The sequence below is a fragment of the Pseudophryne corroboree genome, unplaced genomic scaffold (genome assembly GCF_028390025.1).
Source record: "Pseudophryne corroboree isolate aPseCor3 unplaced genomic scaffold, aPseCor3.hap2 scaffold_2235, whole genome shotgun sequence".
Taxonomy (NCBI): Eukaryota; Metazoa; Chordata; class Amphibia; order Anura; family Myobatrachidae; genus Pseudophryne; species Pseudophryne corroboree.
In genome coordinates, this window is record NW_026968885.1 from 1 (window position 1) to 64,458 (window position 64,458).

At 44.5% G+C, this 64,458-nt stretch overlaps 3 non-coding genes across 3 annotated transcripts; all 3 read left to right on the forward strand.

Moving 5' to 3' along the window:
• Positions 1 to 39,746: 39,746 nt before the first annotated feature.
• TRNAN-AUU (transfer RNA asparagine (anticodon AUU)) lies at positions 39,747 to 39,820 on the forward strand. Its single transcript has one exon. It is a non-coding gene; the product is annotated as a tRNA-Asn (tRNA).
• A 4,597-nt stretch (positions 39,821 to 44,417) lies between these two features.
• On the forward strand, positions 44,418 to 44,491 carry TRNAN-GUU (transfer RNA asparagine (anticodon GUU)). Its single transcript has one exon. It is a non-coding gene; the product is annotated as a tRNA-Asn (tRNA).
• A 4,598-nt stretch (positions 44,492 to 49,089) lies between these two features.
• TRNAN-AUU (transfer RNA asparagine (anticodon AUU)) lies at positions 49,090 to 49,163 on the forward strand. Its single transcript has one exon. It is a non-coding gene; the product is annotated as a tRNA-Asn (tRNA).
• The last annotated feature ends 15,295 nt before the right edge of the window (positions 49,164 to 64,458 follow it).

A 64,458-nucleotide genomic window follows, 5' to 3' on the forward strand; every position in this document is an offset into this window, starting at 1 on the left:
AGCTATTCCTCCCGCTGCGGCTCCCACTTCGGGTAAGGGGACCATATTGCTCAGTAGTGAGCACTTTCGGTAAGCCTGCGGCTGCTATGCCGCTACCCCTCTCCTCCACAGTCCTAATGGGTCGCTGCAGTCTGTAAGGGACCGCAGGTGCACACACCCAGGAACCGCTGGCTCTCCTCCCGCCGCCAGCAGCTACTTTTATAAGGGGGAGAGGTCGACCTACCGGCATCCCTAAGCACCGGCACTCTAATCTAAAATAACTTAGACACGTAGGCAAAGCTTTGGGTAAAATCACTGGCCACAGTTTATTAATATACCACCTTACAAGGTTGCAGGGCATGGACTGAAAGTGGTGGGCAAGGTGGAATGTGTTACCCACTCATTCCATTTTTCCTGGGGCGTGCCCTGCCTTCCTGCGTGAAGAGTCGTCCTGCCCGTGCCGAAACTGCCGCGCTGGGACCTCGCAGGACTTTGCGAGGTCGTGGTGTACTGCCAGCCGTGGTCTGATAAAGCTTGTATGCTGTCGATGGGGCTATGCCGGTCAGAGCGCAGCCCGTGCTGTAATGTGCTTGGGCTTCCCGGCCGCTGGATTCCGCGGGGAGCCAGATCCCGGCCCACCCGCCAGTCTTCTCCTCGCAATGCTGTCCGCTGTGGTGTCCCTGTATCGCTGTGCGGTTCCATGGTCGCCTCTTCCTTGCGATGATGTATAGGTATCACTGTGCGGTTCTGCGTTCCTTCTTCTCTTGGCGGTGGCGTCCCTGCTGCGCTGTAATGCTCGTCACCTGTGCCCACATGTGCCCCCCAGGCCTGCCTCTGCCTCTGGTGCTGGCCTGCTGCAGAGATGGAAGTGGATAGGTGGATGCTGACGTCCCGGCTCTGGGGTGCCTAGGGAATCTTGGCCTAGCTGCTGAGTGGGATATCCGTCGCTGTCCCCGTTCCCGTTCGATCAGCCTGCTGCAGTCTTGACCGATGCCGTCTGTACTGAGAGAAGGGCCTGCATGGTTACGCTGCTCCCGACACACCTGGCTCCTCTATCCCGGCTTCTGGACCATCTGATTCTGTGGCCGCGGGCATACCTTCATATATGGCCGCTAAATCGACCACACCGTGCTGACTTCCTCCCCCACCTCCTCCTGGACACTCTGTGGGATAATTTGCTTGCTGCTGGATCTCCCTGGCTCTTTGCTCCCATGAGACTGGGCTACTGTCGCTGGGAGGGAATGCTGCATCTTTCTGCTGGCTCTCCATGCTTGCATGCTCCTGCTGCGGTTATTTTCAGCACTGCACTCTCCAGGACAAAGGCTGCCTACCCCCCTGCTCTTTCCTTTTATGCTCCCCCCCCAGCTGCTCCGCCCCCGCTGCCTTTACTGGCTGGTCTGCTGGTTGTTGTGTGTAGGGAGGGATGGGAATACCTCCCCCCCCCCCCTTTCGCCATGCTGCCGGCCCGCGGGCCGCCTGGCGACCCTCCCCCTTAAGGCGCTCCGGCGCCATCTTTGCGGCACCTATGCTCTTCTAAGGGGGAGAGGTCGACCTACCGGCATCCCTAAGCACCGGCACTCTAATCTAAAATAACTTAGACACGTAGGCAAAGCTTTGGGTAAAATCACTGGCCACAGTTTATTAATATACCACCTTACTAGGTTGCAGGGCATGGACAGAAAGTGGTGGGCAAGGTGGAATGTGTTACCCACTCATTCCATTTTTCCTGGGGCGTGCCCTGCCTACCCAGTAGGCACCGCGGCAACGCCCCCCTTGGGAACCAGCCCCTGTGGTGCATATCACGCTCGCCTGGCGTGCAGCCCACGGGCCCAACCGTCCACGGCTGGAGCCGGGCGTGCGTCCATTCACCGAGGGTGAATCTGCATACCTCAGCTGGCTCCCCCCTTCACCATGCCTTGCGCACCGCTTTTTCCCGCCACACAAGGTTCTCAGACATGCCTGAGCACCGAAGCCCCCACCCTGCAACCCGCCCTACCCCTCTGCCTTCTTGCACTTCCTGCCTCGGGTTATTTTACTTGTCAGTGCCAGTATCTGACAAATGCCTCCTGACCCCCCTGTACCTGCCCTATGTTTTATTTCTGATGTCTTTGTGCGGTACGCCCCTTTGCATTCCTGGCAGCGCTGCACCTCATTTTACGGCTGCACCCCCTATTTTTTTCGGGGCTCCCTCTCAGCCCGCTCCTCTCCAGGCTCCCTGCCAAGGCAACCTGGAGTCATGGTGCACCGTAAACCATTTTGCAGCATGCCCTTACTCTTTTCCCACGATCCTGGTCCCCCCTTATAACCGATTAGGTCCAGGGACTCTCCTAAGGTCGCCTCCCGTAGGTATAGCAATAACCTCCTTTTTCTGCCTGTACCGCTACCGCTAAAGCCCCTTGCAATCATGCCACAGGACCTTTGGTGCGGACCTGTCGCCTGCTATGTAAATATTGCACTCCGCCCGAATGCTGTAATCCTCTACCTAGCATCCCTTTCTAGCTGCTGATATTGCAGCCTCAGTCCCAAGCGATCGAGCACCATATTATGACCTGACAATTGTCCCTGGGCAGCTGGATGTGTCCAGCTACCAACATGGCTGCTGCAGTCACGTGTTGCTCGACTGTACTCTGCTGTTTTTTGGGAGGGGAGGGGTCAGGGCTTACCCTCCCCGTAGATTGGAACTGGTGCCTTTTCCAGAGTCGCATACTTTTTCCGTATCCTACTGTCCTCTTGAATGGACTTTGTCCTGATCGTGATACTGTGGCACCAACGCTAGCCTTCTAAGCAGTTTGCCTACCGGCGGGGTGATGCACGCTGCTTGTTTACCACCTGCACTCCCCTCACACTCCTGTAGCATAATTGGATATTCCTGTTGGCCATCCTGTGGGCCCATATTCCCATGGCCTCTGCTACTGAGAACACATCTACTATCGCCACATCCTTGGTTAGCTCATTGATTGGCATAATGTAGAAATTATACATTCAAAAAAGGGGTGGGTGGGATTCCCATTACTTGGCACCGCCGCGCTCTCTCCTGCGGGAGTCCAGTTTCCTTACCCGGGATGGGGGGGGGGGGGGGAAGGGGACACACTCCGACTGCCCTGGTTCCCAACCTGCCAGTTCAAGTATTTGATTCACACTGAACTTGATGCTGCTGCGCAGGCGCCCTGCCGCCAGCCCCCTCCTCGCTTGCTGGCACTTGGCTCCCTTGTTCCTCTGTCTGGCTTCGCCATACAAGCTGGCCAGCCTGTGGCCCCTTATGCCGCCAGCCCGCCTGTTGACGGCCACCATCATGCCGCCTTCTCCCGGCCAGCTTCTTGGCCAGATAAACTGCTTTGGCCCCTGCTGGACACTCCCTGATTCCTGCATCTCTGCCAGCTGCCTGTGCTTCAAATGTCACCAAACTGCCAAACCTGACCAGGTGCCCTGGCTGTTTCTGAATGTGCCTTGCACTGTTCCTGACTAAGAAACCGCAGTGATAAATTTCATGCTGTCGCAGCTTATCTCCCTGCCCCCGCCCGGGCCTAACTCACGAGAAATAGCTAGAAGAGGCAAATGGTTCTATCCTCCTAACATCTGATGCTAACATCAATGGTTGCCCCCCATTGGATCCTGCTGCATTTCCATTGACTTCTGCTAACAAAACCAGTAGCACGCTAAATGCGAACCTCAATGGTTACGAACCCTCGGGAACCAGCTGCCTCTATGCATCTCCGCTGCCGGCAGACCGTGGCCCAACGCTTCAAAGCAGTTAGTTAGGAAAAACCTTCCTAGCCTCCTATTGTATGCCAACATCGATGCTTTGAACCCTTGGATGCTAAAACTGTCTTGGGCCCTCAGTTTTTCTGGTGCGATAGGCACGCTGAATACCTCCAGCATGACCTGTAGTTCGCGCAGCAATTGGCTGAGCTGCAGCTTGTGGCCCTGCCCCCAGGAAATCCTCTAGGTGGTGTGCTATGGCTCTTGACCCTGTGCGCACCTGCCGGCACCACTGCAGGGATGAGTTAAATGCTCCGCAGACAGCACCCGAAATGGCACAGCCCATTGGCAATACATTTTCCCCTGAAAAATTTCACCACCGCAGCTTTGTCCCATGAGACTGAAGCTCTCCTGATGCAGGGGAAGCAGCATAAAGGCTGACTCTGCCCTTAGGGCTCCCAATGCCAGGATCCATAACGTGATCGGATCCTGAAATATGATATTGTGTATATACTGTCTGACATGTAGTATCATGTTATTCCCTATATTGTAAATTACATTTCTTAAACTGCCTGCCAGGCTGTAATTAACATAGAGGACAGTTGTAATTCCCCTTTGCTGGATTGTAAAAGAACAGGATGTTTATTTTTCACCACAGGGGGGGAGCTGTAATGTGGGACAGCTCAAAAAGCCTGATACATGGCTTCCAGACTCTGCCTCTTCCCAGGGGTTATCATCACACCTCACAATAGGAGTATCTGATAAGGCTGCTTCCTGAATGACAGCCATAAAATTGCTGTAGGACAGACAAGATACCCAATCTCTGAGCTTCAAACACAAATACTTTTGAGTGTGTATAACCGGACAAGCAGGCTCCACACACAGTGTCTTCAATTTCATCCTCCAGTAAGGGGGGGGGGGGTTCCTTTTGAGTGGCTAACAGGGCATAAGACTGACCTGCTCACCCTGCCTTGTGCTCGGACCATCCTAATAGCCACCTCAACTTGCTGGTACTGCCCTGGGCATAGTTCCTTGCCTAACGCGTCGGTCACCAAAGCCCCTTTGCGGTAGGACAGGTGCTGGTGGTGCGATTTTCTCACGTACAAACCCCAGCTGTCTCCTTACGGGCCTTATGTCCCTGGAGCTACCGTTGGGCGTGCCTCTCTGGTTATAGGTCCCTAAAACCATCCTTGAAGCCCCCCCGCAGAGAATTGACCTCATCATATTTTCACCACACCTTTCCCCTGTGTTCCTTGTACACAGGATACATGAAATTGTTGTATTTTTACATGCTCATGGCTGCCTCTGGGTAAAAACAGTGTCCCTCAGAGGAAAACCAGCCAAACACTGGTAGAACATACAAACTCCACACAGATATAGCTCTGGTCAGGGATTGAACTCACAACTCCCGTGCTGAAAGGAAGCAATGGTACTCTTTATGCCGCTCAGCCAATGCTCATTTGTTTATAGTTGTACTGACTGTGTTCCACCCTTTTGTTTGGCCTTCTCCTTTCCCTCAAACCAGCCTCTATTAATGAACCTATATCTTTGAAAACCCTTTTCCTATCCCTTTTCTGGTTAGTATAGGCAAATGGCCTGCTACTGACCCGGAAGCGCCTCCCACAGGGTGCACGCTTGCACAAAGCCTGCGCCTCGTCCTCATTTGACTCCGCAGGGCCCTGCTCTAGTTCTAAGCCCAGCTGCACCTTCTAGCTATTACAATGCCCCCCCGCAAATTTAACCACAATATTGCTAACATTCTGTACATTCTGCACATTTCCTGGCTTAACAATTACATTATGCAAATTTACTATCATTGTTGATGTTCTCACCATTCCTGCGCGTCATCTCCTCCTCGATTTAGCCGCCCTTATCCTAAATGGATAGGTTCCCTGCGCCATTTATTAGCCACACATGATTTCGCCATCATGACCCCAACCACAAACTTCTCCAGACAAACATTGATAAACATTGACATAATTTACATTGCTGTTATTAATAGCTTTCTCACCACTCCTGCGTGAAGAGTCGTCCTGCCCGTGCCGAAACTGCCGCGCTGGGACCTCGCAGGACTTTGCGAGGTCGTGGTGTACTGCCAGCCGTGGTCTGATAAAGCTTGTATGCTGTCGATGGGGCTATGCCGGTCAGAGCGCAGCCCGTGCTGTAATGTGCTTGGGCTTCCCGGCCGCTGGATTCCGCGGGGAGCCAGATCCCGGCCCACCCGCCAGTCTTCTCCTCGCAATGCTGTCCGCTGTGGTGTCCCTGTATCGCTGTGCGGTTCCATGGTCGCCTCTTCCTTGCGATGATGTATAGGTATCACTGTGCGGTTCTGCGTTCCTTCTTCTCTTGGCGGTGGCGTCCCTGCTGCGCTGTAATGCTCGTCACCTGTGCCCACATGTGCCCCCCAGGCCTGCCTCTGCCTCTGGTGCTGGCCTGCTGCAGAGATGGAAGTGGATAGGTGGATGCTGACGTCCCGGCTCTGGGGTGCCTAGGGAATCTTGGCCTAGCTGCTGAGTGGGATATCCGTCGCTGTCCCCGTTCCTGTTCGATCAGCCTGCTGCAGTCTTGACCGATGCCGTCTGTACTGAGAGAAGGGCCTGCATGGTTACGCTGCTCCCGACACACCTGGCTCCTCTATCCCGGCTTCTGGACCATCTGATTCTGTGGCCGCGGGCATACCTTCATATATGGCCGCTAAATCGACCACACCGTGCTGACTTCCTCCCCCACCTCCTCCTGGACACTCTGTGGGATAATTTGCTTGCTGCTGGATCTCCCTGGCTCTTTGCTCCCATGAGACTGGGCTACTGTCGCTGGGAGGGAATGCTGCATCTTTCTGCTGGCTCTCCATGCTTGCATGCTCCTGCTGCGGTTATTTTCAGCACTGCACTCTCCAGGACAAAGGCTGCCTACCCCCCTGCTCTTTCCTTTTATGCTCCCCCCCCAGCTGCTCCGCCCCCGCTGCCTTTACTGGCTGGTCTGCTGGTTGTTGTGTGTAGGGAGGGATGGGAATACCTCCCCCCCCCCCCCCCTTTCGCCATGCTGCCGGCCCACGGGCCGCCTGGCGACCCTCCCCCTTAAGGCGCTCCGGCGCCATCTTTGCGGCACCTATGCTCTTCTAACCTCAGCCTGCACGAGACCCCTTCCCTCACTCACTCTCGCTCTCCTGGCGGCCACTGCGCAGCCGCAACAAATTGAAAAGCCCTATCTCTATAATGGGGCATATTTCTCTTAATTAAAAAAACCCTATAACTTTCTGAAAAATCACAACCCCAAAAGGCACTACACTGGGGCATACTCTATCTAGTAAAACAAACCCCAAGTCTTAATTCGTCCTCTATCCGGAGTTATGCCTTCCCAAAAAATATCTAATTCACTCTATAGGAAAACGGTGTCAAAAAGCCACAAAGGAAGTCACAGAAAAAAACTGACAGTTGGAAATTTAGGTTACTCCCAATTCCTCATTTTTTATTATTTTGCCCTGAAATTTGGCATGCAGCACCGGGTGACGATTCTACACGCCCATGCCAAATTTCAGCTCAGTACGTCCAATCAGTTTTGAGGTGTAGCCCCTCAAACACCATGCCCCCATCTCAGAAGTTCCCTATGGGAGAATTCCGTTTGTTCGATTCAGCCTTAATATAAGGGCACGACCGTGCCCTTATAATATGTATCTATCTATCTATCTATCTATCTATCTATCTATCGTATGTGTGTGTATATATACATCTATACATACATGCGCTAACACCTGGACATACACTGATGTACCCACACCTAATATCCATACATACACGCCCTGACACCTGGACATACACCAACATTCCCACACCTGCATCTATACATACACATGCTGACACCTGGACATACACCAACGTACAAGCACCTGCATCTATATATACACGCGCTGACAAATGGACATACACCGACGTACCCACACTTGCATCTATACATACATGCACTGACATCTGGACATACAAGCACCTGCATCTATACATACACGCGCTGACACCTGAACCTACACTGACCTTCCCACACCTGCATCTATACATACACATTCTGACACCTGGACATACACAGACGTACCCACACCTGCATCTATACATACACGCGTTGACACCTGGACGTACACTGACGTACACACACCTACATCTATATATGCATGGATGCAAATGTGGGTACGTCTGTATACGTCCAGGTGTTAGCATGTGTATGTATAGATGTTAGGTGTGGGTACATCAGTGTATGTCCAGGTGTCAGCAAATGTATGTATAGATTCACATGTGGGTAAGCCGGTGTACGTCCACGTGTCAGCATGTGTAGGTATAGATGCAGGTGTGGGTACGTTGGTGTACGTTTAGGGGTCAGCGTGTTAATGTACAGATGTTGGTGTGTGTATGTCAGTGTACGTACAGATATAGGTGTGTGTGTGTATGTATGTATGTATGTATGTATATGTATAGAGGAAGGTGTGATACATACATATAACACATACATGATAGATACATACATATATCACACACACGATAGATAGATAGATAGATAGATAGATAGATAGATAGATAGAACCCATACATACAAGATAGATACATACATACATACATACATGATAGATACATATATATACACACACATACGATAGATAGATAGATAGATAGATAGATAGATAGATAGATAGATAGATAGATAGATAGATAGATAGATATCACAAACATATATGATTCATACATATATCACACACACATACATGATACATACATGAGAAAGATGAGGCCAGGGCCCCCTGCTGATGTTGCGTTGAGGAAGGCAGTGTTCCAGGGCGGATGCCAGTCGGGGAGAGCGCCGCGCAGCCCGGGAAAAATACTGCTGAGGAGCTACATCTGGAAGAGCCCCTGGGAGGGAGAGTGCCACATGCCCCATCCTGCGCGGCAGACTCTGCAGGCCTGCACATGGGAAGGGAGGTCTCTGGCCACACGTACTCACCCTTCTGCTGAAGCCCTCTCCAGCGGGGAGCGGGGCCAGGATGAACCTCAACCTGTGAGAACTATCTTCATGATCAAGAGATCTCATATGCAAGATAAGTATGTGTTGGGATAGGGCTGGGGAGGGTGGCTTCTCGGGCACACCCCCGTCAAGTTAAGGAGATTTAACTGAGGAAGCACAAGGGAACTCTCGTCTGGGGACAACAACTGCAGGGAGACCACATCTTTTCAGATGAACATGGGAGGGCGGAAGGCTGCCTAATACTGAAGCACCCTCAGACATTAAACCATATGCAACAACTATTGCAAGCATTCCTGGGGGAAGGTCTGCAGCAGACGGATTTGCATACGGTGATGTCATCCAAGCAGTGGGCCAAAGTTGGCTGGAACCCTCATCTGTATATGAAAAGAGAAAAGGGGCATGCAGGGCATGGCGGCCTTTTGCGGCGCTTGGATAACCCCAAGTTTGCATTAAACACCCCCACCCTCCTTCGGTGTGGGGCTCATGTTGGCCATGCCCAAGCCCCTGAAGCATTCAAGCTGATTTCTTGCAGCAGCTGGGCACTGTAACAGCTTCAGAGCTGCTCTACAAGACAAGTAAAAGGGTGTGGGCCCTGCAGCACCACCTGTAGTTTGCATACACACATATATAGGACAGCATCTCTTATATGCCCCAGGGTCAATAAAATAGTATCCTTGTCTAGGCTATCCATCCCCTCAGATAAGGTATTTGTCCATGCCGCTACAGCACTACACACCCAGGCCGACGCAATTGCCGGTCTGAGTAAGGTACCTGAATGTGTATAAATGGACTTCAGGGTAATCTCCTGTTTGCGGTCAGCACACTCTTTGAGGGTAGCCGTATCCTGGGACGGGAGGGCTACCTTCTTGGATAAGCGTGTTAATGCTTTGTCCACCCTAGGGGAGGATTCCCATCGTAACCTATCCGTTGATGGGAAAGGATACGCCATAAGAATCCTTTTGGAAATCTGCAGTCTTTTATCTGGAGATTCCCAAGCTTTTTCACATAACTCGTTCAGCTCGTGTGAGGGGGGAAAGGTTACCTCAGGCTTCTTTCCCTTGTACATATGTACCCTCTTGTCAGCGACAGGGGGTTCCTCTGTGATGTGCAAAACATCTTTTATTGCCATAATCATAAATCGAATGGATTTTGCCAATTTTTGCTGTAACTTTGCATCATCTTAATCGACACTGGAGTCAGAATCCGTGTCGGTATCTGTGTCAACAATCTGGGATAGTGGGCGCTTATGAGACCCTGACAGTCCCTGCAACATAGGATCAGGCATGGGTTGAAACCCTGACTGTCCCAAAGCTTCTGCCTTGTCTAATCTTTTGTGCAATGAGTTTACACTAGCATTTAAAACATTCCACATATCCATCCAATCAGCTGTCGGCGGAGACACCACATTCATTTGCTCCCGCTCCTCTCTAATATAGCCTTCTTCCTCAGACATGTCGACACACGTGTACCGACACACTTCACACACAGGGAATGCTTTTTCTGAAGACAGTTTCCCCACAAGGCCCTTTGGAGAGACAGAGAGAGAGTATGCCAGCACACCCCCCAGCGCTATATAACCCAGGAATAAAACAGTAACTTAATGTTTGCCCAGTAGTGCTGCTGTATGTAATTTGCGAATTATGTGCCCCCCCCCCTCTTTTATACCCTCTTGTCTAACGTGGTATAAGCAGGGTAGAGTCCGGGGAGCTTCCTCTCAGCGGTGCTGTGGAGAAAAAATGGCGCTGGTGAGTGCTGAGGGAGAAGCCCCGCCTCCTCGGAGGCGGGCTTCTGTCCCGCTTAAACTGTAAAATTGGTGGGGGCTTATACATATATAAAGTGCCCAGCTGTATATATGTTATATTTTTGCGAAAGAGGTTTATATTGCTGCCCAGGGCGCCCCCCCTGCGCCCTGCACCCTTACAGTGACCGGAGTATGTGAGGTGTATGGGAGCAAAGGCGCACAGCTGCAGTGCTGTGCGTTACCTCAGTGAAGATCATGAAGTCTTCTGCCGCCTCTGAAGTCTTCTTTTCTTCTCATACTCACCCGGCTTCTATCTTCCGGCTCTGCGAGGGGGACGGCGGCGCGGCTCTGGGACGGACGGCGAGGGTGAGATCCTGCGTACCAATCCCACTGGAGCTAATGGTGTCCAGTAGCCTAAGAAGCAGGACCTTGCAACTCAGAGAGTAGGGCTGCTTCTCTCCCCTCAGTCCCTCGATGAGGGAGTCTGTTGCCAGCAGTGCTCCCTGAAAATTAAAAACCTAACAAAATACTTTCTGTCAGAAAGCTCAGGAGAGCTCCTGAAAAGCACCCAGTCTCCACTTAGTACAGTATCAAACTGAGGTCTGGAGGAGGGGCATAGAGGGAGGAGCCAGTGCACACCCAGAACTAAAGTCTTTCTTAAAGTGCCCATGTCTCCTGCGGAGCCCGTCTATCCCCATGGTCCTTACGGAGTCTCCAGCATCCTCTAGGACGTTAGAGAAAATAGGATTTTAATACCTACCGGTAAATCCTTTTCTCTTAGTCCGTAGAGGATGCTGGGCACCCGTCCCAGTGCGTACTGTGTCTGCAGTTATTAAATGGCCCTTAACTCCAGAACATTTATGTGGAGATGAAAACATCCAAGGAAGACTTGACCATCTTCCTTGGATGTTTTCCCCCTGTGTGACTGCTCTCCAGCCTCAGAGGGTTGCATCCGTGGTCCCTAGGATCCCGTCCTGGATCCCGAACCATCGCCCCTCTAGGTGGTGAGAACTGTGCAGCCACCAATGGAGTGAGATTCTGGTCTTGGAAGACAGGATTATCCTCCGGTGCATGTGTAGGTGGGATCCGGACCACTTGTCCAACAGGTCCCACTGGAACACTCTGGCATGGAACCTGCCAAACTGAATGGCCTCGTAGGCCGCAACCATCTTCCCCAGCAACAGAATGCATTGATGGATTAACACTCTTGCTGGTTTCAGAATTTGTTTGACCAGACTCTGGATCTCCAGAGCCTTTCCACTAGAAGAAAACCTCTTCTGTGTCCAGTATCACTCCCAAAAACAACAACCGCGTCATTGGGACCAACTGCGATTTTGGCAAGTTTAGGAGCCAACCATGTTGTTGAAGAACTGTCAGGGAGAGTAGATGTTTTGCACCAACTGGTCCCTGGATCTCGCCTTTATCAGGAGATCATCCAAGTACGGGATAATTGTGACTCCTTGCTTGCGAAGGAGAACCATCATTTCCGCCATCACCCTGGTGAAAATCCTCGGAGCCGTGGACAGACCAAACGGCAACGTCTGAAATTGGTAATGACAATCCTGAATTGCAAACCTCAGGTAGCTTGATGCAGTGGCTAAATGGGAACATATAAGTAGGCATCCTTTATGTCTACCAAAACCATGAAATCTCCTTTATCCCCCGGACTGGAGATCACTACCCTGAGAGATTCCATCTTGAAATTGAATTTCTTTAGGTAGAAATTAAGGGATTTCAGATTTAAGATTGGTCTGACTGAGCCGTCCGGCTTCGGGACCACGAAGAGGCTTGAATAAAAACCTTCTCCCTGCTGACTAAGGCTGATTTGAACAATCGGTGAGGGGGAACGTCTTGAAACCCCAGTTTGTACCCTTGGGACACTATTTGTAAAGCCCACGAGTCCAGGTCCCAATGAATCCAGAACTGACTGAAGAGTTTTAGACGTGCCCCCCACTGGTGCGGGCTCCTGCAAGAGAGCCCCAGCGTCATGCAGTGGATTTGGCAAAAGCAGAGGACGATCTCTGCTCCTGCGATCTTGAAGAGGCTACAGACCTCTTCCCTCTTTTCCTTCCTCTACCTGCAAAGAAAGGGGAATCTTAACTTCTTGCATATCTATTGGGCCGAAATGACTGCGTCAGATAATGATGCGTCTTCATCCGTTGAGAGGGAACATAGGGCAAGAAGGATGACTTACCTGCGGGAGCTGCCGAGATCAAATTAACTAGGCCGTCGCCAAACAAGGCTTCACCTTCATAGGGAAGAGACTCCCTTTCTTCTTGGAGTCAGCATCAGCATTCCCTTGGTGAATCCACAATGCCCTCCTATCCGAGACTGCCATGAAATTGGCCCGTGAGCACTTGTGCCCGGTGTAGGATTTTTAAATATGTGTAGTTTACTGTATGCAAAGGTTTAAAACCTTTTAGGAACTGAGATCTAAGGTGTATTACATGTAGTTTAAAAAAAACAAAAAAGGTTTATTTTATGGCAGTAGTATGATGCTCACACCTGTTAAACTGGATACACACAGAATGCCCTACACAGGGGGTGAAATGAGCGCCCCCCCACCCCCCGTACGCTCAGCACACATCACGCTGTGCTGAGCGGGGGCAGAGATGTGTGCTGAGCAGTTCGCTCAGCACACATCTCTCCCCAAAATCGGGCCGTGAATACGGACCTTTAAACTGGATCCACACTTAGATTATCTGTCCAATTTTTTTTTTCTAGTTGAAACAAAATTATGCTAATATGTGGCAGCAAATGACAATTGACCATTTGCTCACAAACACTGGAAAACATCCAAAAATGGTCATTTAGATAAATTGGTTAAATCCATTTCATTTAGCTAATTTATCCAAACTACCTTTATTGTATCTTTGTGGGTGAATGATGTGTGGGTCAGTGTTGAGGGTGGTGGAGGAGATGGGTAATAGGCACAGCAGGGTGTGGACAGTCAAATAGTGTGCTTAGAGGTTCAGAGTCATTGTATGAGACTCTGGCAACAGTGACTTGATGAGTCTGGTGTCCATAGGGTGGGACGCATTAACCTTTTTATGCTATTGAAATAGTTCTCCTCCTGACCGACGCAGTTCCTTGCTCCGAGGTTGGTGTATTGTCCTGTTGCAGCGCCTCTCCACTGTGGTCACAGTGAGCTGTGTGGTGTTGCTGGCGCATGCCAATCTCCCCCCAACCTCCCTCTTGCATTTCAGACCTACGTACGCATGATGGGATCTTGTATGATATGCGCGTGTGCTGTAGAGATGAAAGTGGGGGTGAGGAGGCAGATCGTGAGATGGGGAAACTTTGTGGACTGTTAGCGAAGGGGAGCACTGGGCAATCTGAGTTGCAAAGAGGGCAGCAGAAGAGGTTATTGCATGTGCACTGGTGACAGGTCCATCCTTGGTGGCCAGCCTCAGTGGTAAAGGGGTACATGAGCTAGTGTCCCTTGGCCAGCCATGTACCATGGCCACCTCCCTACCTCCTATATATTCTCCCTGATCTGTCACTTTGTTACGGTCTGCTGCTGGCACTGGTGTATCGTCCTGCAGATGCCGTCTCCGCCCATTGCTGTGACTTCCCCCAGAGTTAGCCACACAGAGTGACAGATCTGGGAAAATATATAGGAGATCATTACTTTCACTTGCAGCCTACCTTATTTTTTGCAGCCTAGCATGCTCCTGACCCCTTCTCTCACTAATACTTATACAACATTCATGAACTCATCTTAAGGTTTCTTTATTATTCAGTCACACTGTCTTGGATCCAAACCATTTCCTGTGGCATTGCAGTCAAACAATTGAGCTATTTACCCTTGCATAGAAAGGTATAATCTAAGCTAGAGAATTCTATTTGGAGCTCACCTTGTACTTTGTGAAGAAATAATCAGCTTTGTGGCTGAGCAGATATATGGAGTGTGTGGCTGCACACTGCATTGATCTGCTGAGTTGCAATGCTAATAATTTTTTTTTTGCAAAGTACCAATAGCTTCATTGTGAAGGTGGAAAGAAGGGTGTTACGGCATGGAATGTACAAACTGCGAGACCCTGCTGGTAGCGCCTTTGTCTATTTAGTAGGAAGGGCACGTAACAGCCGGGGGGCAATGGAGGAAGCCCCTTTAGGGCTGGAGCCCGGCGGCAACTGACTCCGTTGTCTCTGGCAGTTCCGCCCCTGGACTAGAGGAATGGTCAAGAACATGGCAACATTTAATGCCAAAAAATGCAAAATCATACACGTCTCAAAAATGCAAAGGCTAACTATAATATTAAGGGCATTATAATGGCAAGAGGAAAGCTATCTAAGTATTACTATTTCAGGTGAGCAATGTAACAAAGCAATAGGAAAGGCAAGTCAGATGCTTGTTTGCATAGGTTAAAGAACCAGTAGCAGAAAAAAGTAATACAGGTTGAGTATCCCATATCCAAATATTCCGAAATACGGAATATTCCGAAATACGGACTTTTTTGAGTGAGACTGAGATAGTGAAACCTTTGTGTTTTGATGGCTCAGTGTACACAAACTTTGTTTAATACTCAAAGTTATTAAAAATATTGTATTAAATGAACTTCAGACTGTGTGTATAAGGTGTATATGAAACATAAATGAATTCTGTGAATGTACACACACTTTGTTTAATGCACAAAGTTATAAAAAATATTGGCTAAAATGACCTTCAGGCTGTGTGTATAAGGTGTATATGAAACATAAATGCCTTCTGTGCTTAGATTTAGGTCCCATCACCATAATATCTCGTTATGGTATGCAATTATTCCAAAATACAGAAAAATCCGATATCCAAAATTCCTCTGGTCCCAAGCATTTTGGATAAGGGATACTCAAACTGTAATGCCACTGTATAGGTCCTTGGTACAGCCACATTTAGAATCCTGTGTTCAGTTCCAGAAGCCATATCTCCAGAAGGCTGTAAATACATTAGGGCAACTAAAATTGTGCATGGCCTACATCACAAAACTTACCTGGAAATACTAAAATAATTTGATGTGTATAGTTTGGAGAAGGGAAGAGGGAACATACAGTAATAGAAACATTTAAATATATAGGGAGGAATGTAATAGGGTGTGAGAATCAGAAAGTGAGAGATTTTGTGTTTTTTCCTGTTGTTTTTTTTTTTTTTTTGTTTGATTGTTTGTTTTTAAAGTGGCAATCCTTTACATGGCAAAACCAGGTTGATATTTGCCATGTAAAGGATTGCCACCGTGGGCATGTGTAGAAGGGGCACTGCTACTGTTGGCATTATGTGTGTAAGCTGCACTGATATGGTGGTTATGTGTATAAAGGGCACTGCGACTGTGGGTATTATTATTATTATTATTACATGCGGTGTAATGACAATAAGATAGTGCTACTGTGTGGCGTATTTTGATTTGGGGTGCTATTGTGTGGCCATGCCCCTTCCTTGTGATACCACACCTTCTTTTTTTAAGGAGCGCACTGTCCCTTTATTAAATATTGGAGAGAGGGCCCAAATTAATAGTTTGCAGGGAGGCGCCAAATAGAGATGAGCGGGTTCGGTTTCTCTGAATCCGAACCCGCCAGAACTTCATGTTTTTTTTCACGGGTCCGAGCGACTCGGATCTTCCCGCCTTGCTCGGTTAACCCGAGCGCGCCCGAACGTCATCATGACGCTGTCGGATTCTCGCGAGGCTCGGATTCTATCGCGAGACTCGGATTCTATATAAGGAGCCGCGCGTCGCCGCCATTTTCACACGTGCATTGAGATTGATAGGGAGAGGACGTGGCTGGCGTCCTCTCCGTTTAGAATTAGAATAGATTAGAGAGACACTTGATTTACTAATTTTGGGGAGCATTAGGAGTACTCAGTAGTGTACAGTGCAGAGTTTTGCTGATAGTGACCAGTGACCACCACTTTTATTTATAATCCGTTCTCTGCCTGAAAAAAGCGATACACAGCACACAGTGACTCAGTCACATACCATATCTGTGTGCACTGCTCAGGCTCAGGCCAGTGTGCTGCATCATCTATATATATTATATATCTGTCTGACTGCTCAGCTCACACAGCTTATAATTGTGGGGGAGACTGGGGAGCACTACTGCAGTGCCAGTTATAGGTTATAGCAGGAGCCAGGAGTACATAATATTATATTAAAATTAAACAGTGCACACTTTTGCTGCAGGAGTGCCACTGCCAGTGTGACTAGTGACCAGTGACCTGACCACCAGTATATAATATTAGTAGTATACTATCTCTTTATCAACCAGTCTATATTAGCAGCAGACACAGTACAGTGCGGTAGTTCACGGCTGTGGCTACCTCTGTGTCGGCACTCGGCAGCCCGTCCATAATTGTATATACCAGTGACCTAACCATGGTTTTTTTTTCTTTCTTTATACATACATACTAGTTACGAGTATACTATCTCTTTATCAACCAGTCTATATATTAGCAGCAGACACAGTACAGTGCGGTAGTTCACGGCTGTGGCTACCTCTGTGTCGGCACTCGGCAGCCCGTCCATAATTGTATATACCACCTAACCGTGGTTTTTTTTTCTTTCTTTATACATACATACTAGTTACGAGTATACTATCTCTTTATCAACCAGTCTATATATTAGCAGCAGACACAGTACAGTGCGGTAGATCACGGCTGTGGCTACCTCTGTGTCGGCACTCGGCAGCCCGTCCATAATTGTATATACCACCTAACCGTGGTTTTTTTTTCTTTCTTTATACATACATACTAGTTACGAGTATACTATCTCTTTATCAACCAGTCTATATATTAGCAGCAGACACAGTACAGTGCGGTAGTTCACGGCTGTGGCTACCTCTGTGTCGGCACTCGGCAGCCCGTCCATAATTGTATATACCACCTAACCGTGGTTTTTTTTTCTTTCTTTATACATGCATACTAGTTACGAGTATACTATCTCTTTATCAACCAGTCTATATATTAGCAGCAGACACAGTACAGTGCGGTAGTTCACGGCTGTGGCTACCTCTGTGTCGGCACTCGGCAGCCCGTCCATAATTGTATATACCACCTAACCGTGGTTTTTTTTTCTTTCTTTATACATACATACTAGTTACGAGTATACTATCTCTTTATCAACCAGTCTATATATTAGCAGCAGACACAGTACAGTGCGGTAGTTCACGGCTGTGGCTACCTCTGTGTCGGCACTCGGCAGCCCGTCCATAATTGTATATACCACCTAACCGTGGTTTTTTTTTCTTTCTTTATACATACATACTAGTTACGAGTATACTATCTCTTTATCAACCAGTCTATATATTAGCAGCAGACACAGTACAGTGCGGTAGTTCACGGCTGTGGCTACCTCTGTGTCGGCACTCGGCAGCCCGTCCATAATTGTATATACTACCTAACCGTGGTTTTTTTTTCTTTCTTTATACATACATACTAGTTACGAGTATACTATCTCTTTATCAACCAGTCTATATATTAGCAGCAGACACAGTACAGTGCGGTAGTTCACGGCTGTGGCTACCTCTGTGTCGGCACTCGGCAGCCCGTCCATAATTGTATACTAGTATCCAATCCATCCATCTCCATTGTTTACCTGAGGTGCCTTTTAGTTGTGCCTATTAAAATATGGAGAACAAAAATGTTGAGGTTCCAAAATTAGGGAAAGATCAAGATCCACTTCCACCTCGTGCTGAAGCTGCTGCCACTAGTCATGGCCGAGACGATGAAATGCCAGCAACGTCGTCTGCCAAGGCCGATGCCCAATGGCATAGTACAGAGCATGTCAAAACCAAAACACCAAATATCAGTAAAAAAAGGACTCCAAAACCTAAAATAAAATTGTCGGAGGAGAAGCGTAAACTTGCCAATATGCCATTTACCACACGGAGTGGCAAGGAACGGCTGAGGCCCTGGCCTATGTTCATGGCTAGTGGTTCAGCTTCACATGAGGATGGAAGCACTCATCCTCTCGCTAGAAAAAAGAAAAGACTTAAGCTGGCAAAAGCACAGCAAAGAACTGTGCGTTCTTCGAAATCACAAATCCCCAAGGAGAGTCCAATTGTGTCGGTTGCGATGCCTGACCTTCCTCTTTTTTCTTTCATTTTTCTTTGCGTCATGTGCTGTTTGGGGAGTATTTTTTTGAAGGGCCATCCTGCCTGACACTGCAGTGCCACTCCTAGATGGGCCCGGTGTTTGTGTCGGCCACTAGGGTCGCTAATCTTACTCACACAGCTACCTCATTGCGCCTCTTTTTTTCTTTGCATCATGTGCTGTTTGGGGAGGGTTTTTTGGAAGGGACATCCTGCGTGACACTGCAGTGCCACTCCTAGATGGGCCCGGTGTTTGTGTCGGCCACTAGGGTCGCTTATCTTACTCACACAGCGACCTCGGTGCAAATTTTAGGACTAAAAATAATATTGTGAGGTGTGAGGTATTCAGAATAGACTGAAAATGAGTGTAAATTATGGTTTTTGAGGTTAATAATACTTTGGGATCAAAATGACCCCCAAATTCTATGATTTAAGCTGTTTTTTAGTGTTTTTTGAAAACCCAAACAATTTCAGGTGCTCATCTCTACTTTCTATAACCATCACTGCATTACTGACCCCTCTTTAGAGATGTGCACTTGAAATTTTTCAGGTTTTGTGTTTTGGTTTTGGGTTCGGTTCCGCGGCCGTGTTTTGGGTTCGACCGCGTTTTGGCAAAACCTCACCGAATTTTTTTTGTCGGATTCGGGTGTGTTTTGGATTCGGGTGTTTTTTTCAAAAAACACTAAAAAACAGCTTAAATCATAGAATTTGGGGGTCATTTTGATCCCAAAGTATTATTAACCTCAAAAACCATAATTTCCACTCATTTTCAGTCTATTCTGAACGCCTCACACCTCACAATATTATTTTTAGTCCTAAAATTTGCACCGAGGTCGCTGGATGACTAAGCTAAGCGACCCTAGTGGCCGACACAAACACCTGGCCCATCTAGGAGTGGCACTGCAGTGTCACGCAGGATGGCCCTTCCAAAAAAACACTCCCCAAACAGCATATGACGCAAAGAAAAAAAGAGGCGCAATGAGGTAGCTGTGTGAGTAAGCTAAGCGACTCTAGCGGCCGACACAAACACCTGGCCCATCTAGGAGTGGCACTGCAGTGTCACGCAGGATGGCCCTTCCAAAAAACACTCCCCAAACAGCACATGACGCAAAGAAAAAAAGAGGCGCAATGAGGTAGCTGTGTGAGTAAGATAAGCGACCCTAGTGGCCGACACAAACACCTGGCCCATCTAGGAGTGGCACTGCAGTGTCACGCAGGATGGCCCTTCCAAAAAACACTCCCCAAACAGCACATGACGCAAAGAAAAAAAGAGGCGCAATGAGGTAGCTGTGTGAGTAAGATAAGCGACCCTAGTGGCCGACACAAACACCTGGCCCATCTAGGAGTGGCACTGCAGTGTCACGCAGGATGGCCCTTCAAAAAAATACTCCCCAAACAGCACATGACGCAAAGAAAAATGAAAGAAAAAAAAGAGGTGCAAGATGGAATTGTCCTTGGGCCCTCCCACCCACCCTTATGTTGTATAAACAGGACATGCACACTTTAACCAACCCATCATTTCAGCGACAGGGTCTGCCACACGACTGTGACTGAAATGACGGGTTGGTTTGGACCCCCACCAAAAAAGAAGCAATTAATCTCTCCTTGCACAAACTGGCTCTACAGAGGCGAGATGTCCACCTCATCATCATCCTCCGATATATCACCGTGTACATCCCCCTCCTCACAGATTATCAATTCGTCCCCACTGGAATCCACCATCTCAGCTCCCTGTATACTTTGTGGAGGCAATTGCTGCTGGTCAATGTCTCCACGGAGGAATTGATTATAATTCATTTTAATGAACATCATCTTCTCCACATTTTCTGGAAGTAACCTCGTACGCCGATTGCTGACAAGGTGAGCGGCGGCACTAAACACTCTTTCGGAGTACACACTTGTGGGAGGGCAACTTAGGTAGAATAAAGCCAGTTTGTGCAAGGGCCTCCAAATTGCCTCTTTTTCCTGCCAGTATAAGTACGGACTGTCTGACGTGCCTACTTGGATGCGGTCACTCATATAATCCTCCACCATTCTTTCAATGGGGAGAGAATCATATGCAGTGCCAGTAGACGACATGTCCGACTCCGTAATCGTTGTCAGGTCCTTCAGTCCGGACCAGATGTCAGCATCAGCAGTCGCTCCAGACTGCCCTGCATCACCGCCAGCGGGTGGGCTCGGAATTCTGAGCCTTTTCCTCGCACCCCCAGTTGCGGGAGAATGTGAAGGAGGAGATGTTGACAGGTCGCGTTCCGCTTGACTTGACAATTTTCTCACCAGCAGGTCTTTGAACCCCAGCAGACTTGTGTGTGCCGGAAAGAGAGATCCAAGGTAGGTTTTAAATCTAGGATCGAGCACGGTGGCCAAAATGTAGTGCTCTGATTTCAACGGATTGACCACCCGTGAATCCTTGTTAAGCGAATTAAGGGCTCCATCCACAAGTCCCACATGCCTAGCGGAATCGCTTTGTGTTAGCTCCTTCTTCAATGTCTCCAGCTTCTTCTGCAAAAGCCTGATGAGGGGAATGACCTGACTCAGGCTGGCAGTGTCTGAACCTACTTCACGTGTGGCAAGTTCAAAGGGCAGCAGAACCTTGCACAACGTTGAAATCATTCTCCACTGCGCTTGAGACAGGTGCATTCCACCTCCTATATCGTGCTCAATTGTATAGGCTTGAATGGCCTTTTGCTGCTCCTCCAACCTCTGAAGCATATATAGGGTTGAATTCCACCTCGTTACCACTTCTTGCTTCAGATGATGGCAGGGCAGGTTCAGGCGTTTTTGGTGTTGCTCCAGTCTTCTGTACGTGGTGCCTGTACGCCGAAAGTGTCCCGCAATTCTTCTGGCCACCGACAGCATCTCTTGCATGCGCCTCTCGTTTTTTAAATAATTCTGCACCACCAAATTCAAGGTAGAGATGAGCGCCTGAAATTTTTCGGGTTTTGTGTTTTGGTTTTGGGTTCGGTTCCGCGGCCGTGTTTTGGGTTCGAACGCGTTTTGGCAAAACCTCACCGAATTTTTTTTGTCGGATTCGGGTGTGTTTTGGATTCGGGTGTTTTTTTCAAAAAACACTAAAAAACAGCTTAAATCATAGAATTTGGGGGTCATTTTGATCCCAAAGTATTATTAACCTCAAAAACCATAATTTACACTCATTTTCAGTCTATTCTGAATACCTCACACCTCACAATATTATTTTTAGTCCTAAAATTTGCACCGAGGTCGCTGTGTGAGTAAGATAAGCGACCCTAGTGGCCGACACAAACACCGGGCCCATCTAGGAGTGGCACTGCAGTGTCACGCAGGATGTCCCTTCCAAAAAACCCTCCCCAAACAGCACATGACGCAAAGAAAAAAAGAGGCGCAATGAGGTAGCTGTGTGAGTAAGATTAGCGACCCTAGTGGCCGACACAAACACCGGGCCCATCTAGGAGTGGCACTGCAGTGTCACGCAGGATGGCCCTTCCAAAAAACCCTCCCCAAACAGCACATGACGCAAAGAAAAAAAGAGGCGCAATGAGGTAGCTGTGTGAGTAAGATTAGCGACCCTAGTGGCCGACACAAACACCGGGCCCATCTAGGAGTGGCACTGCAGTGTCACGCAGGATGTCCCTTCCAAAAAACCCTCCCCAAACAGCACATGACGCAAAGAAAAAAAGAGGCGCAATGAGGTAGCTGTGTGAGTAAGATTAGCGACCCTAGTGGCCGACATAAACACCGGGGCCCATCTAGGAGTGGCACTGCAGTGTCACGCAGGATGTCCCTTCCAAAAAACCCTCCCCAAACAGCACATGACGCAAAGAAAAAAAGAGGCGCAATGAGGTAGCTGACTGTGTGAGTAAGATTAGCGACCCTAGTGGCCGACACAAACACCGGGCCCATTTAGGAGTGGCACTGTAGTGTCACGCAGGATGTCCCTTCCAAAAAACCCTCCCCAATCAGCACATGATGCAAAGAAAAAGAAAAGAAAAAAGAGGTGCAAGATGGAATTGTCCTTGGGCCCTCCCACCCACCCTTATGTTGTATAAACAAAACAGGACATGCACACTTTAACCAACCCATCATTTCAGTGACAGGGTCTGCCACACGACTGTGACTGATATGACGGGTTGGTTTGGACCCCCCCAAAAAAGAAGCAATTAATCTCTCCTTGCACAAACTGGCTCTACAGAGGCAAGATGTCCACCTCATCATCACCCTCCGATATATCACCGTGTACATCCCCCTCCTCACAGATTATCAATTCGTCCCCACTGGAATCCAGCATCTCAGCTCCCTGTGTACTTTGTGGAGGCAATTGCTGCTGGTCAATGTCTCCGCGGAGGAATTGATTATAATTCATTTTAATGAACATCATCTTCTCCACATTTTCTGGATGTAACCTCGTACGCCGATTGCTGACAAGGTGAGCGGCGGCACTAAACACTCTTTCGGAGTACACACTTGTGGGAGGGCAACTTAGGTAGAATAAAGCCAGTTTGTGCAAGGGCCTCCAAATTGCCTCTTTTTCCTGCCAGTATAAGTACGGACTGTGTGACGTGCCTACTTGGATGCGGTCACTCATATAATCCTCCACCATTCTATCAATGTTGAGAGAATCATATGCAGTGACAGTAGACGACATGTCCGTAATCGTTGTCAGGTCCTTCAGTCCGGACCAGATGTCAGCATCAGCAGTCGCTCCAGACTGCCCTGCATCACCGCCAGCGGGTGGGCTCGGAATTCTGAGCCTTTTCCTCGCACCCCCAGTTGCGGGAGAATGTGAAGGAGGAGATGTTGACAGGTCGCGTTCCGCTTGACTTGACAATTTTCTCACCAGCAGGTCTTTCAACCCCAGCAGACTTGTGTCTGCCGGAAAGAGAGATCCAAGGTAGGCTTTAAATCTAGGATCGAGCACGGTGGCCAAAATGTAGTGCTCTGATTTCAACAGATTGACCACCCGTGAATCCTTGTTAAGCGAATTAAGGGCTCCATCCACAAGTCCCACATGCCTAGCGGAATCGCTCCGTGTTAGCTCCTCCTTCAATGTCTCCAGCTTCTTCTGCAAAAGCCTGATGAGGGGAATGACCTGACTCAGGCTGGCAGTGTCTGAACTGACTTCACGTGTGGCAAGTTCAAAGGGCATCAGAACCTTGCACAACGTTGAAATCATTCTCCACTGCGCTTGAGACAGGTGCATTCCACCTACTATATCGTGCTCAATTGTATAGGCTTGAATGGCCTTTTGCTGCTCCTCCAACCTCTGAAGCATATAGAGGGTTGAATTCCACCTCGTTACCACTTCTTGCTTCAGATGATGGCAGGGCAGGTTCAGTAGTTTTTGGTGGTGCTCCAGTCTTCTGTACGTGGTGCCTGTACGCCGAAAGTGTCCCGCAATTCTTCTGGCCACCGACAGCATCTCTTGCACGCCCCTGTCGTTTTTTAAAAAATTCTGCACCACCAAATTCAAGGTATGTGCAAAACATGGGACGTGCTGGAATTTGCCCATATTTAATGCACACACAATATTGCTGGCGTTGTCCGATGCCACAAATCCACAGGAGAGTCCAATTGGGGTAAGCCATTCCGCGATGATCTTCCTCAGTTGCCGTAAGAGGTTTTCAGCTGTGTGCGTATTCTGGAAAGCGGTGATACAAAGCGTAGCCTGCCTAGGAAAGAGTTGGCGTTTGCGAGATGCTGCTACTGGTGCCGCCGCTGCTGTTCTTGCGGCGGGAGTCCATACATCTACCCAGTGGGCTGTCACAGTCATATAGTCCTGACCCTGCCCTGCTCCACTTGTCCACATGTCCGTGGTTAAGTGGACATTGGGTACAACTGCATTTTTTAGGACACTGGTGAGTCTTTTTCTGACGTCCGTGTACATTCTCGGTATCGCCTGCCTAGAGAAGTGGAACCTAGATGGTATTTGGTAACGGGGGCACACTGCCTCAATAAATTGTCTAGTTCCCTGTGAACTAACGGCGGATACCGGACGCACGTCTAACACCAACATAGTTGTCAAGGCCTCAGTTATCCGCTTTGCAGCAGGATGACTGCTGTGATATTTCATCTTCCTCGCAAAGGACTGTTGAACAGTCAATTGCTTACTGGAAGTAGTACAAGTGGGCTTACGACTTCCCCTCTGGGATGACCATCGACTCCCAGCGGCAACAACAGCAGCGCCAGCAGCAGTAGGCGTTACACGCAAGGATGCATCGGAGGAATCCCAGGCAGGAGAGGACTCGTCAGAATTGCCAGTGACATGGCCTGCAGGACTATTGGCATTCCTGGGGAAGGAGGAAATTGACACTGAGGGAGTTGGTGGGGTGGTTTGCGTGAGCTTGGTTACAAGAGGAAGGGATTTACTGGTCAGTGGACTGCTTCCGCTGTCACCCAAAGTTTTTGAACTTGTCACTGACTTATTATGAATGCGCTGCAGGTGACGTATAAGGGAGGATGTTCCGAGGTGGTTAACGTCCTTACCCCTACTTATTACAGCTTGACAAAGGGAACACACGGCTTGACACCTGTTGTCCGCATTGCTGGTGAAATACCTCCACACCGAAGAGCTGATTTTTTTGGTATTTTCACCTGGCATGTCAACGGCCATATTCCTCCCACGGACAACAGGTGTCTCCCCGGGTGCCTGACTTAAACAAACCACCTCACCATCAGAATCCTCCTGGTCAATTTCCTCCCCAGCGCCAGCAACACCCATATCCTCCTCATCCTGGTGTACTTCAACACTGACATCTTCAATCTGACTATCAGGAACTGGACTGCGGGTGCTCCTTCCAGCACTTGCAGGGGGCGTGCAAATGGTGGAAGGCGCATGCTCTTCACGTCCAGTGTTGGGAAGGTCAGGCATCGCAACCGACACAATTGGACTCTCCTTGTGGATTTGGGATTTCGAAGAATGCACAGTTCTTTGCTGTGCTGCTTTTGCCAGCTTGAGTCTTTTCATTTTTCTAGCGAGAGGCTGAGTGCTTCCATCCTCATGTGAAGCTGAACCACTAGCCATGAACATAGGCCAGGGCCTCAGCCGTTCCTTGCCACTCTGTGTCGTAAATGGCATATTGGCAAGTTTACGCTTCTCCTCCGACAATTTTATTTTAGGTTTTGGAGTCCTTTTTTTTCTGATATTTGGTGTTTTGGATTTGACATGCTCTGTACTATGACATTGGGCATCGGCCTTGGCAGACGACGTTGCTGGCATTTCATCGTCTCGGCCATGACTAGTGGCAGCAGCTTCAGCACGAGGTGGAAGTGGATCTTGATCTTTCCCTAATTTTGGAACCTCAACATTTTTGTTCTCCATATTTTAATAGGCACAACTAAAAGGCACCTCAGGTAAACAATGGAGATGGATACTAGTATACAATTATGGACTGCCTGCCGAGTGCAGACACAGAGGTAGCCACAGCCGTGAACTACCGTACTGTACTGTGTCTGCTGCTAATATAGACTGGTTGATAAAGAGATAGTATACTCGTAACTAGTATGTATGTATAAAGAAAGAAAAAAAAACCACGGTTAGGTGGTATATACAATTATGGACGGGCTGCCGAGTGCCGACACAGAGGTAGCCACAGCCGTGAACTACCGCACTGTACTGTGTCTGCTGCTAATATATAGACTGGTTGATAAAGAGATAGTATACTCGTAACTAGTATGTATGTATAAAGAAAGAAAAAAAAACCACGGTTAGGTGGTATATACAATTATGGACGGGCTGCCGAGTGCCGACACAGAGGTAGCCACAGCCGTGAACTACCGCACTGTACTGTGTCTGCTGCTAATATAGACTGGTTGATAAAGAGATAGTATACTCGTAACTAGTATGACTATAAAGAAAGAAAAAAAAACCACGGTTAGGTGGTATATACAATTATGGACGGGCTGCCGAGTGCCGACACAGAGGTAGCCACAGCCGTGAACTACCGCACTGTACTGTGTCTGCTGCTAATATATAGACTGGTTGATAAAGAGATAGTATACTCGTAACTAGTATGTATGTATAAAGAAAGAAAAAAAAACCACGGTTAGGTGGTATATACAATTATGGACGAGCTGCCGAGTGCCGACACAGAGGTAGCCACAGCCGTGAACTACCGCACTGTACTGTGTCTGCTGCTAATATAGACTGGTTGATAAAGAGATAGTATACTCGTAACTAGTATGTATGTATAAAGAAAGAAAAAAAAACCACGGTTAGGTGGTATATACAATTATGGACGGGCTGCCGAGTGCCGACACAGAGGTAGCCACAGCCGTGAACTACCGCACTGTACTGTGTCTGCTGCTAATATATAGACTGGTTGATAAAGAGATAGTATACTCGTAACTAGTATGTATGTATAAAGAAAGAAAAAAAAACCACGGTTAGGTGGTATATACAATTATGGACGGGCTGCCGAGTGCCGACACAGAGGTAGCCACAGCCGTGAACTACCGCACTGTACTGTGTCTGCTGCTAATATAGACTGGTTGATAAAGAGATAGTATACTCGTAACTAGTATGTATGTATAAAGAAAGAAAAAAAAACCACGGTTAGGTGGTATATACAATTATGGACGGGCTGCCGAGTGCCGACACAGAGGTAGCCACAGCCGTGAACTACCGCACTGTACTGTGTCTGCTGCTAATATATAGACTGGTTGATAAAGAGATAGTATACTCGTAACTAGTATGTATGTATAAAGAAAGAAAAAAAAACCACGGTTAGGTGGTATATACAATTATGGACGGGCTGCCGAGTGCCGACACAGAGGTAGCCACAGCCGTGAACTACCGCACTGTACTGTGTCTGCTGCTAATATAGACTGGTTGATAAAGAGATAGTATACTCGTAACTAGTATGTATGTATAAAGAAAGAAAAAAAAACCACGGTTAGGTGGTATATACAATTATGGACGGGCTGCCGAGTGCCGACACAGTGGTAGCCACAGCCGTGAACTACCGCACTGTACTGTGTCTGCTGCTAATATAGACTGGTTGATAAAGAGATAGTATACTCGTAACTAGTATGACTATAAAGAAAGAAAAAAAAACCACGGTTAGGTGGTATATACAATTATGGACGGGCTGCCGAGTGCCGACACAGAGGTAGCCACAGCCGTGAACTACCGCACTGTACTGTGTCTGCTGCTAATATAGACTGGTTGATAAAGAGATAGTATACTACTAATATTATATATACTGGTGGTCAGGTCACTGGTCACTAGTCACACTGGCAGTGGCACTCCTGCAGCAAAAGTGTGCACTGTTTAATTTTAATATAATATTATGTACTCCTGGCTCCTGCTATAACCTATAACTGGCACTGCAGTGCTCCCCAGTCTCCCCCACAATTATAAGCTGTGTGAGCTGAGCACAGTCAGATATATATATACATTGATGCAGCACACTGGGCTGAGCAGTGCACACAGATATGGTATGTGACTGAGTCACTGTGTGTATCGTTTTTTTCAGGCAGAGAACGGATATATTAAATAAAACAAACAACTGCACTGTCTGGTGGTCACTGTGGTCGTCAGTCACTAAACTCTGCACTCTCTTCTACAGTATCACAGCCTCAGGTCAATCTCTCTCTCTCTCTCTCTCAACCCTAATCTAAATGGAGAGGACGCCAGCCACGTCCTCTCCCTATCAATCTCAATGCACGTGTGAAAATGGCGGCGACGCGCGGCTCCTTATATAGAATCCGAGTCTCGCGATAGAATCCGAGCCTCGCGAGAATCCGACAGCGTCATGATGACGTTCGGGCGCGCTCGGGTTAACCGAGCAAGGCGGGAAGATCCGAGTCGCTCGGATCCGTGTAAAAAAAGCTGAAGTTCGGGCGGGTTCGGATTCCGAGGAACCGAACCCGCTCATCTCTAATTCAAGGTATGTGCAAAACATTGGACGTGCTGGAATTTGCCCATATTTAATGCACACACAATATTGCTGGCGTTGTCCGATGCCACAAATCCACAGGAGAGTCCAATTGGGGTAAGCCATTCCGCGATGATCTTCCTCAGTTGCCGTAAGAGGTTTTCAGCTGTGTGCGTATTCTGGAAACCGGTGATACAAAGCGTAGCCTGCCTAGGAAAGAGTTGGCGTTTGCGAGATGCTGCTACTGGTGCCGCCGCTGCTGTTCTTGCGGCGGGAGTCCATACATCTACCCAGTGGGCTGTCACAGTCATATAGTCCTGACCCTGCCCTGCTCCACTTGTCCACATGTCCGTGGTTAAATGGACATTGGGTACAACTGCATTTTTTAGGACACTGGTGAGTCTTTTTCTGACGTCCGTGTACATTCTCGGTATCGCCTGCCTAGAGAAGTGGAACCTAGATGGTATTTGGTAACGGGGGCACACTACCTCAAGAAATTGTCTAGTTCCCTGTGAACTAACGGCGGATACCGGACGCACGTCTAACACCAACATAGTTGTCAAGGCCTCAGTTATCCGCTTTGCAACAGGATGACTGCTGTGATATTTCATCTTCCTCGCAAAGGACTGTTGGACAGTCAATTGCTTGGTGGAAGTAGTAAAAGTGGGCTTACGACTTCCCCTCTGGGATGACCATCGACTCCCAGCAGCAACAACAGCAGCGCCAGCAGCAGTAGGCGTTACACGCAAGGATGCATCGGAGGAATCCCAGGCAGGAGAGGACTCGTCAGAATTGCCAGTGACATGGCCTGCAGGACTATTGGCATTCCTGGGGAAGGAGGAAATTGACACTGAGGGAGTTGGTGGGGTGGTTTGCGTGAGCTTGGTTACAAGAGGAAGGGATTTACTGGTCAGTGGACTGCTTCCGCTGTCGCCCAAAGTTTTTGAACTTGTCACTGACTTATTATGAATGCGCTGCAGGTGACGTATAAGGGAGGATGTTCCGAGGTGGTTAACGTCCTTACCCCTACTTATTACAGCTTGACAAAGGCAACACACGGCTTGACACCTGTTGTCCGCATTTCTGTTGAAATACTTCCACACCGAAGAGCTGATTTTTGGGGTATTTTCACCAGGCATGTCAATGGCCATATTCCTCCCACGGACAACAGGTGTCTCCCCGGGTGCCTGACTTAAACAAACCACCTCACCATCAGAATCCTCCTGGTCAATTTCCTCCCCAGCGCCAGCAACACCCATATCCTCCTCATCCTGGTGTACTTCAACACTGACATCTTCAATCTGACTATCAGGAACTGGACTGCGGGTGCTCCTTCCAGCACTTGCAGGGGGCGTGCAAATGGTGGAAGGCGCATGCTCTTCACGTCCAGTGTTGGGAAGGTCAGGCATCGCAACCGACACAATTGGACTCTCCTTGTGGATTTGGGATTTCAAAGAACGCACAGTTCTTTGCTGTGCTTTTGCCAGCTTGAGTCTTTTCATTTTTCTAGCGAGAGGCTGAGTGCTTCCATCCTCATGTGAAGCTGAACCACTAGCCATGAACATAGGCCAGGGCCTCAGCCGTTCCTTGCCACTCCGTGTGGTAAATGGCATATTGGCAAGTTTACGCTTCTCCTCCGACAATTTTATTTTAGATTTTTGAGTCCTTTTTTTACTGATATTTGGTGTTTTGGATTTTACATGCTCTGTACTATGACATTGGGCATCGGCCTTGGCAGACAACGTTGCTGGCATTTCATCGTCTCGGCCATGACTAGTGGCAGCAGCTTCAGCACGAGGTGGAAGTCGATCTTGATCTTTCCCTATTTTTGGAACCTCAACATTTTTGTTCTCCATATTTTAATAGGCACAACTAAAAGGCACCTCAGGTAAACAATGGAGATGGATGGATACTAGTATACTTATGGATGACGAGCGACTGCCGACACAGAGGTAGCTACAGCCGTGGACTACCGTACTGTGTCTGCTGCTAATATAGACTGGATGATAATGAGATAAAATTAAAATATATATATATATATCACACTAGTACTGCAGCCGGACAGGTATATATTATGTAATGACGGACCTTCTGGACACTGTCTGTCAGCACTGCAGACTCCTAAAGTAAGCTACTAGTATCAAGAAGATAGAAAAAAAAAAACCACGGGTAGGTGGTATACAATTATGGATGGACGAGCGACTGCCGACACAGAGGTAACTACAGCCGTGGACTACCGTACTGTGTCTGCTGCTAATATAGACTGGATGATAATGAGATAAAATTAAAATATATATATATATATATATCACACTAGTACTGCAGCCGGACAGGTATATATTATGTAATGACGGACCTGCTGGACACTGTCTGTCAGCACTGCAGACTCCTAAAGTAAGCTACTAGTATCAAGAAGATAGAAAAAAAAAAAACACGGGTAGGTGGTATACAATTATGGATGGACGAGCGACTGCCGACACAGAGGTAGCTACAGCCGTGGACTACCGTACTGTGTCTGCTGCTAATATAGACTGGATGATAATGAGATAAAATTAAAATATATATATATATCACACTAGTACTGCAGCCGGACAGGTATATATTATGTAATGACGGACCTGCTGGACACTGTCTGTCAGCACTGCAGACTCCTAAAGTAAGCTACTAGTATCAAGAAGATAGAAAAAAAAAAAAACACGGGTAGGTGGTATACAATTATGGATGGACGAGCGACTGCCGACACAGAGGTAGCTACTACAGCCGTGGACTACCGTACTGTGTCTGCTGCTAATATAGACTGGATGATAATGAGATAAAATTAAAATATATATATATATATATATATCACACTAGTACTGGCGCCGGACAGGTATATATTATGTAATGACGGACCTGCTGGACACTGTCTGTCAGCACTGCAGACTCCTAAAGTAAGCTACTAGTATCAAGAAGATAGAAGAAAAGAAAAAACACGGGTAGGTGGTATACAATTATGGATGGACGAGCGACTGCCGACACAGAGGTAGCTACAGCCGTGGACTACCGTACTGTGTCTGCTGCTAATATAGACTGGATGATAATGAGATAAAATTAAAATATATATATATTATATATCACACTAGTACTGCAGCCGGACAGGTATATATTATGTAATGACGGACCTGCTGGACACTGTCTGTCAGACTCAGCACTGCAGACTCCTAAAGTAAGCTACTAGTATCAAGAAGATAGAAAAAAAAAACCACGGGTAGGTGGTATACAATTATGGATGGACGAGCGACTGCCGACACAGAGGTAGCTACAGCCGTGGACTACCGTACTGTGTCTGCTGCTAATATAGACTGGATGATAGTGAGATAAAATTAAAATATATATATATATCACACTAGTACTGCAGCCGGACAGGTATATATTATGTAATGACGGACCTGCTGGACACTGTCTGCAGAATGCGTTTATAAAAACACCACACGACGAGTGTTTAACTTTTTCAGGCAGACAATCACAATATACTGGTGGTCAGCAGACAATCACAATACTGGTGGTCAGTGGTCACTGGTCAGTCACACTGGCAGTGGCACTCTGGCAGCAAAAGTGTGCACTGTACTTAAAATATGTACTCCTGCTATAACTGCTCCCCAGTCTCCCCCACAATTAAGCTGTGTGAGCAGTGAGCACTCAGCACAGTCAGATAATGATATACAGTATTACATATAATGCAGCACACTGGGCTGAGCACAGATATGGTATGTGACTGTGTCACACTGTGTATCGTTTTTTTTCAGGCAGAGAACGGATTAATTAAACTGGTGGTCACTGGTCACACTATCAGCAGCAAGTAGTACTCCTCCTAATAATATGCTCCCCAAAATTTGTGTCTCTCTCTAGTACTCTAGTCTAAACGGAGAGGACGCCAGCCACGTCCTCTCCCTATCAATCTCAATGCACGTGTGAAAATGGCGGCGACGCGCGGCTCCTTATATAGAATCCGAGTCTCGCGATAGAATACGAGCCTCGCGAGAATCCGACAGCGGGATGATGACGTTCGGGCGCGCTCGGGTTAACCGAGCAAGGCGGGAAGATCCGAGTCGCTCGGCCCCGTGTAAAAAAACCTGAAGTTCGGGCGGGTTCGGATTCCGAGGAACCGAACCCGCTCATCTCTACCCTCTATACAGTACACTGACCTCTATATACCTGCTAGTACATCCCTGATGCCTATATTTCCTAAGCTAAATCCCTGACGCCTCTATTCCCTACGCTACATCCCTGACGCCTCTATTCCCTATGCTACATCCCTGACGCCTCTATACCCTACGCTACATCCCTGATGCCTCTATTCCCTACGCTACATTCCTGATGCCTCTATAACCTACGCTACATCCCTGACGCCTCTATACCCTACGCTATATCCCTGACGCCTCTATACAGTACAATGCATTACTGATCCCTCTAGACCATACATCCTCATTACATCAGAGAGATAGTGAAACACTGGAAAAAATAAGGATAAAGTGGACTACAGAAACTGATGCTCTAAACAAAGGAGAGAGAGAGAGAAAAGCACAAGGGAAAGTGGGCAATCGGAACACCATAGAGAGAGGAGAGATAGAAATGCCTGAAAAAGTAAAGGGGGTTGGGTATGGCATCCGGCGCTCGGGATTCCAGCAGTCATATGATACCTAATCCTAACCCTCTGGGGGGGTGGCGGATAGGGCTAACCCTCAGGGGGTGGCAGCTAGGACTAACCCCCCCCCCCCCTAGTGCCTTCCCTAACACCCCCTCCCCCGGTCCTAACCCTCCCTCCAATACTCGCCTTCGGGATGTTGGCTGTCAGCAAGATGCATCCTCATTTCAATGTCTACTGAAATAATTCAGGTTGACACCAGGAAACATTAACGCCACTGCATCCTTGCTGCTTTCTCATGTGGAAGTCTGTTTAATGTGAAAACAAGGTGATATCTAATTATCTAATTAGCACACAGGTAAGGAATTAAGAAAATCTTTATTTAAGGGTGAAGATGTTTCTCACAAAATCGTTGCCCCAATGCATCATTGAAATTCAAGCTGGAAAGATGATTTTAATATATCACTTGTACATTTTGTATTGCTCTTCTGGTGACAATGTAGTTTGTTTTTGTCAATTACCATTTTAATAATAGGGTAAATAAAATTAAGTGGATTTTTGAAAGAAAACAATACTGTCAATATACTATTAAAACAAATTAAAATGGTAAAAGTTATTGTACTTTAAGTAAAAATAAAAGAGCCAAAATATCAATCCCAGTTTTGGATTACTTTAATTAACAAAAAAAAAAGCATACAGCAGAGGATAGTTTCAATCTGCCTACCTCTGGGTTATGGGTCCAGCATGCTTCCATTGCAGTACTCTGCTGCACATGTAAGTGCAAGAGATCCTGAAGCACTCACTCATCATGGGAAAGTACCAATGTGTTTCTTCGTTGGTTGATGGAAGAAACATCTTACAAAAACTCTCCAGATTATTGACTTTTTAAAGTTTTGCTAGGAAACGTTTTAGATGAATGCTTATTAGCCTTTGTCAGTATGGACTTTTGCAAAGTGTCTCTGTGGCGCAATCAGTTAGTATGTACGGCTATTAACCAAAAGGTTGGTGGTTCAATCCCACCCAGGGACCTAATTGACCTTGTTATCAGATTTTGGTGATCTTTAAGTAGACTAGTCAAAATTTCAAACCCCCTGTTATGGTGTAGGGTACTTGGCCTTCTCTGATGTAATCAGAGTTAGATTTGATTCAGTGATTTTATAAAAACAGCTAGGAAGCACAATTTAGCAGTGGGTTGCAGAGAAAAAAAATATGCTGGCAGAAAAATCCAATTGAGTGATTAAACAGTTTTTTATTTTCTGGCTTTATTTTTATGCTAACAAATTTGTTCTCTGAAAAGTGTCCACAAAGCCAAGTCTCTGATTAACACCTTTGTAAGGATGGTTTTTCACCTATTACTAAATTAAACTTGCTTCATTGGAAAGGCAGCAAGATGCATCCTCATTTCAATGTCTACTGAAATAATACAGGTTGACACCAGGAAACATTAACGCCACTGCATCCTTGCTGCTTTCTCATGTGGAAGTCTGTTTAATGTGAAAACAAGGTGATATCTAATTAGCACACAGGTAAGGAATTAAGAAAATCTTTATTTAAGGGTGAAGATGTTTCTCACAAAATCGTTGCCCCAATGCATCATTGAAATTATAGCTGGAAAGATGATTTTAATATATCACTTGTACATTTTGTATTGCTCTTCTGGTGACAATGTAGTTTGTTTTTGTCAATTACCATTTTAATAATAGGGTAAAGAAAATGAAGTGGATTTTTGAAAGAAAACAATACTGTCAATATACTATTAAAACAAATTAAAATGGTAAAAGTTATTGTACTTTAAGTAAAAATAAAAGAGACAAAATATCAATCCCAGTTTTGGATTACTTTAATTAACAAACAAAAAAATGCATATAGCAGAGGATAGTTTCAATCTGCCTACCTCTGGGTTATGGGCCCAGCATGCTTCCATTGCAGTACTCTGCTGCACATGTAAGTGCAAGAGATCCTGAAGCACTCACTCATCATGGGAAAGTACCAATGTGTTTCTTCGTTGGTTGATGGAAGAAACATCTTACAAAAACTCTCCTGATTATTGACTTTTTAAAGTTTTTCTAGGAAACGTTTTAGATGAATGCTTATTAGCCTTTGTCAGTATGAACTTTTGCAAAGTGTCTCTGTGGCGCAATCAGTTAGTATGTACGGCTATTAACCAAAAGGTTGGTGGTTCAATCCCACCCAGGGTCCTAATTGACCTTGTTATCAGATTTTGGTGATCTTTAAGTAGACAAGTCAAATTTCATACCCCCTGTTATGGTGTAGGGTACCTGGCCTTCTCTGATGTAATCAGAGTTAGATTTGATTCAGTGATTTTATAAAAACATCTAGGAAGCACAATTTAGCAGTGGGTTGCAGAGAAAAAGAAATATGCTGGCAAAAAAATCAAATTGCGTGATTAAACAGCTCTTCATTTTCTGGCTTTATTTTTATGCTAACAAATTTGTTCTCTGAAAAGTGTCCTCAAAGCCAAGTCTCTGATTAACACCTTTGTAAGGATGGTTTTTCACCTATTACTAAATTAAACTTGCTTCATTGGAAAGGCAGCAAGATGCATCCTCATTTCAATGTCTACTGAAATAATACAGGTTGACACCAGGAAACATTAACGCCACTGCATCCTTGCTGCTTTCTCATGTGGAAGTCTGTTTAATGTGAAAACAAGGTGATATCTAATTAGCACACAGGTAAGAAATTACGAAAATCTTTATTTAAGGGTGAAGATGTTTCTCACAAAATTGTTGCCCCAATGCATCATTGAAATTCAAGCTGGAAAGATGATTTTAATATATCACTTGTACATTTTGTATTGCTCTTCTGGTGACAATGTAGTTTTTTTTGTCAATTACCATTTTAATAATAGGGTAAAGAAAATTAAGTGGATTTTTGAAAGAAAACTATACTGTCAATATACTATTAAAACAAATTAAAATGGTAAAAGTTATTGTACTTTAAGTAAAAATAAAAGAGCAAAAATATCAATCCCAGTTTTGATTACTTAAATTAACCAAAAAAAATGCATATAGCAAAGGATAGTTTCAATCTGCCTACCTCTGGGTTATGGGTCCAGCATGCTTCCATTGCAGTACTCTGCTGCACATGTAAGTGCAAGAGATCCTGAAGCACTCCCTCATCATGGGAAAGTACCAATGTGTTTATTCATTGGTTGATGGAAGAAACATCTTACAAAAACTCTCCAGATTATTGATTTTTTAATATTTTTCTAGGAAACGTTCTAGATGTATGCTTATTAGCCTTTGTCAGTATGTACTGTTTGCAAAGTGTCTCGGTGGCGCAATCGGTTAGTGTGTTCGGCTATTAACCAAAAGGTTGGTGGTTCAATCCCACCCAGGGACGTAATTGACCTTGTGATCAGATTTTGGTGATATTTAAGTAGACAAGTCAAAATTTCAAACCCCCTCTTATTGTGTAGGGTACCTGGCCTTCTCTGATGTAATCAGAGTTAGATTTGATTCAGTGATTTTATAAAAAACAGCTAGGAAGCACAATTTAGCAGTGGGTTGCAGAGAAAAAAAATATGCTGGCAGAAAAATCCAATTGAGTGATTAAACAGCTCTTCATTTTCTGGAATTTATTTTTATGCTAACAAATTTGTTCTCTGAAAAGTGTCCACAAAGCCAAGTCTCTGATTAACACCTTTGTAAGGATGGTTTTTCACCTATTACTAAATTAAACTTGCTTCATTGGAAAGGCAGCAAGATGCATCCTCATTTCAATGTCTACTGAAATAATACAGGTTGACACCAGGAAACATTAACGCCACTGCATCTTTGCTGCTTTCTCACATGGAAGTCTGTTTAATGTGAAAACAAGGTGATATCTAATTAGCACACAGGTAAGGAATTACGAAAATCTTTATTTAAGGGTGAAGATGTTTCTCACAAAATTGTTGCCCCAATGCATCATTGAAATTCAAGCTGGAAAGATGATTTTAATATATCACTTGTACATTTTGTATTGCTCTTCTGGTGACAATGTAGTTTTTTTGTCAATTACCATTTTAATAACAGGGTAAAGAAAATTAAGTGGATTTTTGAAAGAAAACTATACTGTCAATATACTATTAAAACAAATTAAAATGGTAAAAGTTATTGTACTTTAAGTAAAAATAAAAGAGCAAAAATATCAATCCCAGTTTTGATTACTTAAATTAACAAAAAAAATGCATATAGCAAAGGATAGTTTCAATCTGCCTACCTCTGGGTTATGGGTCCAGCATGCTTCCATTGCAGTACTCTGCTGCCCATGTAAGTGCAAGAGATCCTGAAGCACTCACTCATCATGGGAAAGTACCAATGTGTTTATTCGTTGGTTGATGGAAGAAACATCTTACAAAAACTCTCCAGATTATTGATTTTTTAATGTTTTTCTAGGAAACGTTCTAGATGTATGCTTATTAGCCTTTGTCAGTATGTACTTTTTGCAAAGTGTCTCTGTGGCGCAATCGGTTAGTGTGTTTGGCTGTTAACCAAAAGGTTGGTGGTTCAATCCCACCCAGGGATGTAATTAACCTTGTGATCAGATTTTGGTGATATTTAAGTAGACAAGTCAAAATTTCAAACCTCCTCTTATGGTGTAGGGTACATGGCCTTCTCTGATGTAATCAGAGTTAGATTTGATTCAGTGATTTTATAAAAAAACAGCTAGGAAGCACAATTTAGCAGTGGGTTGCAGAGAAAAAAAATTTGCTGGCAGAAAAATCCAATCGAGTGATTAAACAGCTCTTCATTTTCTGGCTTTATTTTTATGCTAACAAATTTGTTCTCTGAAAAGTGTCCACAAAGCCAAGTCTCTGATTAACACCTTTGTAAGGATGGTTTTTCACCTATTACTAAATTAAACTTGCTTCATTGGAAAGGCAGCAAGATGCATCCTCATTTCAATGTCTACTGAAATAATACAAGTTGACACCAGGAAACATTAACGCCACTGCATCCTTGCTGCTTTCTCATGTGGAAGTCTGTTTAATGTGAAAACAAGGTGATATCTAATTAGCACACAGGTAAGGAATTAAGAAAATCTTTATTTAAGGGTGAAGATGTTTCTCACAAAATTGTTGACCCAATGCATCATTGAAATTCAAGCTGGAAAGATGATTTTAATATATCACTTGTACATTTTGTATTGCTCTTCTGGTGACAATGTAGTTTGTTTTTGTCAATTACCATTTTAATAATAGGGTAAAGAAAATGAAGTGGATTTTTGAAAGAAAACAATACTGTCAATATACTATTAAAACAAATTAAAATGGTAAAAGTTATTGTACTTTAAGTAAAAATAAAAGAGACAAAATATCAATCCGAGTTTTGGATTACTTTAATTAACAAAAAAAAATGCATATAGCAGAGGATAGTTTCAATCTGCCTACCTCTGGGTTATGGGCCCAGCATGCTTCCATTGCAGTACTCTGCTGCACATGTAAGTGCAAGAGATCCTGAAGCACTCACTCATCATGGGAAAGTACCAATGTGTTTCTTCGTTGGTTGATGGAAGAAACATCTTACAAAAACTCTCCAGATAATTGACATTTTAAAGTTTTTCTAGGAAACGTTTTAGATGAATGCTTATTAGCCTTTGTCAGTATGAACTTTTGCAAAGTGTCTCTGTGGCGCAATCAGTTAGTATGTACGGCTATTAACCAAAAGGTTGGTGGTTCAATCCCACCAATTGACCTTGTTATCAGATTTTGGTGATATTTAAGTAGACAAGTCAAATTTCATACCCCCTGTTATGGTGTAGGGTACCTGGCCTTCTCTGATGTAATCAGAGTTAGATTTGATTCAGTGATTTTATAAAAACATCTAGGAAGCACAATTTAGCAGTGGGTTGCAGAGAAAAAGAAATATGCTGGCAAAAAAATCAAATTGCGTGATTAAACAGCTCTTCATTTTCTGGCTTTATTTTTATGCTAACAAATTTGTTCTCTGAAAAGTGTCCACAAAGCCAAGTCTCTGATTAACACCTTTGTAGGGATGGTTTTTCACCTATTACTAAATTAAACTTGCTTCATTGGAAAGGCAGCAAGATGCATCCTCATTTCAATGTCTACTGAAATAATACAAGTTGACACCAGGAAACATTAACGCCACTGCATCCTTGCTGCTTTCTCATGTGGAAGTCTGTTTAATGTGAAAACAAGGTGATATCTAATTAGCACACAGGTAAGAAATTCCGAAAATCTTTATTTAAGGGTGAAGATGTTTCTCACAAAATTGTTGCCCCAATGCATCTTTGAAATTCAAGCTGGAAAGATGATTTTAATATATCACTTGTACATTTTGTATTGCTCTTCTGGTGACAATGTAGTTTTTTTTGTCAATTACCATTTTAATAATAGGGTAAAGAAAATTAAGCGGATTTTTGAAAGAAAACTATACTGTCAATATACTATTAAAACAAATTAAAATGGTAAAAGTTATTGTACTTTAAGTAAAAATAAAAGAGCAAAAATATCAATCCCAGTTTTGATTACTTAAATTAACAAAAAAAAATGCATATAACAAAGGATAGTTTCAATCTGCCTACCTCTGGGTTATGGGTCCAGCATGCTTCCATTGCAGTACTCTGCTGCACATGTAAGTGCAAGAGATCCTGAAGCACTCACTCATCATGGGAAAGTACCAATGTGTTTATTCATTGGTTGATGGAAGAAACATCTTACAAAAACTCTCCAGATTATTGATTTTTTAATGTTTTTCTAGAAAACGTTCTAGATGTATGCTTATTAGCCTTTGTCAGTATGTACTGTTTGCAAAGTGTCTCTGTGGCGCAATCGGTTAGCGTGTTCGGCTATTAACCAAAAGGTTGGTGGTTCAATCCCACCCAGGGACGTAATTAACCTTGTGATCAGATTTTGGTGATATTTAAGTAGACAAGTCAAAATTTCAAACCTCCTCTTATGGTGTAGGGTACATGGCCTTCTCTGATGTAATCAGAGTTAGATTTGATTCAGTGATTTTATAAAAAACAGCTAGGAAGCACAATTTAGCAGTGGGTTGCAGAGAAAAAAAATATGCTGGCAGAAAAATCCAATCGAGTGATTAAACAGCTCTTCATTTTCTGGCTTTATTTTTATGCTAACAAATTTGTTCTCTGAAAAGTGTCCACAAAGCCAAGTCTCTGATTAACACCTTTGTAAGGATGGTTTTTCACCTATTACTAAATTAAACTTGCTTCATTGGAAAGGCAGCAAGATGCATCCTCATTTCAATGTCTACTGAAATAATACAAGTTGACACCAGGAAACATTAACGCCACTGCATCCTTGCTGCTTTCTCATGTGGAAGTCTGTTTAATGTGAAAACAAGGTGATATCTAATTAGCACACAGGTAAGGAATTAAGAAAATCTTTATTTAAGGGTGAAGATGTTTCTCACAAAATTGTTGACCCAATGCATCATTGAAATTCAAGCTGGAAAGATGATTTTAATATATCACTTGTACATTTTGTATTGCTCTTCTGGTGACAATGTAGTTTGTTTTTGTCAATTACCATTTTAATAATAGGGTAAAGAAAATGAAGTGGATTTTTGAAAGAAAACAATACTGTCAATATACTATTAAAACAAATTAAAATGGTAAAAGTTATTGTACTTTAAGTAAAAATAAAAGAGCCAAAATATCAATCCCAGTTTTGGATTACTTTAATTAACAAAAAAAAAAGCATACAGCAGAGGATAGTTTCAATCTGCCTACCTCTGGGTTATGGGTCCAGCATGCTTCCATTGCAGTACTCTGCTGCACATGTAAGTGCAAGAGATCCTGAAGCACTCACTCATCATGGGAAAGTACCAATGTGTTTCTTCGTTGGTTGATGGAAGAAACATCTTACAAAAACTCTCCAGATTATTGACTTTTTAAAGTTTTGCTAGGAAACGTTTTAGATGAATGCTTATTAGCCTTTGTCAGTATGGAAATTTGCAAAGTGTCTCTGTGGCGCAATCAGTTAGTATGTACGGCTTTTAACCAAAAGGTTGGTGGTTTAATCCCACCTAGGGACCTAATTGACCTTGTTATCAGATTTTGGTGATCTTTAAGTAGACAAGTCAAAATTTCAAACCCCCTGTTATGGTGTAGGGTACTTGGCCTTCTCTGATGTAATCAGAGTTAGATTTGATTCAGTGATTTTATAAAAACAGCTAGGAAGCACAATTTAGCAGTGGGTTGCAGAGAAAAAAAATATGCTGGCAGAAAAATCCAATTGAGTGATTAAACAGCTCTTTATTTTCTGGCTTTATTTTTATGCTAACAAATTTGTTCTCTGAAAAGTGTCCACAAAGCCAAGTCTCTGATTAACACCTTTGTAAGGATGGTTTTTCACCTATTACTAAATTAAACTTGCTTCATTGGAAAGGCAGCAAGATGCATCCTCATTTCAATGTCTACTGAAATAATACAGGTTGACACCAGGAAACATTAACGCCACTGCATCCTTGCTGCTTTCTCATGTAAAAGTCTGTTTAATATGAAAACAAGGTGATATCTAATTAGCACACAGGTAAGGAATTAAGAAAATCTTTATTTAAGGGTGAAGATGTTTCTCACAAAATCGTTGCCCCAATGCATCATTGAAATTCAAGCTGGAAAGATGATTTTAATATATCACTTGTACATTTTGTATTGCTCTTCTGGTGACAATGTAGTTTGTTTTTGTCAATTACCATTTTAATAATAGGGTAAAGAAAATGAAGTGGATTTTTGAAAGAAAACAATACTGTCAATATACTATTAAAACAAATTAAAATGGTAAAAGTTATTGTACTTTAAGTAAAAATAAAAGAGCCAAAATATCAATCCCAGTTTTGGATTACTTTAATTAACAAAAAAAAATGCATATAGCAGAGGATAGTTTCAATCTGCCTACCTCTGGGTTATGGGCCCAGCATGCTTCCATTGCAGTACTCTGCTGCACATGTAAGTGCAAGAGATCCTGAAGCACTCACTCATCATGGGAAAGTACCAATGTGTTTCTTCGTTGGTTGATGGAAGAAACATCTTACAAAAACTCTCCAGATTATTGACTTTTTAAAGTTTTTCTAGGAAACGTTTTAGATGAATGCTTATTAGCCTTTGTCAGTATGAACTTTTGCAAAGTGTCTCTGTGGCGCAATCAGTTAGTATGTACGGCTATTAACCAAAAGGTTGGTGGTTCAATCCCACCCAGGGACCTAATTGACCTTGTTATCAGATTTTGGTGATCTTTAAGTAGACAAGTCAAATTTCATACCCCCTGTTATGGTGTAGGGTACCTGGCCTTCTCTGATGTAATCAGAGTTAGATTTGATTCAGTGATTTTATAAAAACATCTAGGAAGCACAATTTAGCAGTGGGTTGCAGAGAAAAAGAAATATGCTGGCAAAAAAATCAAATTGCGTGATTAAACAGCTCTTCATTTTCTGGCTTTATTTTTATGCTAACAAATTTGTTCTCTGAAAAGTGTCCACAAAGCCAAGTCTCTGATTAACACCTTTGTAGGGATGGTTTTTCACCTATTACTAAATTAAACTTGCTTCATTGGAAAGGCAGCAAGATGCATCCTCATTTCAATGTCTACTGAAATAATACAGGTTGACACCAGGAAACATTAACGCCACTGCATCCTTGCTGCTTTCTCATGTGGAAGTCTGTTTAATGTGAAAACAAGGTGATATCTAATTAGCACACAGGTAAGAAATTACGAAAATCTTTATTTAAGGGTGAATATGTTTCTCACAAAATTGTTGCCCCAATGCATCATTGAAATTCAAGCTGGAAAGATGATTTTAATATATCACTTGTACATTTTGTATTGCTCTTCTGGTGACAATGTAGTTTTTTTTGTCAATTACCATTTTAATAATAGGGTAAAGAAAATTAAGTGGATTTTTGAAAGAAAACTATACTGTCAATATACTATTAAAACAAATTAAAATGGTAAAAGTTATTGTACTTTAAGTAAAAATAAAAGAGCAAAAATATCAATCCCAGTTTTGATTACTTAAATTAACAAAAAAAAATGCATATAGCAAAGGATAGTTTCAATCTGCCTACCTCTGGGTTATGGGTCCAGCATGCTTCCATTGCAGTACTCTGCTGCACATGTAAGTGCAAGAGATCCTGAAGCACTCCCTCATCATGGGAAAGTACCAATGTGTTTATTCATTGGTTGATGGAAGAAACATCTTACAAAAACTCTCCAGATTATTGATTTTTTAATATTTTTCTAGGAAACGTTCTAGATGTATGCTTATTAGCCTTTGTTAGTATGTACTGTTTGCAAAGTGTCTTGGTGGCGCAATCGGTTAGTGTGTTCGGCTATTAACCAAAAGGTCGGTGGTTCAATCCCACCCAGGGACGTAATTGACCTTGTGATCAGATTTTGGTGATATTTAAGTAGACAAGTCAAAATTTCAAACCCCCTCTTATTGTGTAGGGTACCTGGCCTTCTCTGATGTAATCAGAGTTAGATTTGATTCAGTGATTTTATAAAAAACAGCTAGGAAGCACAATTTAGCAGTGGGTTGCAGAGAAAAAAAATATGCTGGCAGAAAAATCCAATTGAGTGATTAAACAGCTCTTCATTTTCTGGAATTTATTTTTATGCTAACAAATTTGTTCTCTGAAAAGTGTCCACAAAGCCAAGTCTCTGATTAACACCTTTGTAAGGATGGTTTTTCACCTATTACTAAATTAAACTTGCTTCATTGGAAAGGCAGCAAGATGCATCCTCATTTCAATGTCTACTGAAATAATACAGGTTGACACCAGGAAACATTAACGCCACTGCATCTTTGCTGCTTTCTCACATGGAGGTCTGTTTAATGTGAAAACAAGGTGATATCTAATTAGCACACAGGTAAGGAATTACGAAAATCTTTATTTAAGGGTGAAGATGTTTCTCACAAAATTGTTGCCCCAATGCATCATTGAAATTCAAGCTGGAAAGATGATTTTAATATATCACTTGTACATTTTGTATTGCTCTTCTGGTGACAATGTAGTTTTTTTGTCAATTACCATTTTAATAACAGGGTAAAGAAAATTAAGTGGATTTTTGAAAGAAAACTATACTGTCAATATACTATTAAAACAAATTAAAATGGTAAAAGTTATTGTACTTTAAGTAAAAATAAAAGAGCAAAAATATCAATCCCAGTTTTGATTACTTAAATTAACCAAAAAAATGCATATAGCAAAGGATAGTTTCAATCTGCCTACCTCTGGGTTATGGGTCCAGCATGCTTCCATTGCAGTACTCTGCTGCCCATGTAAGTGCAAGAGATCCTGAAGCACTCACTCATCATGGGAAAGTACCAATGTGTTTATTCGTTGGTTGATGGAAGAAACATCTTACAAAAACTCTCCAGATTATTGATTTTTTAATGTTTTTCTAGGAAACGTTCTAGATGTATGCTTATTAGCCTTTGTCAGTATGTACTTTTTGCAAAGTGTCTCTGTGGCGCAATCGGTTAGTGTGTTTGGCTGTTAACCAAAAGGTTGGTGGTTCAATCCCACCCAGGGACGTAATTAACCTTGTGATCAGATTTTGGTGATATTTAAGTAGACAAGTCAAAATTTCAAACCTCCTCTTATGGTGTAGGGTATATGGCCTTCTCTGATGTAATCAGAGTTAGATTTGATTCAGTGATTTTATAAAAAACAGCTAGGAAGCACAATTTAGCAGTGGGTTGCAGAGAAAAAAAATATGCTGGCAGAAAAATCCAATCGAGTGATTAAACAGCTCTTCATTTTCTGGCTTTATTTTTATGCTAACAAATTTGTTCTCTGAAAAGTGTCCACAAAGCCAAGTCTCTGATTAACACCTTTGTAAGGATGGTTTTTCACCTATTACTAAATTAAACTTGCTTCATTGGAAAGGCAGCAAGATGCATCCTCATTTCAATGTCTACTGAAATAATACAAGTTGACACCAGGAAACATTAACGCCACTGCATCCTTGCTGCTTTCTCATGTGGAAGTCTGTTTAATGTGAAAACAAGGTGATATCTAATTAGCACACAGGTAAGGAATTAAGAAAATCTTTATTTAAGGGTGAAGATGTTTCTCACAAAATTGTTGACCCAATGCATCATTGAAATTCAAGCTGGAAAGATGATTTTAATATATCACTTGTACATTTTGTATTGCTCTTCTGGTGACAATGTAGTTTGTTTTTGTCAATTACCATTTTAATAATAGGGTAAAGAAAATGAAGTGGATTTTTGAAAGAAAACAATACTGTCAATATACTATTAAAACAAATTAAAATGGTAAAAGTTATTGTACTTTAAGTAAAAATAAAAGAGACAAAATATCAATCCCAGTTTTGGATTACTTTAATTAACAAAAAAAAATGCATATAGCAGAGGATAGTTTCAATCTGCCTACCTCTGGGTTATGGGCCCAGCATGCTTCCATTGCAGTACTCTGCTGCACATGTAAGTGCAAGAGATCCTGAAGCACTCACTCATCATGGGAAAGTACCAATGTGTTTCTTCGTTGGTTGATGGAAGAAACATCTTACAAAAACTCTCCAGATTATTGACATTTTAAAGTTTTTCTAGGAAACGTTTTAGATGAATGCTTATTAGCCTTTGTCAGTATGGAAATTTGCAAAGTGTCTCTGTGGCGCAATCAGTTAGTATGTACGGCTTTTAACCAAAAGGTTGGTGGTTTAATCCCACCCAGGGACGTAATTGACCTTGTTATCAGATTTTGGTGATCTTTAAGTAGACAAGTCAAAATTTCAAACCCCCTGTTATGGTGTAGGGTACTTGGCCTTCTCTGATGTAATCAGAGTTAGATTTGATTCAGTGATTTTATAAAAACAGCTAGGAAGCACAATTTAGCAGTGGGTTGCAGAGAAAAAAAATATGCTGGCAGAAAAATCCAATTGAGTGATTAAACAGCTCTTTATTTTCTGGCTTTATTTTTATGCTAACAAATTTGTTCTCTGAAAAGTGTCCACAAAGCCAAGTCTCTGATTAACACCTTTGTAAGGATGGTTTTTCACCTATTACTAAATTAAACTTGCTTCATTGGAAAGGCAGCAAGATGCATCCTCATTTCAATGTCTACTGAAATAATACAGGTTGACACCAGGAAACATTAACGCCACTGCATCCTTGCTGCTTTCTCATGTAAAAGTCTGTTTAATATGAAAACAAGGTGATATCTAATTAGCACACAGGTAAGGAATTAAGAAAATCTTTATTTAAGGGTGAAGATGTTTCTCACAAAATCGTTGCCCCAATGCATCATTGAAATTCAAGCTGGAAAGATGATTTTAATATATCACTTGTACATTTTGTATTGCTCTTCTGGTGACAATGTAGTTTTTTTTGTCAATTACCATTTTAATAATCGGGTAAAGAAAATTAAGTGGATTTTTGAAAGAAAACTATACTGTCAATATACTATTAAAACAAATTAAAATGGTAAAAGTTATTGTACTTTAAGTAAAAATAAAAGAGCAAAAATATCAATCCCAGTTTTGATTACTTAAATTAACAAAAAAAATGCATATAGCAAAGGATAGTTTCAATCTGCCTACCTCTGGGTTATGGGTCCAGCATGCTTCCATTGCAGTACTCTGCTGCACATGTAAGTGCAAGAGATCCTGAAGCACTCACTCATCATGGGAAAGTACCAATGTGTTTATTCATTGGTTGATGGAAGAAACATCTTACAAAAACTCTCCAGATTATTGATTTTTTAATATTTTTCTAGGAAACGTTCTAGATGTATGCTTATTAGCCTTTGTCAGTATGTACTGTTTACAAAGTGTCTCGGTGGCGCAATCGGTTAGTGTGTTCGGCTATTAACCAAAAGGTTGGTGGTTCAATCCCACCCAGGGACGTAATTGACCTTGTGATCAGATTTTGGTGATATTTAAGTAGACAAGTCAAAATTTCAAACCCCCTCTTATTGTGTAGGGTACCTGGCCTTCTCTGATGTAATCAGAGTTAGATTTGATTCAGTGATTTTATAAAAAACAGCTAGGAAGCACAATTTAGCAGTGGGTTGCAGAGAAAAAAAATATGCTGGCAGAAAAATCCAATCGAGTGATTAAACAGCTCTTCATTTTCTGGCTTTATTTTTATGCTAACAAATTTGTTCTCTGAAAAGTGTCCACAAAGCCAAGTCTCTGATTAACACCTTTGTAAGGATGGTTTTTCACCTATTACTAAATTAAACTTGCTTCATTGGAAAGGCAGCAAGATGCATCCTCATTTCAATGTCTACTGAAATAATACAAGTTGACACCAGGAAACATTAACGCCACTGCATCCTTGCTGCTTTCTCATGTGGAAGTCTGTTTAATGTGAAAACAAGGTGATATCTAATTAGCACACAGGTAAGGAATTAAGAAAATCTTTATTTAAGGGTGAAGATGTTTCTCACAAAATTGTTGACCCAATGCAACATTGAAATTCAAGCTGGAAAGATGATTTTAATATATCACTTGTACATTTTGTATTGCTCTTCTGGTGACAATGTAGTTTGTTTTTGTCAATTACCATTTTAATAATAGGGTAAAGAAAATGAAGTGGATTTTTGAAAGAAAACAATACTGTCAATATACTATTAAAACAAATTAAAATGGTAAAAGTTATTGTACTTTAAGTAAAAATAAAAGAGACAAAATATCAATCCCAGTTTTGGATTACTTTAATTAACAAAAAAAAATGCATATAGCAGAGGATAGTTTCAATCTGCCTACCTCTGGGTTATGGGCCCAGCATGCTTCCATTGCAGTACTCTGCTGCACATGTAAGTTCAAGAGATCCTGAAGCACTCACTCATCATGGGAAAGTACCAATGTGTTTCTTCGTTGGTTGATGGAAGAAACATCTTACAAAAACTCTCCAGATTATTGACTTTTTAAAGTTTTTCTAGGAAACGTTTTAGATGAATGCTTATTAGCCTTTGTCAGTATGGACTTTTGCAAAGTGTCTCTGTGGCGCAATCAGTTAGTATGTACGGCTATTAACCAAAAGGTTGGTGGTTCAATCCCACCCAGGGACCTAATTGACCTTGTTATCAGATTTTGGTGATCTTTAAGTAGACAAGTCAAAATTTCAAACCCCCTGTTATGGTGTAGGGTACCTGGCCTTCTCTGATGTAATCAGAGTTAGATTTGATTCAGTGATTTTATAAAAACAGCTAGGAAGCACAATTTAGCAGTGGGTTGCAGAGAAAAAAAATATGCTGGCAGAAAAATCCAATTGAGTGATTAAAGAGCTCTTTATTTTCTGGCTTTATTTTTATGCTAACAAATTTGTTCTCTGAAAAGTGTCCACAAAGCCAAGTCTCTGATTAACACCTTTGTAGGGATGGTTTTTCACCTATTATTAAATTAAACTTGCTTCATTGGAAAGGCAGCAAGATGTATCCTCATTTCAATGTCTACTGAAATAATACAGGTTGACACCAGGAAACATTAACGCCACTGCATCCTTGCTGCTTTCTCATGTGGAAGTCTGTTTAATGTGAAAACAAGGTGGTATCTAATTAGCACACAGGTAAGGAATTACGAAAATCTTTATTTAAGGGTGAAGATGTTTCTCACAAAATTGTTGCCCCAATGCATCATTGAAATTCAAGCTGGAAAGATGATTTTAATATATCACTTGTACATTTTGTATTGCTCTTCTGGTGACAATGTAGTTTTTTTGTCAATTACCATTTTAATAACAGGGTAAAGAAAATTAAGTGGATTTTTGATAGAAAACTATACTGTCAATATACTATTAAAACAAATTAAAATGGTAAAAGTTATTGTACTTTAAGTAAAAATAAAAGAGCCAAAATATCAATCCCAGTTTTGGATTACTTTAATTAACAAACAAAAAAATGCATATAGCAGAGGATAGTTTCAATCTGCCTACCTCTGGGTTATGGGCCCAGCATGCTTCCATTGCAGTACTCTGCTGCACATGTAAGTGCAAGAGATCCTGAAGCACTCACTCATCATGGGAAAGTACCAATGTGTTTCTTCGTTGGTTGATGGAAGAAACATCTTACAAAAACTCTCCAGATTATTGACTTTTTAAAGTTTTTCTAGGAAACGTTTTAGATGAATGCTTATTAGCCTTTGTCAGTATGGACTTTTGCAAAGTGTCTCTGTGGTGCAATCGGTTAGTGTGTTTGGCTATTAACCAAAAGGTTGGTGGTTCAATCCCACCCAGGGACATAATTAACCTTGTGATCAGATTTTGGTGATATTTAAGTAGACAAGTCAAAATTTCAAACCTCATCTTATGGTGTAGGGTACATGGCCTTCTCTGATGTAATCAGAGTTAGATTTGATTCAGTGATTTTATAAAAAACAGCTAGGAAGCACAATTTAGCAGTGGGTTGCAGAGAAAAAAAATATGCTGGCAGAAAAATCCAATCGAGTGATTAAACAGCTCTTCATTTTCTGGCTTTATTTTTATGCTAACAAATTTGTTCTCTGAAAAGTGTCCACAAAGTCAAGTCTCTGATTAACACCTTTGTAAGGATGGTTTTTCACCTATTACTAAATTAAACTTGCTTCATTGGAAAGGCAGCAAGATGCATCCTCATTTCAATGTCTACTGAAATAATACAAGTTGACACCAGGAAACATTAACGCCACTGCATCCTTGCTGCTTTCTCATGTGGAAGTCTGTTTAATGTGAAAACAAGGTGATATCTAATTAGCACACAGGTAAGGAATTAAGAAAATCTTTATTTAAGGGTGAAGATGTTTCTCACAAAATTGTTGACCCAATGCAACATTGAAATTCAAGCTGGAAAGATGATTTTAATATATCACTTGTACATTTTGTATTGCTCTTCTGGTGACAATGTAGTTTGTTTTTGTCAATTACCATTTTAATAATAGGGTAAAGAAAATTAAGTGGATTTTTGAAAGAAAACAATACTGTCAATATACTATTAAAACAAATTAAAATGGTAAAAGTTATTGTACTTTAAGTAAAAATAAAAGAGACAAAATATCAATCCCAGTTTTGGATTACTTTAATTAACAAAAAAAAAAAATGCATATAGCAGAGGATAGTTTCAATCTGCCTACCTCTGGGTTATGGGCCCAGCATGCTTCCATTGCAGTACTCTGCTGCACATGTAAGTTCAAGAGATCCTGAAGCACTCACTCATCATGGGAAAGTACCAATGTGTTTCTTCGTTGGTTGATGGAAGAAACATCTTACAAAAACTCTCCAGATTATTGACTTTTTAAAGTTTTTCTAGGAAACGTTTTAGATGAATGCTTATTAGCCTTTGTCAGTATGGACTTTTGCAAAGTGTCTCTGTGGCGCAATCAGTTAGTATGTACAGCTATTAACCAAAAGGTTGGTGGTTCAATCCCACCCAGGGACCTAATTGACCTTGTTATCAGATTTTGGTGATCTTTAAGTAGACAAGTCAAAATTTCAAACCCCCTGTTTTGGTGTAGGGTACCTGGCCTTCTCTGATGTAATCAGAGTTAGATTTGATTCAGTGATTTTATAAAAACAGCTAGGAAGCACAATTTAGCAGTGGGTTGCAGAGAAAAAAAATATGCTGGCAGAAAAATCCAATTGAGTGATTAAACAGCTCTTTATTTTCTGGCTTTATTTTTATGCTAACAAATTTGTTCTCTGAAAAGTGTCCACAAAGCCAAGTCTCTGATTAACACCTTTGTAGGGATGGTTTTTCACCTATTACTAAATTAAACTTGCTTCATTGGAAAGGCAGCAAGATGTATCCTCATTTCAATGTCTACTGAAATAATACAGGTTGACACCAGGAAACATTAACGCCACTGCATCCTTGCTGCTTTCTCATGTGGAAGTCTGTTTAATGTGAAAACAAGGTGATATCTAATTAGCACACAGGTAAGGAATTAAGAAAATCTTTATTTAAGGGTGAAGATGTTTCTCACAAAATTGTTGACCCAATGCATCATTGAAATTCAAGCTGGAAAGATGATTTTAATATATCACTTGTACATTTTGTATTGCTCTTCTGGTGACAATGTAGTTTGTTTTTGTCAATTACCATTTTAATAATAGGGTAAAGAAAATGAAGTGGATTTTTGAAAGAAAACAATACTGTCAATATACTATTAAAACAAATTAAAATGGTAAAAGTTATTGTACTTTAAGTAAAAATAAAAGAGACAAAATATCAATCCCAGTTTTTGATTACTTTAATTAACAAAAAAAAATGCATATAGCAGAGGATAGTTTCAATCTGCCTACCTCTGGGTTATGGGCCCAGCATGCTTCCATTGCAGTACTCTGCTGCACATGTAAGTTCAAGAGATCCTGAAGCACTCACTCATCATGGGAAAGTACCAATGTGTTTCTTCGTTGGTTGATGGAAGAAACATCTTACAAAAACTCTCCAGATTAATCAGGCAGAGGCGCTCACTGGGCAGAGATGCTGATCGCATCTCTGGCATGTGCCGGTGCACTGCGGCACCAGCACACACGCACTTCAGACCTGATCTCCTGTTGTGTGAATATGCACAGCAGGGATCAGGTCTGAATTAGGCCCTATATACAGCTGTCAGTAAGGCAGGGATGTGCTGCTGCCAGTGAGGCAGGGATGTGCTGCTGGTAGTGAAGCAGTGATGTGCTGCTGTCAGCGAAGCAGTGCTGTGCTGCTGTCAGCGAGACAGGGATGTGCTGCTGTCAGCGAGGCAGGGATGTGCTGCTGTCAGCGAAGCAGGGATGTGCTGCTGTCAGCGAAGCAGGGATGTGCTGCTGTCAGTGAAGCAGGGATGTGCTGCTGTCAGCGAGGCAGGGATGTGCTGCTGTCAGCGAGGCAGGGATGTGCTGCTGTCAGCGAGGCAGGGATGTGCTGCTATAAGTGAGGTAGGGATGTGCTGCTGTCATTGAAGCAGGAATGTGCTGCTGCAGTGAGGCAGAGATATGCAGCCCACTATCTCCCTATCACCCCTGCCTGAGTCACACACTTTCCCTGTCACCCCTGCCTCAGTTACCCACTATCTCCCAGTCACCGCTGCCTCAGTCAACCACTATATCTGCGATCCCTGCCTCAGTCACCCACTATACCAGTCACCCCTGCTTTAGTCACCCACTGTCACCCTATCACCCCTGCTTCAGTCACCCACTATCCCTGTCAACCCTGCCTCAGTCACCCACTATCTCCCAGTCACCCCTGCCTCAGTCAGCCACTATCCCTGTCACCCATGCCTCAGTCTCTTACTGTCCCTGTCACCCCTGCCACAGTCATCCACTATCTCCCTATCACCCCTGCCTTAGTCATTTATTATACCTGTCACCCACTTTCTTCCCATACTTACCCAACCCCTTCCTATCACCCCTCCCTCAGTAACCCACTATCTCCCTGTCACCCACTATCTCCCAGTCACCCCGGCCTCAGTCACCCACTATCTCCCACTCATACATGCTTCAGTCACCCACTATCTCCAAGTCATCCCTGCCTCAGTCACCTACTGACACCAGTGCAGACATTTCTGCTGCGGCCTCTCCACTCTCCAGCGTGAACGTCCTGACGACTGAGGAAATCCGCTTCCTAGTTGAGGACTCCGGGAATGAACACTGCCGATATTGCTGTCAGATGACTTTCTACCCAACGGAGGATTTTTGATACTTCCAGCTTTGCCATGCAGTTTCGAGTGCCGCCTTGATGATTTGTGTACACTACCATGGTGGCGTTGTCAGATTGTACTTGAACAGGCCTGTTTTGTACTAGAGGCAGGGCCAGTGTCAATTAATTGAACACTGCCTGCAATTCCAGAATGTATATCAGGAGGAGAGATTCCTCCCTGGTCCACCGACCCTGGAGAAAGTGTTGCTCCAACACCATGGCCCAGCCCAAAAGACTGGCATCCATTGTCAGGAGGACACAGTTGGAGATCCAGAAGGGATGGCCCCTGCTCAACTGTTGGTCCTGTAGCCACCAGCTCAGTGTCAGACGAACCTCCGGAGTCAAGGAGATCATTTGAGACATCATCCGATGAGGCAGGCCGTCCCACTTGGAGAGGATTAACCTCTGCAGAGGGCGGTAATGAAATTGAGCGTACTCTACCATATCGAAAGCCGACACCATGAGGTCTAGTACTTGCATCGCTGTGTGTATCAACACTCTTGGGCGAGAGAGGACGATACTGTCCTGAATTTTCAGGACTTTCTCTGGAGACAGAAACAATTGTTGGCTGTGTGTGTCCAGCAGTGCCCCTAGGTGCACAATGTTCCGAGCAGGGACCAGCGAGGACTTTTTTCAGTTGATGAGCCACCCGTGGACTTTTAGGAATTGGACCGCCAGTTCCAGATAACTGTGGAGAACCTCTTGGGAGTTCACCAGGATCAGCAAGTCGTCCAGATTTGGCAGGATCCTGATTCTCTGATGGTGAAGGGTCGTCATCACGGCCATGACCTTGGTGAATATCCGAGGTGCCGTGGCCAAACCAGAAGGCAGGACTTGAAATCCAAAAACAAACCAGGCACAACACTGCTTAGCTTCCATCATCAGATGAGATTGGACCAGTGGCGTAACTACTACCCCCGCAGTCCTCGCGGTGGCTTGGGGGCGAGGGGCTGCGGGGGAGCCACTGATTTACAGCAGACTGACATGCGGACGAGCGTCCGCATGTCTGTCTGCAGTCTCCTTCCCTCCGCCGCTTTTTGGAGGGACACGGAGGGCACACAGCGCGCCTCCCTGTGTCCCTCCTGCTGCATCATCTCCGGCGGCCGCGGGTCTAATAGGGGGAAGTGCCGTCCGTGAGCTCTAATTGGCTCACGAACCGGCACTTCCCCCTATTAGACCCGCGGCCGCCGGAGATGATGCAGCAGGAGGGACACAGGAGAGACGAGCTGTGCCCTCCGTGTCCCTCCAAAAAGCGACGGCGGGGGGGGTAAATATCTGGCACTGGGGGCATATATGGCACGGGGGGGGGGAAGGAATATCTGGCACTGGGGCATTTCTGGCACTGGGGGGAATATCTGGCACTGGGGGCATATCTGGCACTGGGGGGGATATCTGGCACTGGGGCATATATGGCACTGGGGGGGAATATCTGGCACTGGGGGCATATATGGCACTGGGGGGGGGTATCTGGCACTGGGGGCATATATGGCACGGGGGGCATATATGGCACTGGGGGGAATATCTGGCACTGGGGGCATATATGGCACTGGGGGGGAATATCTGGCACTGGGGGCATATGTGTACCTGGCACATGGGGGGGACGACTATATTTGGCACTGGGGCATGTAAGTACCTGGCACCGTGGGGGAATATCTGGCACTGGGGACATATGTGGCACTGGGAGCACAGCCCTAGCAACAAGGACTACCTCCTAGCAACGAGCATGACACCCAGTGCATGAAACATCTGGCAACGAGCATGACACCCAGTGCATGAAACACCTGGCAACGAGCATGACACCCAGTGCATGAAACCCCTGGCAACGAGCATGACACCCTGAGCATGAAAACCGCTGGCACCGTGCATGGAACCAAGAGCATGAAACCCCTGGCAACGAGCATGACACCCAGTGCATGAAACCCCTGACAACGAGCAGGTAATTGAAAAGTAATTAGAAGCCTTACTGTAGGACTTAATGTGTAATGGGCATTACAGTGTGTGGCATAATGTATCACGGACATTGCGGTGTGTGTCATAATGTGTCGCAGGCATTACGGTGTATGGTATACTATATCGCAGGCATTGTGATATGTGGTATAATGTCTCAGGGTCATTGCAGTGTGTGGCATAATGTATCACGGACATTGCGGTGTGTGTCATAATGTGTCAGGCATTACGGTGTGTGGTATACTATATCACGGGCATTGTGGTATGTGGTATAATGTCTCAGGGTCATTGCAGTGTGGCATAATACATAACGGGCATTGCGATGTGTGGCATAGGGTATAACGGGCAGGGCATTGCGGTATGTGTCACAGGCATTACGGTGTATGGTATACTATATCACGGGCATTGTGGTATAATGTCTCAAGGTCAGTGCAGTGTGTGGCATAATGTGTCACAGGCATTGTATGTGCTATAATGTATCGGGCATTGCAGTGTGTGGCATAATGTATCACGGACATTGCGGTGTGTGTCATAATGTGTCACAGACATTGTATGTGCTATAATGTATCAGGGGCATTGCAGTGTGTAGCATAATGTATAACGGGCATTGCGATTCCTGTCATAAAGTGTCACAGGCATTACGGTGTGTGGCATAATGTGTCACAGACATTACGGTGTGTGGCATAATGTGTCGGGGGCATTACAGTGTGTGCATATTGTGTCGTGCATTATTGTGTGCGGCATAATGTCTAAGGGCCATTGCAGTATGTGGCATAATGTATACTGGGCATTACTATAAGGAGGAAAAATGACAAATAATGTAAGGGGCATGAATCAGGATTATTTTTCTTTCCTGTGGTGGCCAACGTATGGGCGTGCAGGTTGCAAAACTGGGGTATAAGGTAGTCTTTTCCTGCAATGCCACGCCCCTTTATACGAAACCACGCCCACTCCAACAAAACCACGCCCCTTTTTTGACGCGCGCACCTTAGGCGCGCGCATATTTATCCCTTTCTTGCTCCCAATTATGGAGCATGAAGGGGGGGGGGGGCGCCGAAGAATTTTTTGGCTTGGGGGAGAAAAATTTCTAGTTACGCCACTGGATTGGACATATCCAGTGTGATGCGGCTGTAGATGATTTTTGCTGTTTCTAACTTCTACATCAATGAATAAGTTTCAAAATAGAATGCATCAAGAGAACGGTGTTGGTAGTATAAAACTACCTACAGCACCTGGTATTCCCAGGTGGTCTCACATCCAAGAACAAACCAGGCCTAAGATCAGGTGATATTGGGCATATACAGTGTGGTGTGGCTGTAGATGAGCTTAGTGGTTTCTGTTAGAGTTCTTCTACTTCTAACTACTCGTACATAAATGAATAAGCGGACGATTTATTAAACCTGGTGAAATGATAATTTGCATGGTGATAAAGTACCAGCCAATCAGCTCCTAATTGCCATGTCACAGGCTGGGTTTGAAAAATGACAGTTAGGAGCTGACTGGCTGGTACTTTATCACCTTGCACTTTATCAGTTCACCAGGCTTAATAGATCTGCCCCAATGTTTCAAAATGGAATGCATCAAGAGAACGGTGTTGGTATTGTAAAAATACACACAGCTCCTGGTATTTCCTGGTGGTCTCCCATCCAAGTACTAAAACCAGGACCAACACTGCTCAGCTTCCATGATCAGGAGAGATTGGGCAAATCCAGTGTGCTGTGGCTGTAGATGAGCTTGTGGTTTCTGTTAGAGCTCTTCTACTTCTAACTTCTGGTACATAAAAGAATATGTGTAAAAATTAAATGTACAGTACCAAGAAAAGGGTGTTGGTAGTTTAAAAACACCTAAAGAATCTGATAATACATGGATGGGAGACTGCTTGGTAGTAACAAAGTCCAATACTGCTTTGCTTCAAAGATCAAATGAGATTGGGCATATCCAGTGTGGTGTGGCTTTAGATAAGCTTTGTGGTTTCTGTTAGAGCTCTTCTACTTCTAACTACTGGTACATTAATGAATATGTATAAGGTTGTAGTTTATCCAATATCCCTTTACTACATTACCTCCCCCCCCCCCTCCCCTCCCCTCCCCTCCTTATAGCTTCCTTTGTTCTCTCCTCCTCGTGTGTGCGTTATTTGTTTTCTCATACGTCCTAGAGGATGCTGGGATCACATTAAGAACCATGGGGTATAGACGGGATCCGCAGGAGACATGGGCACTTTAAGACTTTCAAAGGGTGTGAACTGTCTCCTCCCTCTATGCCCCTCCTCCAGACTCCAGTTTTAGAATTGTGCCCAGTGAGACTGGATGCACTACAGGGGAGCTCTACTGAGTTTCTCTGAAAAGACTTATGTTAGTTTTTCTTATTTTCAGGGAGGCTGCTGGCAACAGTCTCCCTGCTTCGTGGAACTTAGGGGAGAGAAGTATGACCAACTTCTAGTGAGTTCAATGGCTCTGCTTCTGGCTGACAGGACACCATTAGCTCCTGAGGGTGCTGATCGCTGGGTACGCCTAGATGCCCACTCCCGTAGCCTGCCATCACCCCCTTACAGAGCCAGAAGTCAGAAGACAGGCGAGTAGCAGAAGAACAGAAGACTTCTTCTCCAGTGACGGCATTCTGAGGTACCACGCAGCGAGCGGAATGCTGTGCGCCATGCTTCCACACAAACACAGGCACTGCAGGGTGCAGGGCATGTGGGTGGGTGGGGGGGGGCACCCTGGGCAGCATAAATTCCTCACAAAAGGCTGGCAAAAGTGGACATTAGTGCCTGGGCACTGTCCTTACCCCGCCAGCGTAATTAATTATTTGTTTCTGAGCGGGACAGAAGCGTGCCATTACAGCGGCGGGGCTTCTTCCTCACCTCACCAGCACATCTATAGAGCGTTACAAGTCTATCACTATAGAGTTTATTATTTCCCAGACTGTGTACTTTTGGCGCTGGGTTGTGAGCTGAAAAATCCTCTCTGTCCCTCTGACAGATTTACTGTAGGTCTATCCCCGATAAGCCGATGTGTCTGTGGGTACTTGGTACATGTGTGTCAACATGTCGGTGGCTGAATGTTTTTCCCAAGAGGAAACTATATTAGGAATGCAGACATATGATGGTGGCCCTGTTGGCACCACCAATAACTGACTGGGTGAAAGTTTCAATAATATCAGAGTGAGGTTGGATAAATCTGTGTCCCAGACACAGACGTAGAGAATAGATGTGATGTTCATGGCTATGCTTCTTTTCCCTCAGGCCCGCAAAAATGTTACTACACACTGATACTGACTCGGATACTGATTCCTATGTCGACCATAATATTTCCTGATTAGATCCAATATTGGCAAGGAGCATTCAGTACATGATTGTGGATATTAAGAACATATTAACATCACTGAGGACCCTGCTGTTCCTGACAAAGGGGTCTATATGTATGTATATAGAGATATATAATGAAAGCTGATGTAACGTTCCTCCATCTCTGTTTGAGAAAGTCTGGGCCAGCTCGACAAGATGGTTTCAAATCCCCAAAAGGTTTCCGATTGTTTATTCATTTCCTGCTGCGGACAGAATAAAGTGGGAGTCACCCCCTGTTCTGCACGGGGCCCTGTCACAAATCCAGCGGATCATATGCAGGAAGCTACATTATTTCTAGTTATGTAACCACGGGTACATTACTTAGACCTGCCATTACATGCGCATGGGTGAGTAGTAGTATTCAAGAATTGGTCGAATACCTTGTCTTCCGATATAGATATCTTGGAGAGATGGGATACTCCTTACGTTGGATCATATCAAGGACACTGCAGCATACTTACGACTGCAAGGGATATAGGACTCTTGAGTTCACGGGCCAATTTCATGGCAGTCTCGGATAGGAGGGCATTGTGGATTCACCAAGGGAATGCTGATGCTGACTCCAAGAAGAAAGGGAGTCTCTTCCCTATGAAGGTGAAGCCTTGTTTGGCAACGGCCTAGTTAATTTGATCTCGGCAGCTCCCGCAGGTAAGTCAACCTTCTTGCCCTATGTTCCCTCTCAACGGATGAAGACGCATCATTGTCTAACGCAGTCATTTTGTCCCAATAGATATGCAAGAAGTTAAGATTCCCCTTTCTTTGCAGGTAGAGGAAGGAGAAGAGGGAAGAGGTCTGTAGCCTCTTCAAGATCGCAGGAGCAGAGATCGTCCTCTGCTTCTGCCAAATCCACTGCATGACGCTGGGGCTCTCTTGCAGGAGCCCACACCAGTGGGGGCACGTCTAAAACACTTCAGTCAGTTCTGGATTAATTTGGACCTGGACTCGTGGGTTTTACAAATAGTGTCACAAGGGTACAAACTGGGGTTTCAAGACGTTCCCCCTCACCGATTGTTCAAATCGGCCTTAGTCAGCAGGGAGAAGGTTTTTATTCAAGCCTCTTCGTGCTCCCGAAGCCGGACGGCTCAGTCAGACCAATCTTAAATCTGAAATCCCTCAATTTCTACCTGAAGAAATTCAATTTCAAGATGGAATCTCTCAGGGTAGGTATCTCCAGTCCGGAGGAAGGAGATTTCATGGTTTTGGTAGACATAAGGATGCCTAATTACATGTTCCCGTTTAGCCACTGCATCAAGCTACCTGAGGTTTGCAATTCAGGATTGTCATTACCAATTTCAGACGTTGCCGTTTGGTCTGTCCACGGCTCCGAGGATTTTCACCAGGGTGATGGTGGAAATGATGGTTCTCCTCCGCAAGCAAGGAGTCACAATTATGCCGTACTTGGATGATCTCCTGATAAAGGCGAGATCCAGGGACCAGTTGGTGCAAAACATCTACTCTCCCTGACAGTTCTTCAACAACATGGTTGGCTCCTAAACTTGCCAAAATCGCAGTTGGTCCCAATGACGCGGTTGTTGTTTCTGGGAGTCATACTGGACACAGAAGAGGCTTTCTTCCAGTGGAAAGGCTATGGAGTTCCAGAGTCTGGTCAAACAAATTCTGAAACCAGCAAGAGTGTTAATCCATCAATGCATTCTGTTGCTGGGGAAGATGGTTGCGGCCTACGAGGCCATTCAGTTTGGCAGGTTCCATGCCAGAGTGTTCCAGTGGGACCTGTTGGACAAGTGGTCCGGATCCCACCTACACATGCACCGGAGGATAATCCAGTCTTCCAAGACCAGAATCTTACTCCATTGGTGGCTGCACAGTTCTCACCTCCTAGAGGGGCGATGGTTCGGGATCCAGGACTGGATCCTAGGGACCAAGGATGCAACCCTCCGAGGCTGGGGAGCAGTCACACAGGGGGAAAACATCCAAGGAAGATGGTCAAGTCAGGAAAGTTTTCTCCACATAAATGTTCTGGAGTTAAGGGCCATTTAATAACTGCAGACACAGTACGCACTGGGACGGGTGCCCAGCATCCTCTACGGACTAAGAGAAAAGGATTTACCGGTAGGTATTAAAATCCTATTTTCTCTAACGTCCTAGAGGATGCTGGGGACTCCGTAAGGACCATGGGGATAGATAGGCTCCGCAGGAGACATGGGTACTTTAAGAAAGACTTTAGTTCTGGGTGTGCACTGGCTCCTCCCTCTATGCCCCTCCTCCAGACCTCAGTTTGATACTGTGCCCAGTGGAGACTGGGTGCTTTTCAGGAGCTCTCCTGAGCTTTCTGACAGAAAGTATTTTGTTAGGTTTTTAATTTTCAGGGAGCACTGCTGGCAACAGACTCCCTCATCGAGGGACTGAGGGGAGAGAAGCAGCCCTACTCTCTGAGTTGCAAGGTCCTGCTTCTTAGGCTACTGGACACCATTAGCTCCAGAGGGATTGGTACGCAGGATCTCACCCTCGCCGTCCGTCCCAGAGTCGCGCCTCCGTCCCCCTTGCAGAGCCGGAAGATAGAAGCCGGGTGAGTATGAGAAGGAAAGAAGACTTCAGAGGCGGCAGAAGACTTCATGATCTTCACTGAAGTAACGCACAGCACTGCAGCTGTGCGCCATTGCTCCCATACACCTCACACACTCCGGTCACTGTAAGGGTGCAGGGCGCAGGGGGGGGGGGGCACCCTGGGCAGCAATATAAACCTCTTTTTGGCAAAAATATAACACATATACAGCGGGGCACTGTATATATGTATGAGCCCCCGCCAATTTTACAGTTTAAGCGGGACAGAAGCCTGCCGCCGAGGGTGCGGGGCTTCTCCCTCAGCACTCACCAGCGCCATTTTTTCTTCACAGCACCGCTGAGAGGAAGCTCCCCGGACTCTCCCCTGCTTATACCACGGTAGACAAGAGAGTTGAAAAGAGGGGGGGGGGGGCACATAATTTGGCGCAAATTACATGCTGCAGTACTACTGGGCAAACATTAAGTTACTGTGTATTCCTGGGTTATATAGCGCTGGGGTGTGTGCTGGCATACTCTCTCTCTGTCTCTCCAAAGGGCCTTGTGGGGAAACTGTCTTCAGAAAAAGCATTCCCTGTGTGTGTGGTGTGTCGGTACACATGTGTCGACATGTCTGAGGAAGAAGGCTATATTAGAGAGGAGCAGGAGCAAATGAATGTGGTGTCTCCGCCGACAGCTGATTGGATGGATATGTGGAATGTTTTAAATGCTAGTGTAAACTCATTGCACAAAAGATTAGACAAGGCTGAAGCTTTGGGACAGTCAGGGTCTCAACCCATGCCTGATCCTATGTTGCAGGGACTGTCAGGGTCTCATAAGCGCCCACTATCCCAGATTGTTGACACAGATACAGACACGGATTCTGACTCCAGTGTCGATTACGATGATGCAAAGTTACAGCCAAAATTGGCAAAATCCATTCGATATATGATTATGGCAATAAAAGATGTTTTGCACATCAGAGAGGAACCCCCTGTCCCTGACAAGAGGTTACATATGTACAAGGTGAAAAAGCCTGAGGTAACCTTTGAGGGGGTCACACGAGCTGAACGAGTTATGTGAAAAAGCTTGGGAATCTCCAGATAAAAGACTGCAGATTTCCAAAAGGATTCTTATGGCGTATCCTTTCCCATCAATGGATAGGTTACGATGGGAATCCTCCCCTAGGGTGGACAAAGCATTAACACGCTTATCCAAGAAGTTAGCCCTCCCGTCCCAGTATACGGCTACCCTCAAAGAGTCTGCTGACCGCAAACAGGAGATTACCCTGAAGTCCATTTATACACATTCAGGTACCTTACTCAGACCGGCAATTGCGTCGGCCTGGGTGTGTAGTGCTGTAGCGGCATGGACGGATACCTTATCTGAGGGGATGGATACCCTAGATAAGGATACTATTTTATTGACCCTGGGGCATATAAGAGATGCTGTCCTATATATGTGTGTATGCAAACTACAGGTGGTGCTGCAGGGCTCACACCCTTTTACTTGTCTTGTAGAGCAACTCTGGAGCTGTTTCTGGGTCCAGCTGCTGCAAGAAATCAGCTTGAATGCTTCAGGGGCTGGGGCATGGCCAACATGAGCCCACACTGATGGGGGGTGGGGGTGTATAAAGCGATTTAGGGGTCATCCAAGCGCAACCCCACAAAGGCCGCCATGCCCTGCGTGACCCTTTTCTCTTTTCATATGCAGACGAGGGTTGCAGCCAACTATGCCCACTGCTTGGATGACATCACTATATGCAAATCCATCTGCTGCAGGCCTTCCCCCAGGAATGCTTGCAGTAGTTGTTGCATTTGGTTTGTTGTTTGGGGGTGCTTCAGTATTAGGCAGCCTTCTGCCCTCCCACATTCGTCTGAAAATGTGTTCTCCCTGCAGTTGTTGTTCCCAGATGAGAGTTCCCTTGTGCTTCCTCAGTTGAATCTCCTTAACTTGACAGGGGTGTGCCCGAGCAGCCGCCCTCCACAGCCCTATCCCAACACATACTTATCTTGCATATGAGATCTCTTGATCATGAAGATAGTTCTCACAGGGTGAGGTTCATCCATTACATTTTAAAGTAGGAAGGTACAAATTACATATTCAAATTACATATATGTGCTGGATTCAAATGTTTTCCCCCCTTCCTTTCTCAATTGTGCCCATCAGCAGCTATTCTAATGTTGCTGCCAATGGGTGTGACGCATTCATTTCTTCTGTGGGGTACACTGGACTCCACAAGGATTCACATTGTATATGTACACCAGAGTAGGATCTTGATCTGAGGCACCAACAGGCTCAAAGCTTTTGACTGTTCCCAAGATGCTCAGCGCCCCCTCCTCTATAACCTCGCTTCCATGAACAGGGAGCTCAGTTTGTAGTTGGTGCCTTCAGTAGCAGGCCACTTAACAGGGGGCTGCCTCAGGCAGCCTATTCTTAGCTATTAATTTTGGCAAGAAAAGAAGAACTTTTTTTATAAGAATCTACAAGGGCTGCAGCAGGCTAGGTCTAATAGACCTCTTTACTGCAGCTCCATCACTCCCAGTGGCGCAGTATACTCCCGTGCCCCGGTTGCTGGGTCACTGCAGCGGAGGCTCCGGTTTCTTCCTAAGGTCAGTCACACACACACCGCCCTCCGGGATCACGAGGCCGCTGATGGGGGCGGGCCGTGTGCGCACTGGCGTGGACACTGATTACTGGGCAGCCGCTCCACTAGCCACCTTGACAGGCAGAGGCGGTCACTGGGCAGGAGGAGTCGGGCCAGCGGCGTTGTGCCGCCATTTTGGGGGCACAGTCAGGACAACGCAGACATGACCGGACCGTATGGGGGCGGGCTGTGACGGCTGCGTGACCCGGACAGCAACGGGCCTTATTTACTAAAATCTCAGATAAATTTTATGGCATTTATGTGCAGTCTAGTTTGCACAGTTGATAGAGTGTTGATCTTGCACTATCAATGTAAGCCTCACATAGGTTTGATACACATGTAAGTTTGTTTTTATTTTACTACATTGTGGTTTGTGGCTCTATACCATGTAATGCATGTCTTTTAACAGTAGTCAAGTCTTCCAATGTGCTTGTTAGTGAAACCCAATAGATAGCTTTATTTTATTTTGTTTCTTCAAATATTGAATGCATATGTCTTATAACTTTTTTTTTTTTCAATATACAGGTTGAGTATCTGTATATACATTTTTATTATAAGATTTTCAATGACAGAAGTACATCCAAGTTGCAGATTATGGATTGTGAAGGACAAATCAACCATATAAACAATTTAAGCAATTTAAATTGCATGCAGGTAGTAGAATATCAAACTCCTTGGATGAGAGTTGGTCGTAATAAACTAGGATAGAAAAGAATAAAGTAGAAAATAAGATTTTAAACCTACCGGTAAATCTTTTTCTCGTAGTCCGTAGAGGATGCTGGGGACTCCGTAAGGACCATGGGGATAGACGGGCTCCACAGGAGACATGGGCACTTTAAGAAAGACTTTAGTTCTGGGTGTGCACTGGCTCCTCCCTCTATGCCACAGTTAGAGAAACTGTGCCCAGAGGAGACGGACAGTATGAGGAAAGGATTTTGTTAATCCAGGGCAAGATTCATACCAGCCACACCAATCACACCGTATAACTTGTGATAAACTACCCAGTTATCAGTATGAAAAAACAACATAGCATCAGTGCAGGACCGATGCAACTATAACATAACCCTTATTGAAGCAATAACTATATACAAGTATTGCAGAAGTAGTCCGCACTTGGGACGGGCGCCCAGCATCCTCTACGGACTACGAGAAAAAGATTTACCAGTAGGTTTAAAATCTTATTTTCTCTAACGTCCTAGAGGATGCTGGGGACTCCGTAAGGACCATGGGGATTATACCAAAACGGGCGGGAGAGTGCGGATGACTCTGCAGCACCGATTGAGCAAACATGAGTTCCTCCTCAGCCAGGGTATCAAACTTATAGTATTTTGCAAAGGTGTGTGAACCCGACCAAGTAGCAGCTTGACACAGCTGTAGTGCCGAGACCCCTCGGGCAGCCGCCCAAGAAGAGCCCACTTTCCTCGTGGAATGGGCCTTGACCGATTT